The 67,189-nt window shown below is 60.2% G+C and overlaps 3 protein-coding genes across 13 annotated transcripts in view; all 3 read left to right on the plus strand.

Annotated features, from left to right (window-relative positions):
- The first annotated feature begins 16,275 nt into the window (after positions 1–16,275).
- Positions 16,276–45,952, plus strand: SEMA3F (semaphorin 3F). Of its 11 annotated transcripts, XM_025885219.2 has the most exons (19): positions 16,276–16,800; positions 20,759–20,918; positions 34,886–35,046; positions 35,151–35,213; positions 35,314–35,433; positions 36,131–36,223; positions 37,791–37,884; positions 39,190–39,309; positions 39,505–39,644; positions 39,774–39,888; positions 40,051–40,120; positions 40,290–40,434; positions 41,591–41,813; positions 42,424–42,512; positions 42,641–42,682; positions 42,860–43,017; positions 43,208–43,275; positions 43,595–43,728; positions 44,601–45,952. In XM_025885219.2, the coding sequence occupies exons 2-19, from the start codon at positions 20,807–20,809 to the stop codon at positions 45,009–45,011; spliced, it is 2,358 nt and encodes a 785-aa protein (XP_025741004.1). In that variant the 5' UTR covers positions 16,276–16,800; positions 20,759–20,806; the 3' UTR covers positions 45,012–45,952. The 11 variants fall into 11 exon arrangements, with proteins under 11 accessions (XP_025741004.1, XP_025741005.1, XP_073757341.1 ...); XM_025885220.2 differs by lacking the exon at positions 36,131–36,223; XM_073901240.1 differs by lacking the exons at positions 16,276–16,800; positions 20,759–20,918 and adding an exon at positions 29,862–30,023 and having other exon boundaries at positions 35,337–35,433.
- A 145-nt stretch (positions 45,953–46,097) lies between these two features.
- On the plus strand, positions 46,098–56,203 carry GNAT1 (G protein subunit alpha transducin 1). Its single transcript, XM_073901247.1, has 9 exons — positions 46,098–48,554; positions 49,748–49,790; positions 49,897–50,038; positions 50,140–50,297; positions 50,386–50,514; positions 50,778–50,907; positions 51,186–51,339; positions 51,468–51,776; positions 52,045–56,203. Exons 1-8 carry the CDS (start codon positions 48,449–48,451, stop codon positions 51,656–51,658), a joined length of 1,053 nt encoding a protein of 350 aa, XP_073757348.1. The 5' UTR covers positions 46,098–48,448; the 3' UTR covers positions 51,659–51,776; positions 52,045–56,203.
- Positions 56,204–58,967: 2,764 nt separating this feature from the next.
- The window catches only part of SLC38A3 (solute carrier family 38 member 3), a 14,330-nt gene continuing 6,108 nt past the window's right edge, over positions 58,968–67,189 (plus strand). Inside the window, exons 1-4 of the mRNA XM_073901745.1 lie at positions 58,968–59,031; positions 66,562–66,711; positions 66,810–66,891; positions 67,063–67,178. Coding sequence (XP_073757846.1) covers positions 66,611–66,711; positions 66,810–66,891; positions 67,063–67,178 — 299 coding nt within the window. The 5' untranslated portion in view covers positions 58,968–59,031; positions 66,562–66,610. The remainder of the gene's footprint in view (positions 59,032–66,561; positions 66,712–66,809; positions 66,892–67,062; positions 67,179–67,189) is intronic.

The raw sequence follows: 67,189 nt of genomic DNA on the forward strand, positions 1-67,189 counted from the left end.
CAGACTGGAAGCCTAAGAAGCCCTCTGCACTCAACTAGCTGATGACAGTGCCCTCCCTGAAGTCCCTACGGGAAGCACCCTTGACTCCTGTGGCCAGCAGCCCACCCTCTCCTGATGCAGCTCGTTCTTGGCTTCTCTGGGGTCCGAGGGCATGGCGCTTACTTCCTTCGTCCCAGGCCTGTCCTCCAGGAAGAATCTGAGCCCTGGGCAGGCAGAAAACATGTCTGGCTAATGTCCATACCTCTCCCCACCCACCACCCACCACCCACCACCCACCCCAGGGGCTGAGAAAGAGAGGGGCACGCAGGCTGTTCCGTATTCAAGGCAATGAATGATTTTTGCCTTAAAGTCTTAGAAATACACTTAGAAATATACCATGGTCAGTCCGTCAGCTGACTGAGCTGTTACCCAGCACTGCCAGGAGCCGGGGACCATGCGTGACTAAGACAGATGTGGTCTTCATCCTCCCAGAGCTCCAAGTCCCGCCGGCAAGGTGGACAAAGCAGATACAGAGTGGTTTGGCCTGTGACGAGGACCACGGGAGCCATGGGATGCCAAGGCCGGGGGACTAGGGTATCTTCTTTGAGGAGAGGTACCTGAGCTGAGCTGGCTGGGCCGAAGGTCTCCAGTCTGCAGCCCAGAGGGGGAGGCGTGTCAGATCTCGGGCGTAAACCTTCAGGGCTGGAGCTGCCTTGATAGGCCTTCCCTGAGATAGATCTCAGGGGAGGGGGATGGGATGGGAGGGCAGAGGGGAGGGCAGGGGGCACCGCGTGTCCACAACGGATAGCCTGGGGACAGGGAGCCAGGACAAGGCAGTGGCAGGGCCTTGGGTCACTGCCTGTCAGTTACCTGAAGGACAGGACCCCTCAGATCTCACTGGCGCCCGGCTTCACTGACCTGACTGGAGACTGGAAGTGGCCAGGGAACATTCAGGCGGGGGGACACTGGGGAGAAGACTGTGGGAGGTTCTTGCCACCCTGGCTTTCTCTGGACTCAGCCATGTCCCTTCCCAGCAGGCCCAGCATGGGGCCTGCCAGGGTGACCCCTGATGCACTCGCCAGGCATACACCTGCCCCCCTCCCGTGGACACAGGGGTGGGTTGTACCACATCTGGACAGGTGAAGCCTATTTTCACCAGCCGCCAGAACAGAGCCAGCCTCCTTCCTGGGAAGCCATCTGTCCAGCTCAGGTTGCCTGAAATGGGCACCAACATCTGAACAAACAGCCCTGGGAGCGGAGCGGGGGGAGTGGGGATGGTGGGGGTGGTAGGAGGGATGCTGCCCGCCCAGCCCAGCTCCGGAGCGCAGATGAGTTCCTACAGCTGTCCATGGCCCCAGGCTTGCCCGATGCCCGCATGGACCTCCAACCCCTCAGTCCCATGGCTGACCCGCTGCGTGCCCGTGTTCAGCCAAGCCGAGCTCTCTCAGGCCCTCCCCAGATGACCTGTCTTTTCCTGGCATAGGAGCCGCCTCTGCCTCCCTTCTGGAAGACTCTTCCCAGAGCCCTCCATGCCGGGCCACCCTGCCAGTAGAGCTCCCCAGTGCCTGCCACGGCCCCAGGGCAAAGGACCATTGGCACACAGCGGATGCTTGGTAAGCACGGCTGCCTGTAGTCCTGCCTCTGGGCTGGGTGCTCCCAGGGACGATACCTGGCCTGTTTGGACCCCCTGTTCTTCCTGCTCCTTCAGCCCATGTGGGTTTGCCGGGCTTTGAAGGGTTGACCCAGACTCAGAGCTGGGCTGGGCCCCTGGGCAGGAACTGCCTATCTGAGGTCCACACTTAGCCCAGCTGTCCCTGTCCCTGCCCACCTGGGAAAAGGAGGGACTGGCATGACCCCCTCCCCCATCCCCCTTACATCTGGCCCTGGCCTGCGCGCAGCCCTCTGACCTGGGGAGGGGGAGCAGTCTCTATGGGCCTCAGAGCTTGGCAGAGGATAACTCCCCAACTACGGGCTGGGTTGCTGCAGGGGCCTGCTGTGGATCTAGGATCTGGGCACACCTCAGAAGCCTTCAGCTTCCGCTTTGCCTGCTGCCTGGGGCTGGGGGTGGGGGTGTATCGGCCTTTAAAGCATCTTTGCCCAGGAGGGACTGTCCTGCTCTCTGTCTCCTGATGGGGTCTTCGGGATAGTGCAGGGGTGGGGGCTGTGGGTCCAGGGCCGGGCAAGGACCTAGGGGCACACGGGGATTCCGACCCCCTGACCGTACCCTTGCCAGGAGGCTTTGGGACAGTGGGGAGTGTGAGGTGTGCCGGCCCCTTCCTCTGGGGACTCCAAAAAAGCAGTACGTGCATCCCCCAAAGTTCATTTCCCATTTCCTGTAGGTCGGCTCTCAACCTGACAGGCGTCCCCTCTCACCTCCCAATCACCGTTCCTCCCGCCCCTTCCCCTCCCCTCTCCCCACTTTCCATTCCCCACCCCTCCCCCCTACCTAATCAGAATGCCCCACCCCCACAGGGTGGCTTCCTCTCACTGTGTCTCATTCCCTCCGTGGGAGAGGGGGAGGCCGTCCCTCCTGCCCCCTGCCTCCCCACAGTCACCGTCCTTTCCCCTCTGCCCTTCAGGAAGCCCCCACCCCATCCTGAAATACCCCACCCTTCTGGATCCCCCCTCCCCAACCTGGGATTCGGTGTCCCAGGCCCCCACCCTCAGCGAACTTGGCTCCTTTCAGCTCCCCTCCCTCGCGGGCAGAGGCAGGGCGTTCAAGTCCATTTAATCTTGGCAGAATGCAATTTCCTGCTTCAGGGAGCTGGCGGGTTTAGGAGGCTTAATGAGGGGGGAGGGGGGGAAAGACGGGGAAGAAGGAGGCTGAACCGGGCTAGGAGATGGAGACCGAGTCCCAGAGAGGGGTGGTCCAGGAAGCTCGGGGAGGTGTGTGTCTGGGGGTTGCCTGGGGGTGGGGGGCGGGCGGTGTTTGGGATCACACAGGGGTCAGCTCTTCAGCTTTGGGCTCCCACTGATAGGGCCTGGGCTGCTGCACAAACCTCCCCACCCCCAGCTAGGTGGGGTGGAAACGCGGGGAGGGGAGGGGCCTCAAAGTGGCCCACTGTCAACAAAATGGGGAGGGTCAGTGTGTGTGTGTGTGTGTGTGTGTGTGTGTGTGTGTGTGTGGTGTGTGTGTGTGCACGCGCGCGCGCGCGCGCTCTGTTCGTGAGACACGTGTCTGCTTGGCCAACAGGGTGGTGGGTGTGCAGGTCCAAGTGTGCAGATGAGAGAGGGAACCCGGGGGAAAATGTGCAGCTGGGGGGCATTCTAAGTGGGCTGGACACTCTGGGTGGGTCCCTGGGAAGGTGCAGCTGGGAGGTCCCAGACCCCCAGGTTGGGGGCTGGGCAGCCAGGCTGGAATTTCAGTCCCGAATAGGATGCTTATCAGGATCCAGCCACCAAGGCAGAGAAGATAAGGGACAAAGGGGCCTCTCAGCTGCCGGAAGCCCCACACCTGGTGGGGGCAGGGCAGCCAAGAGCCCCGCCTGGCACCCAGAACCCAGACCACCCCTGGGGAGACTGAAGCGGAGCACCTTCTGAGGGCCCCTGCCCTGCAACCCCATTTGGTCCCCTCTTCCCTCCCCTCCCCCTCTCGCCCTGACCTGGTTCAGCAGATCTTTCTGGAGAAGCCCTTGCAGGAGCCACAACCTGGGAGACAGGGAGTCCCCAGACAGGGCAGGTGGAAAGGAGTGGTCAGGGACTGGTATCGGGCCCTTCCTCAGCCCATGGGAAGCAGGCAAGGGGACGGGGGGGGGGAGGGTCTTCACAGGGAAAAGCAGGCAGCCTGGCATCCTCCAGGAGCAGTGCCCCGCATGAAGAAGCTCCGCTAAGCCAAAGCCCCAGGCCCTTGGGGAGGGTCCGAGCAATGAAGCCGGAGCGGGTTTCAGGACTCTGGAAGGCAGGGCCAAGACTGCCAGAGGCACCTCCAAGCCACCGTGCGGTCTGAGCCCACTCTTTGTACTGGGATTTCTCATTTCTGGGGGCTCCAGGAGGAAGGCCAAGGGAGACGACGCTGGGCTGAAGCTGGGCCAGGCCCTCTTCTTCTGGGCCTCGGTTTTACCATTTGTGAACGACGGGGCTGGGATAGGGTCTCTGAGGAGTAACCCAGAGTGCCTTGGAAGCAGGAGGGCCCCACCCCAGCCCAAGGGTCATCGTGGGTGTGCTTGAATGGCAGCCCGGTGCGTAGAGCAGGACACTCGGAAGCTGGGGAGGGGATAGGTACGTGAGGGACACATGGCCTCCTGCCCTCCTAGATGCCTCAAGGCCCTCCCAACCCCCCACCCCCATGAAAGCAGCATGTCCTCCAGAGGTGACCTATCCCTTTGGGCAAGATGACACAGTCTGCCAGGAGAATGTGCTCAGAGGCAAAGCAAAGGCCCCATAAGCTGGGGGTCTCCAGGAGCCCCCTACCCCAGCCCCTTGCGTTAGGATGGCTTTGGCTCCTTGCCCCTCTGCTTCCCCTTCTGACTAGTTTGCCAGTTCCCTGGGGCCAGCTGTCCCCTCACTTGGCCTCTTCATCTGGCTGGGGCCTCCCCAAGGACTGTTCCAGGGCCCACACCTCCCCTCGCTCTGCATACTCAGCCCCAGCCCCTCCTGGCTCTTGTAAGGGTTGGTCAAAAGGGAGCTCATGGGCCACTGCTGCACCCCCTGGCGCCCACCCCTGCCCCACGCCCATCTCTAGTTGATTCTGACCTGTGGGTCCCCTTCAACGTGCTACCTGACCTCTCGGACACGCCTTGGTGGGTCACACCTCCAGGGTCTTGCCCTTGTTGTTCCTTCGTCCTTCAAGCTGTGAGATTTCTTTTTTTTTTTTTTTTAAGATTTTATTTATTTATTTGACAGAGAGAGACAGAGCGAGGGAGGGAACACAAGCAGGGGGAGTGGGAGAGGGGGAAGCAGGCTTCCTGCTGAGCGGGGAGCCCGACGCGGGGCTCGATCCCAGGACCCCGGGATCATGACCTGAGCCGAAGGCAGCCGCTTAACCGACTGAGCCACCCAGGCGCCCAAGCTGTGAGATTTTTAATTTTTTTTTAAAGATTTTATTTACTTATTTGAGAGAGAGAGCATGAGCACGGGGAGGGGCAGAGCGAGAGGGAGAAGCAGACTCCCCGCTGAGCCTGGAACCCAACGCAGGGCTCCATCCCAGGACACCTCCCCCCCCCCCCATCACGACCGGAGCTGAAGGCAGACACTTAACCGGCTGAGCCACCCAGGCGCCCTTGTAAGTGGTTCTTTGAAGGCCAGTGGCTGTCACCTCCTCCACACAGCCTTCCCTGAGTCACCCTCCTAGCCCTCTGGATACCTTCCACACACCCACCAGGAGACCCCTGCTGACCTTGCCAACTCCCACAGCTCCTGGTTCGTAAATCTGTGGAGGAGTTGCGGGCTGGACGCTGGGGTGGTGGTAAAGCCGGTGTAGGCCTGTTTGAGGAGGGAGGCAGGGTTGTGGCCCAGGAGATCCAGGTGGCTGCTGGGCCAGCACCGCATTCCCATGACAACCTGCATGCAGGTCCTCTCCCAGGGGAGACAGTGAGGTCACCTCTGTGGTGAAGGCTCCAGTATGGGTGAGTGTGGGGAGCCACCAGGTGGGGGCCCAGATGCCTGACAAGCAGGGGCAGGGGCAGGATATGGGGTCAAGGCGCCCCCTCCCCAGCAGACCCTTATGCTGGATGAAAAAGCAAACACCTACCCACTCTCCCAGACAGAGTGATTCGGTGCCCCCAGTGATGGCGCCTGGCTCTCTCTGTCATCCACTGGGGAGAGACAATGAGTCATAACAAAGTGTGTCCTACATATTAGATGCTGCTCCCAGCAATCTGCTCTTGGGTGCTGCTTTCACCCTCCCAGCACCTGGGTGGCGTGGACGGGGTGGCAGGGGGAGGGACTTGCTCTCCTGTCCCAGAGAATGGGGAAGTGCACGGGGGCCAGTGGGAGCCACAAGCATGCAGCCGGGCTCGGAGTTGAGGGTTCCTTGTGGGGGGTGGCACACGTATCGCATCCCAGACTTGTTGGCCCTGATATTTGGATGAGGAGGATGAGGTACAGTGAAACCAGACCTCAGTGGCCCCACATCCACAGAAGCTCTAGGGGCCGCACACACAGCAAGGCCAGAGCCCCGGCAGGACAGTGGTCTCCACACTTCCAGGGACCCAGGCTTCCCTCGATGTCCGGCCCTGTCCCTCCCGGAGTCCATCTCCCCGCCCTCGTGGGGCCTTTCCAAGTTGTCGGGTCTGGGTGGGCCCGGGCCTTGCAGGAACTTGAATCCCCAACACAGTGCTGTCAAGGTCTCCTGGGGTAGCCCCCACCCCTCAGCCCCAGGCCTAGAAGCCTAGCCTACCAGCCCTTGGAGACAATTTTGTTGAAAATTCAGGCCAAATTAGAGTAGAGAATCAGCAGCAGGGGATGGGGACTTGGTGGGGCTTCCTCACCCGATGAGCAGGAGGTCAGTGGCAGTCTGGCCCATTTTCCCCAGGACCAGCTCTGCACCCTTTGCCCCGGGAAGGCTCCACTGGACCCTCCGGAGCTCATGGCCCAGAACACAGGTGAGATGTGTGGAGCTGTCAGCCCCTGTGGCCTAGTACTTGGCACAGGCTTGGACACACATGATGTCTGCAGAATGAATGAATATGTCACGTTGGACCAAGACACAGGCAGAGCAAGAGACTCTCCCCTAGAAGCTCAGAAGACAGACCAGCTGGGCAAACAGGGGAGGCTTTTTTGGGGAAATAGCATTTGAACCAGGCGGGAAGGATCAGGACATCTCCGGCAAGACGGAAAAGACATCCCTAGTGGAAGAGTAGGCTGGGCAAGGGCTTGAGAGTAACATGGTATGAGGTGTGATGAGGGGACAGCCCGCCAGGAGCCCTGCAGTGACCCAAGGAACCGCCCGGCCAGGCCGTGGGGACCTGCCTTCCGGGTACCAAGAGACCCCTCTGGTCCCCTGGCAGACAAACCAGGCTTTGTTGGTTCTGCCTCAGACTTTCCATGCGACACTTTCAGGGCCCTGTTCTCCCCATTTGCCAAGTGGTGCCTTTGCCTCAGGTCTGGCCTGGTCAAGAGTGAGGGGTCCCTGGCATGGGAAGATAGGAAAGCATCACCCTGGAGTCCTGTAGGGAGAACATAGGGGTACAGGTGAGTTCTCTAGAACCCAGGACCCACAGGGTATGCAGTCCCATCTGGCAGGGTGGAGAGGGGTGCCCTTGATCAACAAGAGATAGAGGGACTAGGCAGCTGGGAGCCCCCCCCCGCCCCGGTATTCCCCACAACAAGCCCTACTGTGAGAAAGCACTAGGCGCAGGGGAGGAGATGAGGAAGGGGGTGGTGCTCAGGAGCATTCAGCAATCAGAATTTCTTATTTATGAAAAAAAAAAAAAAGAATGTCTTATTTATTTATTTTTAAGTAAACTGTACCCCCAACGTGGGGCTTGAACTCATGAACCCGAGTTGTGCATGCTACTGACTGAGCCAGCCAGGCACCCCAGCAATCAGAATTTCTTCCAACTCTGGCTGGGGGGGCTCTCATGCCTTGTGCCCCCACCAGCTCAGCCCTTATCTCCTCCTCCAGGGCCCCTTCCCCAACTGAAGGCCCCAGGAGGAGAATGGGGTGCCCAGCCTGGACCATCTTGTGTCCACAAGGCTGCAGAGCCTAAGACCTGAGCCAAGCCAACAAACAGTCCAGGACCGGGTCCCCTCTCTGTGTGCCTAAAATTGCAGCAAGAAACACCAGTGTTAGCCAGAGAATGGGCCCCAGCCGGACCTGCTTAACCCTGCCCAGGGTATAGGGCCCCTCCCGCCCCCGTCATAGCCTAGCCTGGGCCCAACCAGACCCCTGGACGGGAAATGGGGGCTTTCTGAGGCTCTGTGTTGACCCAGGGCATTGTCTTGTTGCCCAAGATCCCATCTTTAAGCCACCCCAAGTGGCGAGACCCCTCTCAGGCGAGGGTATAGATGTCTTTGGCTGGGAGGCACTGATTTTGGGGAGTACTCAGAGAGGCAGCTGCAGAGGGGCTGGGGGGATACTTGAAATAGTCCAGTCTCAGGGAGGGAAGTGGAGATGGATGGTCTGTGGGACATGGCCCCCAGGGAAATCAGATGCAGACTGGGTCTGGGAGCTATAGCCCAGCCCTTCCTACAAACCGGCCTCTGCACCCAGAATGGGTGCCCGAGGCAGGGGGAGCTAGCAAGGAGGACTTGGAGTTTCCTCCTGGTTCCAACCACCCAGCTCTCCTGTGCACCCCTCTCCTCTAGGCAGGAGTGGGGTGCACAGAGGGAAGAGTGGAGAAAGGCCTCCTGTGGTTAAGGGTGGTGCGGGAAGAACGCAGTGAAGAGCGGTGGAAGAAGTTGGGGGACAAGGGCATGGGCATGCTGTGGGCCTCGGTTTCCCCTCAGGGATTGTGAGGAGCCTAGCAATCTGTGGGTAGGGGGAGGGCACTTGCCCTCTGGGCCCCTGACCAACATCCTCAGGAATCAGGAATTGGAACCTGTCCGGGACTGGGCCGACTGGGGGTGTGACTTCAGTCCCAGAGACGCTTCCCTGTGAGCCCTGCGGCCATGAGGCCATGACCGAGACAGAGGCGGTACGCAGCGGGGGCTCCAGCAGGCTGTGGACACACGAACGCATCCTTCCGGGTGGCAAGAACGAGGTCCCTGAAGTCAGTCTGGAGGTGCCAGTGACAGGCAGGGCAGAGGGTAGAGTGTGGAGCTCTGATCTCACTCTACACAGGCCCCGCCCCCTTCCTTCTTCCCTATACCGTTCTCTTCATCCCTCCATCTCGGCTGGTGCCTGCTCCTTCCGGCAGCAAACAGGAGCTTTGCAGTAACTTGTCCTCGGATTAAAGCTTCAACCACGGTCTCAGGAGAGGGGGGCAGGGAGGCTGGCCAGCCAGGCCCCATGTGGAGAGTGCATGGGTCAGGGAAGGAGGCCTCTCTTCCCACCCCAAAATCCCAGGTCATGCCCTATGGATGAGCTCCAAGGGAAAGATGAGGGGAGCCTGGCTGAGTTCGAGGATAGCCAGCCCCACCCCAGTGATCCAGCCAGGCCCCTGTCCTCCCTCTCCTGGGGTCCCGCAGCTTGATTTTTAGCCCCCCAGGAGCCAAAGGAATCCTTTAAAGATTTAAATCAGACTATGCCATGCCCCATAACCGTCAGGCCAGTCCTACCCTTTTCTCAGTCTGTGGCTGCACCTCAAAATTCAAGGGGGCTGTAGCCTGGAATCCACAGACAAGTTTGCCCAGGCCCCTGCTCCTCAAAGTCTCAGTACTCCCTTCTATTAAATGGGTCCACAGTGCTGTTCTGGCCACCGTGAGTCAGGGGCCTATTCCTTCCTAGGACTCCACAGGTGGAGCCCCCAGTTCCTTTCTTTTCCTTTGTCTTTTTTTGTCTAACTAAGTGGCTTTCTTGGGGAGAGCCAGGATTACAACGGACTCAAGAGTTGGCATTGGGGCCCCCGTTCTTGCCAAAGGTGGGTACAGCATTGACAAAGCATCGGTTGTCCTGCCTCTGCCGCCTGGCTAGGCCTGTCTTCTTTTTCTCCTGTTTGGCCATCTTGGGAGTCCGCCCTCTTGCTTTCCCAGCACGGGCCAGGGGACCATGGACTTTACCTCCAAGCGTGTGGCCGGCTACTTCCAGGGGTCAGAGCCTCCACTCCACACTGACCCAGGGTAGCCTCAGCCCCGAGGGGCAGGCCTGCCGGGAGCACCACCTGATCTCCTGGAGCGATGGTCATGAGCCTTGATCTGGGCAACCATCTCCTGCTGGTCACCTGGAGGGTGTGTAGCTCCTGGGCATAGACAAAGAGCTGCCTGTTGGTGACTAAACCATGGCCTACCACCAAGAGGGAGTGAAAAAAGAGTGCAGCCCCAAGTTTCTAGGTGCAGGTCCAGAGGCCAGGTCTGGCCTAGGTGTCCACTCTGTCCAGTTATGTTTAGAAATCGAACCCTCCCAAGACAGGAAGGTGCCCTATCCTGGGGTAGGGAGCAGGGGTTCAGCTTTGCCGCCCCGCCAAGCACACCCGGGAGCCAAGAAGCTCATCATTGCGGATGGAGTGCTTAGCCAGCAGCCGGTGGACCGGGGAAGACCCAGCTCCCCACCACATACATTTGCCCTGCTGCCCAGCGCTCATCCAACGCACCAAGGCCATGTGCTGGGAAGGGAGATTGTCTGCAAGGAGTATTTCTTCTTGGCCAGTCCTAATGCTGCTGTACCACAGAGGCCTTGCCACGCAGAATAGGGGACCGTGCTGGTCAAGGTCCTCCATTTCCTGGCTCACGGGGGATGGAGCCCAAGATGGGGTGTTCTGGCCTGAGATCTCTGGTCTGAAGGTTACGGACAGTGACCTCATGTTGCAGCACTTCCTCAGGGAAAACCTGGAGCCAGGCTTAGGGAAGAGGGCCAGGATGGCAGGGTGCCTGGTGCCTGACCACCAGTCCCTTCCCCCTTCCAGGAGGGCTGCCTTCATCTGGGCCCCACTTCCCTGCAGGGAGTGAGGGGCCAGGGGAGGCCACACGGCGACTGTCACGGAAGGGACATTCCCCAGTCATTTGGAACTAAGTAAGTCCAGATCTCAGCTTGCAGGCCTGGCTGCAGGACCCTCCTTGGGCCCCCCTCCCCCAGGACTGTGGCCACACAGACACATGGATGGGGTGTGTGCAGCAGATGTGAGCCTGAGAGACAGCCAGAAACCCCACGGATCAGAGCTCGTCACCATCAGCTTTGTTGGGGGCTGCCCAGGTCTCCCCCAACCCCGAGGCACAGCTCTGCCTAAGGGACTACACCTGCTCCCCGGGGGGCTCACAGCTGCAGTGTCACTGTTTAAGTCAAGACAGAGTCTACCCTGAGTCCCTGCTGCTGCAGCCTGGGCCACTCTCTCCTCAGCTCAGCTCTTAAGTAGAGGAGGAAACAGCAAATGGGCACCTCTGCCCCATCCTCAGCTCCAGGTGAGTGTGAGCAGAGGGCCCAAGATGAAGGTAGAAGACAGCTTCCAGTCTCTGATCAGAGGGCCCTGGGCTCAGCCCCCTCCCATTCTGGGAGGGCGGTGGTCAGATATTATCTGAGCAGAGACCTAAAAGAGGCCATGGAAGTGTCTACTGGAAGGGCACCCAGGCAGAGGGAACAGTCATTGCTGGGGCCCTGAGGCTGGAGAGGTGTGGGAGGAGGAGTGAAGAGGCTGTGACCCAGAGCAGGAAAATGTGAGTCAGAGGTGGAGAAGGGGGCTGCAGGTTGGCCACTGCAAGGACATGGCTTTGACTCTTGACAAAGTAGCAGCCTTTGAGAGCTTTGGGCAAGAGAGAGACCTGACCTGGCTCCCATTTTAACAGGGTCTCTGTGGATCCTGGCTGACTAGATTGTGGGAGACAAGAGCAGACACTGGGAGCCCAGTAAGGAGGCATGTGTGCTTGTCAGGAAAGAGATGAGGTTGGCCATGGGGCTGGTGGCTGCCTCGGCCGGGGCTGCAGAGCTGGTGACTAGAGAGAAGGTGGGAAGGGGTCACCTGATATTTTGCACATGTTAAGGTGAAGATGCAAGTCTTTGCTGATGGTTTGATGTGGATGTGAGGGAAAGAGAGTCCAAGCTGGTTTTATGTCTTCTTGGCCTGAGCATCTGGAAAGATAGAGCTGCCCCAACTGAGTCAGGCAAAGCCAAGGAGTGGCTGGTGGCTACTCCCAGGTGGGCTCCAGATCCAAGATCTTTTCCACACAGACCCTGTCTCTTAAGGCAGGCTCCACAGCCCATCCCCACCCAGTGGCTGGGGCAGCCAAACCATTACTGCCACAAGGTTCAGCACCCGGAGTAAAGGCCTCTGCTCTGAGGGCAGAGGAAACACAGAATTCCCAGCCCAATTCTTAGTGAGGAGGCCTCTCTGAAGCCTGATAAGGATTGAGCTCTAGGCCTAAGACTTGGGCTCTCCAGCAGGGGCTGGGCAGGCCCAAGTGGGTGAGGGATGGCTGTCTGGCCTCTGTCTAAACAGGATATGCTCAGGCTGGCCGACGGTCATGGGTCACTTGGCAGCCAGCCGAGCCTGGGCCCACCCAACCCCCACCTCCCTCACCACCACACACACACACACACACACACACACACACACACACACACACACACTGGATGAGGGATGTGGGGTAACGTGCCGATCTCAGAGCCCTGTGTCCCCCCTCTCTTGTTCACTCTGAACTCAGAGAGACCTGGGTCGCAGGCAGCATCTCTTAGGGGCTGGCTAGGAGTGCAGGATCTGCAGCGGCCCAAGGAAACTCCTGACTCAGCCATTAGGATTGGCTTCCTGGGAGGTAATGTCTTCCCAGAGGCCTGAAGGATCTAGAAGGAAATAGGAAAGGAATTCCAGGTACAGGGGAGCAGCATGTGCAAAGACCAGGAGATGAGACTGTGTGGAGCTCCTGCCTAAGGGGAAAGCGGGGAGGAGGTAGCCTCCAGAAGGGAGGCTTGTCCCTTGTGCAGAAGGGGACAGTGTTTGAGGGTAAAGGAGGAGACGAAGGGCTTGGGGCCAGAGGAAACTCGGTTGACACTGGTGCTGAAGTCTGGGAAGAACATTCCTGGTTGAAGGGACAGCAGCAGAAAACGCCTAGAGGAGGCTTTGGGAAGCAGCCAGGGAGGTGGCTTGTTCCAGCTTTTGATGGGCTCTGAGCCAGGCCCTGGGGCTGGCTGGGCAGGAGGAGGCTGAGCCGAACCCCATCCTGAGCCTGGGCTGTGGGGACTCCTCACTGCCCCACTCCTGGGGCTGCCCGAGCTACGCCCTGCACCCCCTCCCAGGGCCCCCTTTGCAACACTCCCCCCCTCTCTGGGATCCAGTTCCAGGAGGCGGGTGAGGGCTGCGCCTGAGGCAGGGGAGATGAGAAAACCAGAAAGTGGGGAAACCTGAGCCAGCAACGCTGGGGCGGGCGGGCCAGGGCTTGCTCAGCCTGCTAGGCCCGGGAAACAGGTTCCCCAGAGAGTGGGCCAGAGAAGGGGGGGCTGGTTTAGTTGCCACCTTCATCCTGGGGGCATGGCGGGTCTCTGAGGCCCAGGCCTCCAAGTCTCGCCTTCTAGTTGCTGAGGCTGGAAGGGCAGAGCCTCTCTCGAGGTTACCCAGCATAGCAAGCTTCTCTCACTCCACTCCAGGGAGGCCGGACAGAGGCGGATAGGATAGACAGACAGAGGATGGACAGCCCAACAGCCCGCGGGAGGCCCAGGGCTGCACTTCAGTCCCCCACAGCACAGCCGGGAAAAGCCAGAAGGAAAAGAAACAGGCATGTGTACGGGCAGAGACAAAGGCTGGGCCAGGTTGAAAGCCCGGAGTGTTTTGGGGAAGAACCCCAAGGTGCTCCCGCCCGCTGACAGCACCATCATCTGGGGGTGGGGACCGAGACAAAGGGGGCCAGTTCCTTCCAGGTTGTAACCCCTGTTGTTGGGCTTTGTAGCATCTCAGAAGCTCTGGGAAGCTGAGCCATGAGCCCAAGACTACACAGTCAGGATGTCACCCAGACGGTCTATCTTATAGCTACTCAGAGCCCATCTTGAAAGGGAGAGGGGGCTACTCCAGGAGGGGGACCCTAGAGGCTGGGTCAGAGGAGAAACCAGACCTGGCCTAACCATCATTGTGTCCCCCTCACCTTGCGTATCCAGACTGAAACCAGGATGGGTCATGGGAGAGCTGGAGAAGAAGCAGGCCCGGGATTTGAGTGTCCTGCAGGGTGGGAGGGAAGCCCAGCAGGGGCAGGGGATCAGCCTGGCCTGGCTGTCTCACTTCAGGTGACCCCACAGGGCATCCGAGGTGGCTCTCAGGTGGAGCTAGCAGCTGAGTGGCTTTTGGAGAGGAAGACAGAAGGACTCTGGGTGGCAGGGGAAGAGGTCGGTGGGGGCAGCCGGCCCAGAGGAGCCAGGGGGTGGGCCCAGGAGTTGGCTCCTGGCCTCTGCGTTCTTGGCTCATGTTCCCTCTTGGATCTGGTGCTGCAGGGATTTGCTCTCTTATTCATTCAATAAAGATTTATTGAACTCTGTAAGTGCCGTGCCGGGCTCCAGCACTCATGGCCAGCCCTGAGCGCCTGTCTGGGTTGTAGGCCCTCGGCTCCATGCGGGCCCTGTGGCCTGGCCCTTCCCTCCTGGAGCCTTCCCATAACTCCCGAAGAGGCCACCTTTTCCTAACACCTCAGCTCAGTGGCTACAGGCCTCCCCACTTCTCTCCGTCGCTTCTTCCTCATCTGTACAGTGGGGACAGCAGGACCTGCTTCTCGGAGGAGCTGCGAAAGCCTGGAAGTAAAGAACCATAAACTCTGCTGGCACACAGGGCCTCCCAAGCTGGCTGGGACTCCCACCCAGGGATGGTTTCAAGGGCCTTTAGGCCCCTACATTGAAGGCAAATTGTGGGAGGGTCTACTATATTCCTCCCAATAATGCATATCTCTTACATGCATAATAACATTAAGTAGTGATACGAAATGGCCAACCCGGCACGGACACCAGGCAGGGGTGAGTGTGGCTTCACTGCTGCGATGAGTGCTTTTATTTCTATATCTCAACCGTCTCATGTTGTCCAGGAAGGCACTGGCATTCCATCGTGTGAGGTGGTCTCTTCCCCTCCCGGTGCCCTGTCCCCCGCCCCCCTGCCCCTTCAGAAGGCCTCCACACACTAGCTCCATTCCATGTGTCTGAGTGGAGCTCCATGGACACATTAATTGAGTCTCTTTTCTTCCCAACCCAGCACCCTGGAGTCTTTGGTAAGTCCTGACAGTTCTGCTTCAGTGACCACGATGATGATCGTGCTAGGGGTGGTGACAGGGGTGGCCAGGCTAGAAGACCGGGGGGACCTGGGATGGGGGGGAGTGGGGGAGATGTGGAAGAGATGGTGTTGGAAACCATGGTGATGGCGGCGCAGTGGTGCCGACCTCAGCGGTGACCCCGGTACAGAGGAGGTGGGATGAGGAGGGACAACTGTCACAGTGTTTTAAAGGAGACCTGACAGAGAAGAGGGGTGCAGGCACTGTCTCTAGAGCCACCATAACTCCAGGCTGGTGTTTCCTTGCCTCAGATGGTATCTGCTCAGAGCCTGTGGGCCAGCACTGCAAATCCCGGGCAGGAGACCCTCACCCGGGCTCTTAACATCAACATCGCACAACCAGTCAGTGGGTCGGAGGGAGGGATGTCTTCTCCAGGGGGTCTTGTTAGCCAGGGGGAGGACGGGGTGGGGGAGGAGGGAGAAGGGGAGGGAGAGAAAGAGGAAAAAGAGAAGGGAAAAGAGGGGGAGGGAAAGCCGGTGAAGAGGAGGGGAAGGCGGAGAAGGGAGAGAAGGGGAAGGAGGGCGGAGAAGGGAGAGGACAGCAGAGGGGAGAAAGGGAGAAGAGAAGCTAGGAGAGAGGAGGAAGGGGAGGGAATAGAAGAGGGAGGAGGGAGAGGAAGGAGAGGACAAAGAAGGCCCATGCCCCTTGGGACCGCAGCAAAGTACAAGGGGCAGGGCTGAGCTTGCGGTCCTGGTTGGTAAGACCGTGGCCTTGGGGGTTGGGTTGGGTGTCAGGTCCCTTCCTGGGATCAGGAGAGGCGTTTGGCTCAGTTGCTGGGCCCTTGAGTCATCATGAGGCCATTTGAAAGCAAATGTCCCTTTTAGGAGAGGAGGCCCAGCCTATCTCGCTCCTCTGGGGGTATGGAACTCTAAGGAGTGGATCCGTGGGGCTGCTGGTTTGAAATAGGGCTGGAGGCTGGGGAATCACGGGTAGCCCTGGAGTGCTTGGGCAGAGCAGTGAGACTGGGCTGCTGCGACCTGGCGTGGACTGGAGGCCGCGAGCAGGTCCAGCGGTGCCAGCCGTCCCAGGGGCTGCACCGCCACCTGCTGAGCGGCTGGGGCAGTCCTGGGTCCTACGATGCGGGACTCACGCGCGGGGCCCGGCGCGGCCCGCAGCAACTGGGAAGGAGTGACACCGCAGAGGGTGCGCAGGTGAGCGCAGGCTCGCTGCTCCCCGGCGCGCCTGCCCTTCCCGCCAGGGAGTTGAGTGCCGGGGTAAACACCAGGCGCGGTGTGCGCGGTGTATCCACGGAGAGACAAAGCCAGGGCGGGGCGGGGGCGCCGCCCGCAAAGCCGGGGCGGGGGCGAGGGGTGCAGATTAGTCTCCCCTGGCGCGGGTTGCCCCACCGCCCGGGAGCCCCGAGCCCAGCCCGCGGACAGGTGGAGCGGGGGCGGGGCGGCGGCCGGGCGGGTCCCGCCCCGGGGGTGGGGCCGGGCGGGGCGGGCGGGGCGGGGCCGCGCTATGCAAATGTCGCCCACGGGCGGCCAATTGCCGGCGCTCCCCGCGCGGCTCCGAGCGCCCCGTCCCGCCGGCGGCCGCGAGACCAGAGCGAGCGAGCGAGCGAACGGCCGCGGTCCGGCGAGCCCCGAGCGCAGCGCAGGGCCAGGGCGCGCCGCGAGGAGCGGCGCAGCCCAGCGCGGCCGCCCGGCCCCAGTCCAGCAAGCAGACGAGCACCACCGGGCCGAGCCAAGCGCAGCGCCCCGAAGCCGAGCGCGCGCCGTCGCCCGCGCCCCGCGCCGGGGAATGCGCCCTCGGCGCGCCGGCCAGGGGGCGCCCGCAGCCCACCCGGGGGGAGGCGGCCCCGAGCGCCCCTGAGCCTTCCCATGGCCCGGGCTAGGGCCCGGGGCCTCGGCTGCTGACGCGCCCGAAGCCCGCGGAACCCGTGAAACCCGGGCCGCGGCGTCGACCCCGGCTCAGGCACAGCGGCGAGAGGGCGCGGGCAGGGCCATGGCCCCGGGGGGCCGCTAGCGCCGGCCGGCCCAACCGGGAGCCGCTGTGCCGCTGCCGTCGCCGCCGCCCCCGCCGCCCGGGAGCCCAGGCCCCGCCGCCGCGGAGGAGGTGAGTGCGGCGGGAACCGGGAGGGAGCGGGCAGGCGGCCGGGCCACCCCGCGATCCCTCTGGGACCCGCGGCACTGCAACTCTGCGGAAGTGTCCGGGGCGCGGGGCTCGGAGAGGCAGGGGGCTTCCCCGGGACGCAGGGGCGGTAGGACTTGAGTGGGCGCTGTACCTGTCCAGGCTGCCCGGACCCTTATCATCGGTGCGACATGGGGATGTGTGGATGATGTGTCCTGCGGGGTCACCAGTGTGCAAAGCAACTTTTTCTCATAAGATTCTGGGTGGGTGGGTGCTCGCATACACTCCCCCCCACCCCCACGTTCCTGGAGCGGGAGTACGGACGCCCCTTCTGGCTCAGCTCTCTCTCACTAAAGCCTCAGGCAGAGCACTTCCCCTTAGGTGCGTCTGCCCTGCCTCAGTGTCCCGATCCAGATCGTCTGCTCTGAGGGAAGCGCTATACCGGCAGCCCCCACGTGGAGGGTCCCCCAGATCAGCAAGCCTGGAGGACCTCCAGCCCTGAAGCTTTTCTCCCAACACTGTGCTAGCCCCTTGACCCCCAGCTACTAGCTTGGGTTTGCTTTTCTAGCAGGGAGTCTTGCTTGGCTTAGGGGCCTGGCTGTATGTGGGGTGTAGGTGAGCTGGGAGAGCCTGCAGTTAAGTCCCCCATTTGGGCAGGCTGGGGCCTCAGTGGTGAAATGGGCAGGGGACTCTAGGAGCTTGGTGGGCTCACTTAGAACAGGTGGGACCAGAGAATGTCAAGGTGGCCTGGGAATGAGGCAGGCCTGGCAGGATGGGTCAGCTGGAGCTAAGGCTGAGGTCTTGGCTGCTTAAATAACTTATAATTCTTGAGATAACTGTGTTGAGAACACCATCCCATGAACACCGGGGGAGGGGGGCGATCTGAAGGCACTGGTGTGTCCATCCTGGACCTGGGCCAGGTTAGGGGTTCCTGACCTCCTGACTTCACGCAGATTGTCTCCCAGAAGCCTCTGTCCTAGTTGCAGAGATAGAGAAATTGTATCCAGGGGTTGGGGGCTCATCCCAGTCCAGGGGGTTGGATGGAGCTGGGGCCTTTTCCGAGGCTGCAATGGGAAGTGTGCCTGGACCCCTGGGGTAAGGTGTGCTGGAAGACTAGGGCCCTGGGCAAGCCTACCCCTGCTGCTGACCCCCAGTTCTGAAGGAGCCAGGCCCAGAAGTGCGGGGGTGTAGGGAGAGAAGGCCAGCAGCCTAGCCTCAGTGCCCCCCATGCTCTGGTAGACATACCTTGAGGGGGGAGGATGAAGCTGAGCCCAGGTGACCTTGACTGGGAGATCCCTGATCATGAAAGGGGGGTTTCAATCCCAGCTATGGTGGGATGGCTCTGCTTCCTGGTCCATGGGGTGTTGGGGGAGGGGGAAGCAAGGAGCCAGAAAGGAGCTCTGGCCTGCAGGGGTGGGGGTGGGTACCGGCGGGCTGGGGTGCTGTTAATAATTTCATCTCCATGTTCCCCCGCAGCCCCTGCTCCTGCCTCCCTTCCATCCAGGCAGTTCTTAGCTCAGAGGAGCTAACCTCCCTTCTCTGAGGCAGGCTGTTCACCCCCACCCCCCAAGCCTGGGAGGCCTGGATCAGGCTGGACGATTCGACCACCTAGCCCCCTGCCCTACCCCCAGGTGCCTCCGGACCCCCGTGTCTGGCCGCCCCTTCTCTGCACCCCTTGCCAGCCCCAGCTCCTCGGTTCTTTGTTCGAACGTCTCTCCTCCGTCCCTCCCTCTCTCCTCCCTCTCTCCTCCTCCCTCCCGCCTGCCTCCCTCCCTTGCTCCCTCCCGCCAGGCTTCTTTCCTTCTTTCTCTGCTCTCTTCCTGGTGGGCTCCCAGGTGGCGGTGGCGGTTCCTTCTCTGTCCACCCACCTGGCTCGCCTGACTGGGGGCTTCTCTGGGCCCGGGGCTAAGTGGAGTGCATCTGGGGGCTGGCCAGAGGGGAAGCGACCGTGGAAGTGTCCTCCCCTTCCCTCTCTCTGTCCCTCCCTTCCTCTTCCCTCTCTCCTCTCTCCTCTTTTCCATCCCCCTTGCTTTCCAAACAGGGGTCCTGGACTTGGGTCTGAGGCCCCAGCAGACTTGAACGTCTCCCATTCACTCCTTTAAAGGGCCAGAGCATTATGGGAGGTCCCTGTAGGGACCCAGTGGGGCAAAGCCTTCCACCTTCCTGGCTACCTTGGGGGGACTCTAAAGCTGTCCTTGGTGACCCTGACCTTGTTACCCTGAAAATGGATGCAGGGGAAATGAGGTCATGGGGTGGGTGTAAGTCATCCTGAGTCCCCTGATACATAGGATCAAAGGTCTCTGAGGGACCCAGACTGCAGGTGCCCCCCCCCAAGCCGGGACAGTGTTCCCCAGCTTCCTTGAGCCCCACCCCACTAGCAGGTCAAGTTCTTGAGCAAACACATGCTTGTGAGGACGTGTGTGGGCACGCAAGTGTGGACGTGTGTATATCCACAACTGTGAGTGGGGGCCTCCCAGGTACACCCCGGGGGTGATGGTGGTTGCACAGCCCTTTCTCCTACCTGCCCCCTCTCACCAGAGCCTGCGAGATTCAGTCAGCACCAGCTTGGTGCCTCAACAGCGTGGGGGAGGGGCTGGTTCTGGTTCTCCCCTCCCTCCACCAGCCTCCCCAGGAGGGAGCATCTGGGATGGGGGATCTTGAAGTTAATGTGAGAGGGGGTTCCCACAGAGGGCACCACCTGGGGAATGGGCCAGGAGGCCTGAAGCCGCCCTTCCTGTCCGAAGAGCCACCAGTGGTTTGTCCAGGGCAGGAAAGGCTAGGGCTCGGGGGTGGGGGGTGGGGGGTGGGGTGGGGACAGGACAGACGTGGGTCGAGGGAGGGCCTCAGGGTCTGTTGAGTGGGGCCTGACAGATGTGGAGCCAGGGCCTTGCCTCAGCATATGTCAGCCAGTGCCGGGGATTAGCAGGCCGACATGCCTCTCACCCCCACTCCAGGGTCCTAGAAACGGGCCTAGGGTCCTGCTTCCCATGGGAAAGGGGAGTAGGGCAGATCTGGAGGACGGGGCTCACACTGTCATTCTCCGTGCCCCCACCCCTAGTGTATGGGGGTGCTGGGAGCTGGCGCTGGTGTTTGCCGGGAGGGAGCAATATGTTCCGACAACTGGTGCTGGGCTGCGTTTACCCAACACCAGCCTGCCTGGGGAGACAATATTTGAAAAACATAGTCTCGAAACTTGGACCTGCTGGGGGTTCTGCTGGGGACACTGAGGTTGGCTCACACCCTGCCCCAGGCCTGCTGGCTATCCTAGCTCCCCTTTCTGTGCCCTCTAGAGGCGGAGCTGGAACTTTACCTGGCAGGAAGTCCTTCCATACATCTGACCTGGATCCCTCCTGCTGTGATTTCAGTAAAAGTAGACCCTGCTATTCTTTGCCTCTCCTTTTCTGGCTGCTGTCTCTTCCATTTTAGGCTGTCTATGTGTGTCTCACTTAGCCTCCTCTCTCTCCCATGCCCCCTACCCCAAGAATCTGGTCGAGATTCCCTTGTATCAGGAGGAGAGGTTTGGCTGGGGCAGGCAGGACTGGCTCCATCTCTTCCCCCATTTCTGGAGGTGGGCGAGGGAAGGAGCAGCCCATTTGGTTGGGGGTGGGCACAAGGGAGAGACCCTGCTGGGGGCGGGAGGGAGCTGTAGGATGACCTGTTTGAGCAGGACCCTGTGAATGGAATTCAGGATGCTAGAGGGTGGGGCATTGTTTGGATCTCCAGTGGCCCCTATTAGCTCTGGTGACCCCACGCTGCACCTGGCTGCTCAGTCTTCAGGCCCATTGGCTATGCCTTCCCAGACAAAGGCAGGGACCAGAGAGTATATAAGGTTTGCACACTGGGGCATTCATGGCCCCAGACTGAGGGTGTGGGCAAGGAGAGTTGGTAGGGCAGGACTCCTTCATCTGCCTCACATATTCTGATATTGATTCCTCCTTCCCAGGTGTCCAGACAGCCCCGCCAGCTTCCTGGGCCCTAGGCCCCTCCCACAATGCCTGTCGCTGGTCTCCTCCTCTGGGCTTCCCTACTGACTGGGGCCTGGCCAGCCACCCCCACCCAGGACCACCTCCCGGCCACGCCCCGGGTCCGGCTCTCATTCAAAGGTAAGAGACTGCCTTGCTGGTCTCCAGCATCATTTTCTGTCCACAACACTCGGCCCGCTGCAGAGGCGACAGGAAGAGGCAGGGCCGAAAGAGACACTTTGTGCAGCCACATGGGTCGCCCTGGGTATGTGGGTGGGGAGGAGCGGGCTGGCGGTAACTTGCCGGGAAAGGCTAGAGAATGGGCCACGTGGAATTTCCGGGAAGTCTCCTGAGTCTGGGCCCCTTCTCGAGGCAGAAAGTGGGGTCTCAGGGCTGCGAAGCACCTCCCTCTGTGTGAGAGATAACTGGGGAGAGAGGGATGCCACTTCTTCCAAACTTGTGTTTGTGGAAGCCCTTCCCCGCCACTGTTCTGCGTCTGGTCCTGCCTTGGGTGGTCCCTGAGGGGGAGGGTCAGGCGGTCAGGCAGAAACTGAGGCCACAGGAAGCCGGAGGAGCAGGGAGCTGCTCTGCTGAGGGGTGGGTCTCCAGGTGGGAGGGGATCCCAGGAAGCAGGGAGGGTGCTGTGGGCTGTGAGGGGCGCGTGGGCCACCTGGCGAGTTCAGGGATAGCGCGTGCTATGTGACACGTCTGAGCTCCTGAGCTCCCCGATGAGCACTTTGCTTTGGGAGTCACTGGAAGGTTTTAATGACGGGTCGGGGTCTGGAGAGTGAGAGACAGGTCCCCCAGCTCCATCACCTTTGTACCTCGCCCACTGGCAGATGAATACACATGGCACACACTCAGGTGTCCAGATGGCTCACTCACTAGCCATTTCCTCAAAGGTGTGTATGATCGGAAGATTCTACCCCCAGCCGGCCCCCTTGCCTGCAGAAAGGGGGTGCTGGAACCTGGGGGACCTGGGGTCCCTGCTGAGTTCCCTGGCCCAAGGTCACTTTGTCTAGCCGCCTGCCCTGGGTGGGGCCGACTCAGCCCTGGCTGGCCAGATTTCCGGGCACACATATTGGGGTGAAAGGCTGGGCTGACTTTTCCTTCCTCAGGTTTGGCTGAGGTCCAGCCTCCACCTCACCATGTTCCCATACCCCCTTGCCCCCATGTCCCCAGCAGAGCTCCTCCCTCTGTCCTCATCACACCCTGTGAGTTGATGGGGGGAGTGGGGAGTGAATTTCGGACGATGTGCCTGGAAGGAGTCCAGTGTGGGGCCTGAGGAATGGGCAGAAGTGTGATGGGTTTGGTTGTAGGAGCACCCCTTACCCCCAGGCCTCAGAAGGGGAGAGGTTTATTCTGCTGATAACTCCACCCTTCCCCAGTGGATTTCCTCAGAGCAGATTAATAAATCTTGAAGGGGCCTGCCCCCCACCCCCTTCCCAGCCCAGGGTGTTGGCAGGGGGAGCAGAGCTTCCCCTCCCCCAACAGGGGAAGGGAATGGGGACTTGTCTCCACGTCCCTGGGACCCTAGAACCCAGACATCCACTCTGGGTGTTATTTTTGCCATCACCCTGGAGACCCATGAGGGGAAGCAGGCAGGATAAGACATAGGGAGGTCCTCGATATGCGCCTTTTAAACCTTCTCAGACCTCCAGAGACAAAGGGCCAACGACTTTCATTCCTGTTTTCCAGAGAGGGAAACCGAGGCTCAGGCAAGGGTAGGGCCAAGGTCAGGCAGGAGGCAGAGGCGAGGCCAGAAATAGAACCCCGGTGTCCTGGCCTTGCTGACGCCCACATCAGTCAGGTCGATTCCTTCTCAATTAGCTCTGAAGCCGACACCCGCAGTGACTAAAAGCCTGGCTTGCTGGCAGCCATCCTATGGTACTGACCACCGTGGCAGCCTGGGGTGGGATGGGACCGTGGGATGCCCGGGGCCACCCCGTCCCAGGCCTCCGTGCCCTCGTACACATACGCTTCCCTGCTCCGCATGACCTTTCCCATTACCCACTGATCCTGTGGCCTAGTTGTATGCTTAGATGTCACTTAATTTAGCAGATGCTTGAGTCCCTACTCTGCACCAGGCCCTATGCTGAGTATCAGGGAGTCTGCAGCAACCAAGATGGGATGCTCACAGTCATACTGGCTGAAAAGATAATGGACACCCAGTTGCTCACCTGGGAGCCCAGCACTGACGGTGCACCAGGCCCTGTGCATCCCCCCATGCTGGAGGGTCTCAGACTCGTCATGTACACAGAGTAAGGCTCAGTGAGGAGTAGGTCCTCACCAAGCATTTGTGGAGTGGAGAATGGATACCAACATCCATAGAAACTGGGATTTCACAGCCAGGCCAGGGACTGGGAAAGGGGTGGGGGCTTCTTCTCCCGGATACACGGGAGGGGCACAGAGACGGTTGTCCTTAGAAGCACTGGTGGTCACTCTTGCTCTTTGCCTCAGTTTCTCTGTCTGTGCCTTGCCTGGATATAGCAGCTTGCATACCAGGCCCCGGGACTCAGCCTAGGGCAGCTAAAGGAACAAAGGCAGGAACTGGTCCAGGCTTGGGCTTGTTGCCTGTGCGTCCGCCTGGGCACCCCAGCTAGGCCTAGAGCCGAAAAGGTGTAAGGGAGCAGGGGCCCAGGGTTCAGTTAGAGTCCAGGTCGGAGCAGGGGGAGGCAGGGTGGAGGGTGCTCCTAGGGCCCATCTCCTCAGCTTCCATGAGCAGCACAGCCAAAGTCAGGCAGAAGTGAGGAGTCATGTGGGGAGGATTTCCAGGAAAGGTGAGGTGTTCCCTGAGAGCACATGCTTGGGACCAGAGAGCCTGGGCAGTAGGACCCTTTCCTCCACCCATCCTGGCCTGGAATTCCCTTAACCCCAGAGTCCCTGGCCAAGCCTGGGAGAAAAAGCTCTCCCTTCCCCCATCCTGAGATGACCCAAGCCAGGGGGCACCACCTCCCTCTGCAGCGAGGTGGTGTGAGCTCCCTGCCAGGTCCTTTGTTCAGCTTGGGGAATGTTTACTTTATCCCAGGAAGCCACCTCCACAATAAGCCGCTGCCTGCCGCCTGGGCTGGCTTCGACCAGGACGAGGGGCCAAGAGGTGTTTAGTGGGGGAAAGGGGTCCCGTGATGACACGAGGTGGTTGGGCTACTGGGGAAACTGAGGCAGGCTGTAGGGAGATGGGGCGGAAGAGCCGGGAAGGATGAAAGTAATAGAAATAACAGGAGGTACCCATGATGCTAACCACGTGGTGTTCTCTCCAAGGCCTGAGGGGTTCTCCCTGGGTTTCCTGTGAGGCTTCCCGTCACTCAGGAGCAGGATGAAGCTGGAGCCTGGCTCTGCCTGATGTCTGAGCCTGTCCCAGGACTGAGAGAGCAAAGGGTGGGGTGAGGAAAGCAGGTACAGCTCTCGACAGGGTTCCAGGATCCTACAGTGCTGGACTTAGCCTTCCCAGCCTCATTTCCTAAGGAGAGGGCTGAGGTTGCCCTGGGTAGGCTTCTCCTGCCCGCTGCTTATGGAAGCAGCAGCACCTGGGTTTGCTTGTTCCTGTAAATCCAACCCTCCATCACCCCAGTCCTCCACTGATCAGAGTCCCCCAGGAAGCTCTCTCCTTTTGGAGAAGGAAAGCCAAGGTCCTGGAGAGGAAAGGGCTTCTATGTCCAGAGTGGCCCCGGGATTTGGATCTTCTCTAACTTTAGGCGTAACTGGCTTGGTCTATGTGGAAGAACACTCTGCAGGTGGAGGGCGAATGGGTGGGTAGGTGCTGGTCACTGCTTGCCCCCCCGCCTCAGCCCAGCTGCCGCACCTCTGGGGCTAATGGCCCAGGATAGTGCCACTGCTTACATCATCCACATGTGACATCAGAGAGCCAGGGTGGCCAGGCCTCCTTGTTAGGAAGTGACGACATTGGAGGTTAGGAGAGGTCATGGCCCGTTTACTTCACCCAAGGGGGATGAAGAGTGGGTGAATATGGGTTGAGGTGGAGGTGCCTTTAGCCTTGATGGAGCATTGCCCCACCCCCAGGCCTGACTGCATGGTGGGGGTGGGGTGAGGACCCGCCCTTGTCCCCCCAGGGGCTCCCTGGCCAGCCAATGGTGGGGGGCAGACACCGGGGCTAGGAGATTCAGAATGAGAAGAAGGAGGAGGTAGGTGTGGGGGAGCCCAGAAGCCTGGAGGCCAGAGGGGGCACCAGGGAGCTCGGTTAGGTGTTTCTGATAGCTACAGTGGGATTTGGAGCTAGCAAACTGGGGAGGGCCAGTATTCCAGATGAGCCAGGAGGAGGAAGGTAGGAAGACCCAAAGCATGAACTTGAGCCCAGATTCCTGCATTTGGGATCTCAGTTTTCCAGGAAATGGGGACTGCCTTACTCCTGAGAAGGGACTTGGAAGTGGCCACTTCGGGAGTTGGGAGGTCCTGGAGGCTGGCTGGCTGTCCCTCAGCCGGCCAGCAGCTGGCACTGGGAGAGAGTGGAGCAGGTCCTGTACTTGCCGAGAACCTGCCTGAGGCCCAGCCCCAGTCAGCCAGGTCAGGGCTGGGGGCCTTCAGCTGTGGTCCTTCCAGGTCCAGCCGAGCCTCAGATGCGCCTGCCACTAGCTGGGCCTCAGCAGCATGGGCCTTGTCTCTGGTTCCCTGGCATGACGCCCGCCCCTCCCTCCCTGGCTCCAGCTTCCCTTGGCACTGAGCGAGGAGCTGGTGCATGCTCAAGGAGTAAATCATGTTCCTTGGCAGCCCCCGCTGCTTCGTAATCGTAAAGAATTTAAAGAGAAACCGCCAAGATAAAAATCTCATCCCAGCCCGTAAAGGTATCTTTCACCCCGTGGCTTGGGAGGCAGCGGCCTCGGAGTGGGCTCCTGGCTGTCTGCACCTGTGTGTGTGTACCTCCAACCCTGTGACCCCTCTGGGGGCAGGCGGTGTCTTCAGAGCTGTGGGTACTTGGCCCCTGGATCCCTGGGAGACCTCCTGCTCCTCCCCCAGGACTTAAATTCAGGAGAATGCACAGGTGGTGGTGATGCTCTTTGAAAGGACTGTCCCTGAAGGCAGACAAACCTCCATTCTGCCCTTGTGAGCTGTGTGACCTCAGGCAGGCAACATAGCCTCTCTAGGACCTGGTCCCCCCACCCCACCCCCGTGCCGTGTAAGTTGGGGACAGCAGTGGCCCAGTGGGAGCGACATCCTGAGGGCTCAGGCTGGCATCGCGGCCACAGTGTAGATCTTGAGCAGTGAACCTCTCTGTGTCCCTTCTGTAAAATGGGCATGAGAATGGGGCTGAGCTCACTGTGCTATGAGAGGATTAACTCTTCGAGTGCAGTTCCAGCCCCGGGAAGGAAGTCTCAGGAACTAGGAGCCACCCTGAGGGTGGCAGAGGGGCAAGGGTGGGTCCTGGGGGAGGCCCAAGGAGTCCTGCACTGCCTCACACCCCCCCGCCCCCACATTTCTAACCTTTGGTGAAGGTGACCGTGTTTGGAAAGGACTGCAGGAGGTACCCTGAGCCCTGTGCCAGGAGTGGGGTCACGTGGAGACCGTGGGCATCCAGTCTGGCTTCCTGGAGGAGGCTGCATCTCAAACAGGGGAAGGGAGACCGTGGGAGGGAAGAGCAGGAACAGCAAGGCGCGTCCGGCATAACACCTGGGGAGAGGGCAGGATCCTGGATGGAGCCTTTGCACTTGCTCCTTGGAGTTTTTTTTTAAGATTTTTTTTTTTTTTTTTTTTTTTAAGAGAGAATGGTAGAGAGAGAGCATGAGAATGAGGAAGGTCAGAGGGAGAAGCAGACTCCCCGCTGAGCAGGGAGCCCGATGCGGGACTCGATCCTGGGACTCCAGGATCATGACCTGAGCCGAAGGCAGTCGCTTAACCAACTGAGCCACCCAGGCGCCCTCCTTGGGGTTTTTAAGCTCTTTGTTCATCTTGACAGAGGCACCAAGTACATACTGTGGGGAAACTCCAGTGAGACAGACACATTGGGGAGGGGATGCCTTGGAGGGAGCTCCCCCCGCCGAGATGAGCTGCCCACTCTGATGGGGGCCCATGAGCAGCCTCAGTGACCCCTCCTTGAGTGCTGGCCTGGCCCCTACGGCTTGTGCTAGGGGCGACCAGACATGGGTTGCTCGCTTGGGCATCTGCGTCACTGGGCTGAGAACAAGGTTTCCCAGCCTGGCCTGGTGCTGTCCTGGGAGTCTGAGCCCTGTCTCAAGGGAGCCCTTGGAGTTTTGGAGAAGCAGAGAAGATTCCTACTGCATTTTTCTTAGAAATAGCAAGAGGGCTTTTGCCAGAGGCCTGGATGCCAGAAGGCTCCAGTCTGAATCCAAAGCTCAGCTCACGTGGGTGCCTGAGCTTGGCAGGCCTGCAGCCACCAACCCCTGCCCGCCCCCCCAACATACCCCAGGCTGCTGAGCAGTCTCAGGGAGAGGGTGGAGGCCTCCTAGGCTCCAGACACTGACCACTGGTCCTGGCCCAGCGAAGAATGGGCCTGGGTGGTGGCGGCTGTCTGTGAGGGAGGGGGCCTCAGCTAGGCCGACTCGTAGCCTTCTCGCTGGGGCTGCTAGGAAGTAGGGCTGTCTGCTACTGCTGGGCTACCCCTCTGCCGGGCAGGGACAGCCCCAAAGCAACTGCTCCTCCAGGGGTCAGGGATCAGCTCCAGACCCCCCCGCCCCCACTCTTCTTCCTTCCTCCCCCCCATCCCCCCCTTGCCTCCACCACCTCCCATCCCCACCCTGACCCCTCCTTGGCTTCCTACCCGGACACACTCTTTCCTCTGAGGTCCCCGCACCCAGCCAAGAGCCATGTTTCTTTCCACTTAGGGCTCGGTGCTGATGCTCTCATTTCCCTCCCCAAGCAGAGTCCCCTGCCTGTATGCCTGCTGCTCAGCCAGCAGGGGGGGCCCCTGGGGGTGAGACACTACAGCTGGAACTTGGGGGGGCTCCTTGTGGGCTCCTGTGGCACCCCAGGTGACCTCTGTCCAGGGCTGCTGCCTGCACCGAGACACCCTCCTGTCCCAGCACCAGGCCTGTGTGGAGAACTCGCTGCCTTCCTAGACGGGTGACTGGCTGAGTCCTGCTTGGCCTCCCGACTCTGTCTTACTGCATCAGCCAAGGCTGACCCTGAACACACATCTGTCTGTTCGATGCCTCAGTTTCCCCATCTGAATGTTGGGGAGGGGACTGAGACTGTCTGGGACATCCTAGGAATCTCTGGGTGGGTGATATGAAGGGCTGCTGGGACCCCAGGAGTCCAGGGAGGGCAGCAGAGATGGGGGCCGGGTGCAGGGCAGGGGCAGGGTCTCGACACCCACCAGCCTGTCAGTCCCGTCCTGGCTTGTCCGTCTGGTTGATTTATCAGAGTAAATGAGCCATGCAGAGTTTGTTGTCTTTTGCAGTCACGGGGAGGAGGAGGTGGTGGGGGAAGGAGTGAGGGGTTTCCGGGCTGGGTCTGGAATGTGGGAGGCGGGGTGGGTCCCCGAGGCCAATGGAACTGGAAGCTGGATCCACGCTCCCCACCTGAGAAATGGATCAGTGCGACCCTGCCCTCAGGGCCAGCTGTCTTCCCACCCCCTTTACCCTTCTTGGGGTACATTCCTTGCTTGGAATGTACCCCAAGCTGCTTGCCTGGCCCAGGCCACCGCCTCCCGCCCCATGCCCAGGGGCTGCCCTGCCCCTCCAGGCCAGCTTTCCCCCTGCACCGTGTCCTTGGGCAAGAGCTCTGAGCTTTGCCTGGCTGGTGAAGGCCCAAAAGTGTCCTCATAGGCTTCTGTGTGAAGGATCCATGTAGGACCTCCCAGCCTCCTGAGTCACCGGCCCAGACCTAGAATGATCAGGTGCCACGGAGCCCTGGGGAGTGAGCAGGGAACACTGGAGGCACCTATAGGCTGGAGAGCCCCCTACCTGCTGGGACAGAGTGGCTGAAAATCATCGGACATCCTTGTGCGAGAGAGGTGTAGAACCTTGGGTTTCTGGCTGGTATGTGTGCCAGGGAGACTCTGTTGCCCCTTCCCTCCTGGCTTCTCCTGGGTCAGGATGAGCTGTGCCCCCAGCCTTTCCTCTCCTGGGCGGAGCAGGCGGGCACTGGGGCGGAACGGGCGTGGGAACAGAATGGCTGAGCCTGTCGGTGGGGCCTCAGGCCTTAGGCCTCAGCTCCCGGCCCCCAGTCCCCAGCCTGCAGCCCGCAGCCCGCAGCCCCCAGCCCCCAGGGCCTCAACCCCCAACCCCCAGCCTGCAGCCCGCAGCCCCCAGGCCTCAGTCCCCAGCTCCTAGGCCTCAGCCCCCTAGCCCCCAGGACTCAGCCCCCAGCCCGCAAAATGGGAGGGAAACCTGCAGCGGAGCTTTAGCCCAGCTGGGTGGCTCCAGCTCTGCTCTGGCTTGGTGTTTACTGAACAGCTGGGATGTTTACAGTAGCCCTTAAGAAGGGGCCTCTAGTTCCAGAGGATTTCCCAACTTGAGGGTCCCACTGGGGCTCTTCAGACTTCACCACTTTCCCACTCCACTGGGCTAGCATGTCAGGGATGGAGGGACTGCACCCATTCCTGCCCTCCTCACCCCAAGCTGGGCCGTGTCACAGCACCTGCCCCTGCACCCTACCCCTGGCCTTGTGTCCCTCTCCCCTAGAGGAGCTGACATTCCCAGGAAGTGGCTGCTCTAGATGGCGGAATACGGTAACTGGGTCCCCAGTTCAGACTTTTAAATTAAATTCAATCAGAGCGGTTATTGAATATAAACACGCCGAGTCATTTACATGTTAATTATGTTGAATGGACTACGAGGCCATAATTAGTTGCTAATTGGGTGAGAGCGGCTGTAATTGGTTTTGTTGGCACCGACCTGGCTCACCTGCCTGAGGGAGAGGAGGGCGAATGTGGATGGCTCCTGGGGATATTCTGGGTCTCCAATCTGGAAAGCCTGGCCCAGGAATGGGATTGGAGGGGACAGATACTGAGGGGCTTGGGGCCAGAGGAACTGGAACCTACCCCCCTAGGGAGGAGGCAGTTTAAGCCTCAGGCAAAACTCTGGGTCTGGTTTCTAGGGATTCCCATCCAGAACATTTCTGGGATAGAAAAGGGACTGAGAAAGCAAAGCCTCTGATCAGCAGTGACAGCCTCCCCTGCCCGGCTCCATGTGGGACCTGGCCCTGAACAAATGGGAAATGCCCAAGGGAGTCATGGGAGCACAAGACAGATGTCACCCTGGTATATCCCTGCAGATGCTGGGGCCGTGGGTTGGCCTGGCCAGTGCTGGGTCTCGGCATTGGGGTGTGAATGAGGTAGGTGTGCTGAGCGGAACTGGGGGGAAAGGTGCCCGCAGAGGCTTCAGGGGCTGCCCTGCCCCCAGCTCGGCCTGGCTGGGGCTCCCAGGGTTGTAAGGCTGTGGCCAGGGGCTGAGGCCTTCCGGCTGGCCGCTCATTAAAAGAGGATTAGGCCAGGAGCCAGGGGGACAGCCCAGCCCCCAGGCCTTCCTCTGGGGCCCCTCACAGCTTTCGGGGAGTGATAAGGGCCTGGAGCCCCCCCCACCCCGGAGTCCCTGGGGGCATCCAGTGGGGACTGTCTAGGCCCTGCCACTCCTGTTGCAGCCACTGCTGCCCCCTCCTTGTCCACCTCAGTTCCCCCCACCCCCGGAAGGGCAGGAGGAGAGAGCACTGACAGAGACCCTGGCCAGCACCCCCACTCTCACCCCCAACCTCATTTCTCTTCAGCTCAGGGATTAGGGCTGTACTAGCCTATATGAGGTCAGAGGTCAGGCTGGGCTATAGGGACGCGTCTATCACCCCCCAGTACCCAAGCACAGCCAGGGGAGGTGACACTGTCAGTCAGGACCTGCTGCTTTGTGGGGCTGTAACCAAGGGGGCGGGGTGCCCACCTCGGCTCCGAGACCCCCTTTTGACAGCAGCCCCTGCTTCACTGGCCACAGAGCCGGTGTCCTAGAGACGGGCAGCAGGGGTCGGCAGCAGGGGTCAGGGCTGCCCACTTGGGGTCTGGGGTGAGGGCTGCGGACCCACCTCCTCGGTGCTGCCCACACCCACTGCCTCCTTTAAGGCACTGGCTGCTTCCCCGAAGGGAGGAAACAGAGACCCCCAAGACTAAACCCCTGGGCACTGAGAATGTTCCTGCCTCTGGACCTTTGCCAGGCCATTCTGGGCCAGGACCCTGAGTGTCTAATGGCCATGGGGAAGTTCTAGAGGCTGGGAACGGCTGCGGAAATGAGGTGTCTGATGCCAGAAAAGGCTCTTCCTTCCCGATGACGGGAAAAGCCTTCCCGGATGTCGCCCCACCCAACGTGTGCCCAGCCTGGGTGAGGGTATGGGGGTGGGGAGCCCTTCCCAGGAGGCATTACCACGCACACCATCCTCTCTCCCCAAGGTCAAAGCTTATCCAGACTTGAGTTCTGAATTCCACAGAACCTTTGATTGTGCCCCAGCCCCCACCCCCTCAGTACTGCCCCGGGGGGGGGGGGTGACACTGCCAATGTCAGAGCTGGGCCTGGGACATGTGGAGCGGAGGAGAGGATGGGTCTGAGGACATGGCCAGGCCAGGCCCATGTCAAATCCCCGCACGCATGGATGCCCCCTTGGCTCAAGTCTCTGCTCCTTAGGGGGGCTGAGGGCTAGGAGCATCTAGACCTGCGGACACTGCAGGTATCAGAGTAGGAAACCCAGGACTACCCGACCACTTCCTGCCCTGACCCAGGCTTCTTGGAGGAACGAAGGCCTCTGGCTCCTTTGCCCTATGGCAGAGTGGGGGCGGGGGGCGGGCAGGATACCAGTTTCACTCCTCACCCTGTGACTTGAGGTGAGCGCCACTCTGCCCTGGACCTCAGTCTTCCTGTCTGGAGTTGGGGTACAGGGCTGTCATGGGGCCCCTGGTTTTAATTCTTTCCTACAATCTGGCATGAGTGAGAGGAGCCCTCCAGCCATGGGTTGCTAAGTCCAGAGCCCTACACAGCCGGTTCCCTCTGGGACCCTGGAAGAGCCATCCTTTACCTGTTTCCCTTTCTGTAAACTGGGTTTGGACAGATGATTCAGGATTTAGCTCTGCTCCTGTGAGTTGGGGATGGGTAAAGACAAGTTGGAGTTAGGGGAGGGTTGGGCTGAGTCAATAGGAAGCCCCTTCCTGCCCCATTACCCTCTCTGCTCTGTACCCCAGCACTAGGAAGTGGTATCAGGAGAGTGGGACTGAGGGGGCATGGTGACGTCTGAGAGCCAGCTCGCATGGGGAAAGAACTTGGAACCCCATCCATTCTCCTCTCCCCACCGAGGCGGAGGCAGCCCGTGAAGGAGGATAGGGGGAGATCCCAAGGAGTACTCCGCTGAGTTCAGAGCAGGACCTTCACCTTCGAGGATCACATTGAATGTCAGTACTAGGAGGGCTCAAGAGATGGTCTAGATAGGAAAATAGACTGGCTAGGCCTAGAGTGCCCTGACTGGGGTCATGAAGCCCGCGCCAGAGCCAGACTCCTGGTCCTTGGTCCCACCTCTTTCCTACCCTACGTGGCCTCATGGGGACTCCCCCTCAAAGTTTCCACAGTGACCAAAGCATCATGTCCTGTGACAACAGAGCCATTGACGCCATATCCCATAGCCACTGGGAGGGGTCCCGAGCGTCCTGAGTCATGTGCCCTGTCAATGGAGGGGGCGTCACCTTCAGGCCCTCGCCCTCCCAGTGGGCAGTCTCCACCACCAGGACTGGCTTTGCCTGGGCCTGCCTCTCCTTCAGCCCCAAAGGCCACGAGCCTGGGTGGGAATCCTGCCCCCATGCTCTTGGGCCCATTCCTTCCCTTCTCTGTGCCTTGAGGTCCTCATCTGTAAATTGGATGTTGTGAGCTTAAGCTTTTCCACATAATAGGTGCTTGATGAGTAAGTGGGAGGCTCCCTCCATGCCCACTTCCACCCAGGGGGTAGGGAGCAGGGAATGCAGGTTTAGGAGGTAGGATGTCTGATCAAGGCTAGTCTCCTCGCTCCCCATGTGGTTCTGCTGAATGAGTCTCTCCCCTCCCTTTCCCACAAAGGGGGATGGAGCGTGGAGTGCTGGGGCTCTGAGCTCCAGGGGGACTTGGACTTGGCACTTGGGCACTGATTCCTGCAGAGGGGGAGGGGCCAGATTACAGAGGCCCAAGACTGGGCAGGGATGGATGGTAGGGATTATGGCTGCTTGTGTCCCCGGGGCTAGATGTTTGGAGCTTTCCCCGACCCCAGGTGCCTGTGTCCGAAGGTACCCACTTGAGCCTCTGCCGTCCTCCCCTCCATTGCCCCCCAAATGCCTCCTAACCCAGTAGGACGGGTAGGGGTACAACCCAAGGCCATGCCCCCAGCCAGGGTATAAATAACCCCTGGCGGGCTGTCCCAGCCTGGGGGGGCTCCGCTGGCAGCCCCACTTCCTCTCTGGCTGCTTCCTGGCCCTGGGGGTGGGGGACTGTTTACTTTCCTGTTGTCACTATGGCTGGGTGGCCGGGCGGGGGACTCCAAGTGGCCTAACAACAGGTGCAGGACAGGTGCCCAGGCTGCCCTGCCCAGGACTTCAGAGGCACCGCCGGACAGGCGGGCGAAGCGGTAGCCAGGCAGGGATCGGCCCTTTGATCCCTTGGCGTCCCTGCGTCCCAGTGGTTGGCCAAGGTCATCACCTGTATTCTCTCGTTGCCACATAGGGCTGGGCAGGGCAAGGCCTTTGCTTGCCCCGCAGCCCCTCAGATGTAGGCTCTGGGTCTGCCGTGAGAGTCTTCTGGCTCCCAGCCCACCTCCCACACCCATCTTAGCACATCCCAGAGCTCCCATCCAAAGCTGCTCTCGGGGACAGGCCCTCCAGCTCTGCTCCAGGGTCCCTAGCACACAGCCGGGGTCAGGGTCACCCAGGCCCGTCAGAGACAGCTGCCTGAGTCAAGGTCGACCTTGACTTGACTGATGGGATGGGGCCACCTGCTGGTCCTGCCTTCAGGCTGCATCTAGGGCATGCGATCCCAGCTGTTCTCCCTCTCCAGGCCTCCCTCCTGACTGCCCCACCTGGGAAATGGGTTCTCAGCTATGGGCCGGGGAGATGGGTTACATATGATGGCCTTCATGAGTGCCTCATCCGATGCCAGCCATGTGCACACAAGTGCAGACCTGGGCCGTGTGCACACCTGTGTGTGCTATTCCGTGTGCCGCCATCCCCAGCCTCCCGTGCTGGTGAATATCGGTCACCTTCATTACAATCTTCCCTCTCCTGCTGAGCTAAATGTAGCTGGGGGTGGGCAGAGGAGGGGCTTGCCAAGTAGACCCCTTGGCTGTCTCCCCTCCCAGAGGAAAGTTCCCAAGTTTTCTGGAGTCCTGTATTTGTCATTGGCCTGTCACGGGCCAAGTTCCTTCCTGTCCTTCATCCCCAGGAAGGCGGACTTTCCCCCAGCTATCTGGGGGTGGGAGGGCCAGGGCCACCAGACTCATGCAGAAGGGAAGCTAAGGACTCCACCGGACCCTGCCCCCCAGCCGTGGGACACTGTAGCACGAGGGGGAGGGCTTCTTTCCTGGGAAAGACTGTTCCTGACCGGTTCAAAGTGGCCTGAGAACTACCTTTAGCACCCCAGTGGGACCTGGGGGAAGCCCAAGGTCTGTTGGACCACATCACTCCAGCAGGGCTGTCCAGTGTCCTGGCTAACCAGCTTCAGACGAGGCGGGGACCATGCTGTGAGCCAACTTTGCCCTGTCCGATGGGCAGCCGGGGTGAGGACAGGGCATCCTGGCTCCGTGCAGGCTGTCCTGGATGCACCTGCCCCCCCACCCTCCTGCTCATTAACCCTTTTAGGCCCCTGTGGGAAGCAGGCCCCACCCTGAGCGTGGGAGCATTAACCCCCACCAGAGCAAAGACTCTTTGATGCCATCATGCTCCCTGACCCGCACCCACTGCCCTTTCATTGGGACCCAGAGACTGGCTGGGGCTGCTGATGAATCAGGGCTTTAGCTTTGGGTGTGGTCCCTTCCCTGGCCTGCCCACCCGTCCCACTTTCTCCTCCCAGCATCTCAGGGACTAGAGAGGGAGTTAAGTAGGCCCTGGGCCAGGGGTGGGGTGGGGGGGAAGCTGGGGGTTTAAGATGATGTGTGAAAGGGAGCATGTCTGGACGGTCTCCAAGGATCCTAACTGCTGCCCTGCCCTCCGCCCACAGAGCTTAAGGCCACAGGCACTGCCCACTTCTTCAACTTCCTGCTCAACACAACTGACTACCGGATCCTGCTCAAAGACGAGGACCACGACCGCATGTACGTGGGCAGCAAGGACTATGTGCTGTCCCTGGACCTGCATGACATCAACCGTGAGCCCCTCATTGTAAGGGCCAGCCGGGTGTGGGGTCGGAGGGATGAGGGGCATGGGGCCCCAGGGCTGGAAGCCCTGTCTAGCAGGCCGCCCCCTCTGACCCCCATCTCCGGCAGATCCACTGGGCAGCCTCCCCACAGCGCATTGAGGAGTGCGTACTCTCAGGCAAGGATGGCAATGTGAGTGCAGGGGGACCTCCAGGTGGGATGCGGGCGGTGTGGGGGCAGGGCGCCTCAGGCAGGCAGCGGGGCACCTCCTTGGCTTTCCCTCCGGCCCCAGGGTGAGTGCGGGAACTTCGTCAGGCTCATCCAGCCCTGGAACCGAACACACCTGTACGTGTGTGGGACCGGCGCCTACAACCCCATGTGTACCTACGTAAACCGTGGCCGCCGTGCCCAGGTAAGCCGTGCCCGCCCTGGCCCCGTGCTGCCCCATTAGTAGCCACATGCCAGGGCTCTGATGGGACGATGAGCTTGAGCCCCAGCCCTGCCACTTCCCAGCCCCGTGACCTTGGGTGAGTGACTCCTTTCACTCCCTCAGCTGAAGATGGGGCTAATAGATGACTCTCTCACAGGTCGATGTGCCGCTCCCAAAGCTCTTAGCACTGTGCCTGGCACGTAGTAAGCGCTCCCGGCCGTGCCCATGGACCGTGCCCCTGCCACCAAGCCAGAGGGCCTGGCAGGGGCCTCAGCGTCAGGAGGCTGGACGCCCGGGTCCGCTTCTGCCACATGGCCCCGGGGGTGGGGGGGTGGGGGGGAGACCTGCCCCTTCCCCAGCTCTGTCCCGCCCCACCCGCTTCCGCCCTTTCTCATTTCCATGTGGGCATGTGCGTGAGCTGGTGTGACCTTGTAGGACACGCGTGAGAGTGAGTGGACTCAGGGACACGTGTGTGTGGGCACGCACCGAGCTGTGTGTGTGTGTGTGTGTGTGTGTGTGTGTGTGTGTGTGTGTGCGCTCCCACAGGCGCGTGTGTGCTCTGGGGGCCCGGGGGCTCACGTGTGCTCCTGGCATGTGTGGTGTGAGGGGCCGGCAGCCCGAGCCCGCTCCCCCAGCCCCTGCCACCCCCGGCTCTAATCCCTGTTCCTCGTCTTCTCAGGCCACGCCCTGGACCCAGATGCAGGTGGTCAGAGGCCGAGGCAGCAGAGCCACGGATGGTGCCCTCCGCCCGACGCCCACAGCCCCACGCCAGGTGGGACGCAGCCCTCCAGGCCCTTGCCAGGCAGCACCACCTCTGAACTGAACTCCCCGCGGGCCTGACCTGCCAGCCAGGAACCCGCAGCCCGTGCGAGCCTCCCGAGGGTCTTCCCTCGACTCTGGGCCCCTATCCCGCCCCTTCCCCCGCAGTGCCCTCAGGCTCCGAAGGCATTCCCAGCTGGCTTCGTGTCAGCCTCAGTGAGTCCCTGTAGGCAAGAGATCATGAAGCCACCAGGTGCAAAGGCAGCCTGGGGACAGCAGAGCCTCAGCCCTCAGAACACGTGTGTCAACATGCATGAGCCTATACCAACATACACGTGGGCACGTGTGCTCTCCAACGCGCACCTTAGTCAGCATCCAGAGTCCGAACATGGCACGTGTATGCAGCCTGACATATTACTGTCACCTGTCCGTGCCCTAGGCCTCCATGGGTCATGGGCAGACACAGGTGTCCTGCACAGTCACATGCTGGGGACTCTGCTCCCCTGGGGCCGAAGGGGCAGAGCTGTCTGCCCCCTAGTCATGCTCTGGGACTGGGGCAGGGGGGCTGGGTGGGGGTGCTGGGGCTGGGCAGGGGCGGGCAGGGGAGCAGGGGCTGCCGGTGAGTGCTAGAGCAAGTGGTCACGTGAGCACGTGTGTCTGTGACAGGGAGTGCTGAAACGTGGGACAGCTCCGACTGCATGTGTGCCCAGGGTGTGAACGGCGGGTTCCATGTGCTGACAGTGCTGTGTGCCAAGCAGTGTGTGCAGCCCCGTGTGTGCAGAAAGTCCCGTGTGCAGAGTGTAACTGGACGTGGGCCTGTGTAAACCTTCCCATCACCATCCCTGCCACCTGCCGCCACCTCCTTCCCGCCTCGTGCCTCTCTCTTTTCCTTTCCTTCTCCCCATGAGCTCATCCTGGCCCCAGTGCCTTCATCAGCCTTTCTGCTAACATCTTTAGGGCTGGGTTGGGAGGCACGGAGGGCTTTGTGAATCCCTGTGGTCTGGGCTGGACCTCTCAACTCCTGACTCACTGGGGAGACATGGGGAACTGGGGGCTCTGCTGAGGGGCAGGGGAAAGGCCATGGCCTATTTAGTCTGTCCTGAGGACCACAGGTAGGACATAAAGTCTGGGCACACAGTACCCTCAGGGCCCTCTGGCCTGGTGGGACTTGGCAACACCCTTGGCCAGTACCTCCTGCCCTGGTCAGGTAGGCAGCCCCGTCTTGGCCCAGGATAGGAGGCCACAGCTCAAAGAGTTGTGCCTCTGTGGCCCAAGGGGCCCTGACCAGAGTCTCCCTGAACCAGTTGGCGTGGAGGGCCTTCAGCCCCTGGTTCTCAGGTCTGATCTGATACCTGGGGCCAGGAATCATCTCCCTTGGAATGTGCATCGTGGCCCTGGGAGACCTGGGTTGGGAGACCTGGCTGGACAGAGTTAAAGCCCAAGGGTATCTGGGGAATGAAGGGATGTGGCTTCAGGGTGTCTCCAGGGGGCTTGCTGTTACCCTGGGGGCCTGATGACCCTTACCCTTCCTGGCTGTGGGACCAGCTTGGACGATGCTGAGCTCCCCCTCTGCCCTGCAGGATTACATCTTCTACCTGGAGCCGGAGAGACTTGAGTCAGGGAAGGGCAAGTGTCCGTACGACCCCAAGCTGGACACAGCCTCAGCCCTCATCAGTGAGTGCCTCTACCCCATCCTGGTTCTACAGCCTGTGTGTGGCCTCTGCCTCTGGAATAGGGGGAATGGCACCAACACTTTCCCCAGGGCAGAGACCGTGACCATGCCATCCCTGAATTCTCCCTTGGGGCCCCACCCAGTGGGGGGAGGGCTAAGGACCAGACCCCAGTGTGAGCCGAGGGGCAGAGACGAGTGGTGTGAGGGTCTCTCCAGCCCCTTGGATGGAGTGCTAAGGGGGCCAGATCCTACCCTGAAATAGGGTCCGTGCAAAGGCCAGCCCCAGACTACGTGAGAGAGAAGATGAGCTTGGTCTATACTGGAAGCGACAGAAGGGGGTTGGTTCCATACATGTTCTTGGTGTGTCTGGGAGGCTGGGAGAGGCCCACAAGGAAGCACGGATGGAGTGTTCTGGCCTTCTCACCAACTAGGGGGGCAGGGTTTGTTTCTGGTCCGGCCTGGTGTCTAGGAGAGTTGGGGGAATGTTCTGTGAGGAGGAGTCCTATCTGGGGCCTCAGGAGCAGCTGCTGCCCCTACCCCCAGGTTGGGCGAGCCTACCGCGACCCTGGGCCCTGTTCTCTGCCTATTTGCTGGCTGCCCAACCCAGTCTGCCCCTCAGAGCAACTGCTGGGCACTGTGCCACCTCCAGGCCTGGGAAAGGCCTTGGGGCAGGAGGTGGACGTTATCCTCCACCTCTTGCTGACTGAAAAGGTCCTAGCCTGATGGTGGCTCCCCGACCAGAGAGTCTGATGGGGGAAGGCAGGGCCTGCCCTGGGCGCGTCTAGAAGGAAGACATAGAGTGGTATGCTAGAGCCAGCGTGGTCACTAAATTTTCTGCAAATTTTCAGGTATGTTGTGAGCCAGCTATTATTAAACGCTAAGTTATATAATTTACCAATAAATTACTTTCAAAACAAAGATAAAAATACTCACAACTCATTACTTCCTAACTATTTTACCACATTTTATTATTATCTTTGTTCTTGAGGTTATTTACATGTGTTGTATTTGTGGGGTAGGAAGACTATAGGAGGGTGTCGGCAGCTCTCCCCAGCTCCACCTGCGGTGGCCCCCGGTTAGTAGCTTGAAGTCAGCCCTGGTGGGAGTATTTATACCACAGAAATTGGCTCTCGCTACTAATCAGAGCTAATTGCTGCTAATCCCAATCCTCCCAGAGCCAATTCTTCAGCATTTCCCAGCAGCCCACTGGTGAGACAGTCATGCCCTGGGGAGTCGGAGGGGGAGACAGGACCCTGGGTTGGAGGTCACTGGGCTGTTCCCTGACTGACCCACCTGCCCGCCCGCAGACGAGGAGCTCTATGCGGGTGTGTACATCGACTTCATGGGCACCGATGCAGCCATCTTCCGCACGCTGGGAAAGCAGACGGCCATGCGCACGGACCAGTATAACTCCCGGTGGCTGAACGGTGAGGGCGGCCGAGAGGCCCCAGTGGGCAGCATGTCTGGGATGCAGCCAGATCCTCCAGAGGCACCCGCTGGGCGTCTGGCCCTGTGACTGGCGGGGGCCGCGGGGGGGGGGGGGGGGGGGGGCGGCGTTCCTGTACCTGGCCTGGGGCTATGTTGGGGAGGCGCTTGTGCCGCTGACCCCTGCCCGCCTGCAGACCCTTCCTTCATCCACGCTGAGCTCATCCCCGACAGCGCGGAGCGCAACGACGACAAGCTGTACTTCTTCTTCCGCGAGCGGTCGGCAGAGGCGCCGCAGAGCCCCGCTGTGTACGCCCGCATCGGGCGCATTTGCCTGGTACGCGCCGGTGGGGCCCCATGCTTCCCCTCTCCAGACCCCGCGCTGGCTCGGGCAGCCCTGCTCTGGCAAGGTCTTGGGTATGAGAGCTGATCTGACCCTGCCCCCCCCCCCCCGCCCCGTCCCCAGAATGATGACGGCGGCCACTGCTGCCTGGTCAACAAGTGGAGCACGTTCCTGAAGGCACGGCTGGTGTGCTCCGTGCCCAGTGAGGATGGCATCGAGACCCACTTCGACGAGCTTCGTGAGTACCCGGCGTGCAGGCTGGGTCCTGTGGCTGCTCTGGGAGCGGTGGGGGCTGGATGGGGGGGCTCAGGGCACCTCTGGGGGGCCCCCTGGCCAGGAGTGGGGCTCCCAGGGCTCTTGGCTAATGCACCCTCCCTGCGTCTTCTCCCTCTGCCCCCAGAGGACGTGTTTGTTCAGCAGACACAGGATGTGAGGAACCCAGTCATTTATGCTGTCTTCACCTCCTCAGGGTGAGGCTCAGGCCGGGGCTGGCGGTGGCAGGGCTTGGCTGCATGGGGGGGCTGTGACTTGCGGAGGACCGCAGCCCGGTGGGGCATGCTGTGGGGTGGGGGCAGGCTGGGGAGGGGCCCTGGGCCGAGGGTCTGCCCTGCCTGCAGCAGCAGCCTGCCCTGCCCGCAGCTCCGTGTTCCGAGGCTCTGCTGTGTGCGTCTACTCCATGGCTGACATCCGCATGGTCTTCAACGGGCCCTTTGCCCACAAAGAGGGCCCCAACTACCAGTGGATGCCCTTCTCAGGGAAGATGCCCTACCCACGGCCCGGCACGGTGAGGACCCCAATCTTTCCACCTTTCCCTTTCCCCTCTGTTTATGAGGCCTGCTCTGGGTTAGCCCCTTTGCAGATGAGGGCCCCACCACCACAGAGCTCACAGCCAGGTAGGGGCGGCGGACCATACACACAAAAAAACCTACCATTTGTCCGTTTAATAAAGCTGACATTAAAAAACAAAACAGGGGCGCCAGGCTGGCTCAATCGGTAGAGCATGCAACTCTTGATCTTGGGGTCATGAGTTCAAGCCCTATGTTGGGCATAGAGCATACTTTAAAAAATAAATAAATAAATAAAACAAAATGGAATGAAATGAAACACCGTTTACACAGCACCAGGCTGTGAAGAGTCCAGCCAGGATCCCGGAACAAAGATAGTGGCCGGGTGTGGCAAGCTGTGGGTGTGGAGGAGGGTGCCGCTTGGGGTGGAGGGGTTGCCACCTGGGAGCCAAGACAAAGCTGGAGGGCAAGTTGGCGTCAGTGTAGCTAGCTAATGGTGGCCGGGGAGATGAGGGCTGGCAGGGTGGTAGGAGGTGGTGGTAGGAGGCAACTCACTTGATCTTGGTGTGATATGGGTCTCTGCAGGAGTCTAAGCAGGAGAACATGTGATCTGTTTTGGCTCCGTGTGGTCAGGGCTGGAATGGGGGAGCTGGTCTCAGCCTTGGCCAGGGAAGTCTTCCCCCAAAGGTGAACGTGGAGGCTGGAGGGATGGGCTAGAGTGGGGCTGGCGGGGGTGCAGGACAGGCAGAGGGAAAAGCACCAGGGAAGGGCAGAGCACCCTCAGAGTGTTAAGGGAACTTGGGGCCATAGACCCTCGAGCAGGGGTGGGTGGGTGTGGGGGGCAGCCTGGAGGAAGGAGACAACAGGGTGGGGTATGAGGACAGGGGAAGGGGGTGGTCAGCTCTGCCTAATGCTGCCACAAGGTCATGGCACACAAGGCCAGGGAGGTGGCTGAGGAATTTGGCCGTGTAGGACCTTGGGACCTCGGCTGGAACAGGGCCTGCAGAGAGGTTGGGTGAGGGGGAAAAGCCTCGATGGGGCTTCTGAGGAACGGAGCAGGTGCATGTGATAGGGACGGACAAAGGAGAGGCCTCTCCTGAAGCTGAGGGGTTCAGCAAGCCCCAGCTGGGCCTGACGCTCATCACGTGCCTGCAGTGCCCTGGAGGAACCTTCACGCCATCCATGAAGTCCACCAAGGACTACCCTGACGAAGTGATTAACTTCATGCGCAGCCACCCGCTCATGTACCAGGCCGTGTACCCTCTGCAGAGGCGGCCCCTGGTCGTCCGCACGGGCGCTCCCTACAGGCTCACCACCGTCGCCGTGGACCAGGTGGATGCAGCCGACGGGCGCTATGAGGTGCTTTTCCTGGGCACAGGTACCCACTGCTGCTCCCAGACCCTCCCATGCTGGGCCCGTTGGGTGGAGGGTGCTGATCCGTGGGGTGGGACCTACGCTGCTACGGGGTTGCTACAGGCTTGCCAAGGTCAACTCTGCTACCTTCATCCTTTGGAGCCAGAATAGCTGAGACAAGGGGTGGGGAAACCCCATCACCATCCCCAGCCCCCCGGGGGGCTGGGAGAGCAGGGACACTGGGCACCCAGGGACCCATGTAGGGTCAGGAAAGAGGGAACAGGTGGTAGACACCTGCAGGACACGCGGGTCCGGATACTGGCATACACGCTCTCGTGTGCATGTGTGCAGGTGTGCTCCCCACAGCTCCAGTCCCTCCACACAGGAATACCTCCAGCATCCTATCCTCAGCAGTGCCTAAAATGAGGGTCTGGGGTGAGAGGGGCAGACCCCAGCCTGACCACCCCCACCCCTTATCCTGGGCCCCTTCATCCAGGGGAAATTCTTCAACCTTGGTACAAAGCTCCTGATCCACTGCCCTTGGGGGTTTGGGGCCTGGTGGGGGAAGGGGCTGAGGCTGGTACCCCTTCCCCAGCGTCCTCAGCCCCACTGAGGCCCTGCCCGGCCCGTTCCAGACCGCGGGACAGTGCAGAAGGTCATCGTGCTGCCCAAGGATGACCAGGAGATGGAGGAGCTCATGCTGGAGGAGGTGGAGGTCTTCAAGGTGGGTATGACACCCAGTGCAGTTCTTCTCACCCTGGCCCTCCTTAGTACTGGCTGCTTACCTCAGACCTCCAGATCAGGGCAGGGAGGGTGTCCCCAGTCCCCAAGCTAATCCCTGCCTTCTTCCAGGACCCAGCACCTGTTAAGACCATGACCATCTCTTCCAAGAGGGTAAGTTTTGGTGAGATGGGCTGGGGGTAGGGATGGAGGCTGTTCCCCCTTGGGGTCTTGCCCTTGGCATAGGGATGGGGAAACTGAAGCATGGAACAGGAAGGGAAGGAGCCCAGTTGGCTCCTAATGGGGCTGCCTGTGGGGAGGGAACTGACGAGCCCCTTCCCCTGCCCTCAGCAACAACTGTACGTGGCGTCCGCCGTGGGCGTCACCCACCTGAGCCTACACCGCTGCCAGGCATATGGGGCTGCCTGTGCTGACTGTTGCCTCGCCCGGGACCCCTACTGTGCCTGGGACGGCCAGGCCTGCTCCCGCTACACAGCATCTTCCAAGAGGTGTGGACCCCCTCAGACCCCTGGAATGTTAGCCACCAGACCCATGGGCCTGTCCTGGGGGTTTGGTGGCCGATGTAATATCACCCTGGGGGTAATGGACGAGACTCCTCCCTGGAGTTTTGGGGGGGTACAGGGACCTGGAGCGGCAAGCTTCCTTGAAAATACTTGATCAGGAGCTCTCCTCATCTAGGCGGAGCCGGCGGCAGGATGTCCGGCATGGGAACCCCATCAGGCAGTGTCGCGGGTTCAACTCCAACGGTGAGTGTGCCGTGCCTCACCCCTGGGCACTCCTCGTGGTGCAGAGCCCTGTGCAGCCCATGGAGCTGCTCCCAGGGTCCCCCCGCCGGAAGGACTCTCACATGACCCAGGGGCGGGGGGGCGGGTAAGGGGGCTTGGGATTTGGGAGATGGGATGTCCCTAGCCACCCACTCAAGGAAGGAGCGGATGCCCAATGGTATAGCCCTGCCTTTTTCCCGCGTGGGTGTCCCTGTGTGTGCCCCTCGGCACCGGCCCCCTGGTGGCCTACAGTCTGCCCAGAGGCAACGCTGCTTTCACGCCGCGCCCTCTTGTTCTACAGCCAACAAGAACACCGTGGAGTCCGTGCAGTACGGCGTGGCGGGTAGCGCGGCCTTCCTCGAGTGCCAGCCTCGCTCGCCCCAGGCCACTGTTAAGTGGCTGTTTCAGCGAGATCCCAGTGACCGGCGCCGTGAGGTGATTTCCTGTACCCCACAGTCCTCGCTGTGGATGCGGGGGTCCCCCGTGCAGTAGGAGTGCCATGTGGGTGGAATGTGGTATAGGAGCCCTTCTGCGGCGGCCCCATTCTAAGAAAGCCCTTCCAAGTTCCCCTTTCCTATGGGGAAGTCATTTGGGTGAATCCAGTTATATGGAAACTCTAGAATCTCCGTATTATATGGAAACCACTTATAAGCATGCCTCTTTTTTTTTTTTTTAAAGATTTTATTTATTTATTTGAGAGGGAGAGAATGAGAGATAGCACGAGAGGGAAGAGGGTCAGAGGGAGAAGCAGACTCCCTGCTGAGCAGGGAGCCCGATGCGGGACTCGATCCCGGGACTCCAGGATCATGACCTGAGCCGAAGGCAGTCGCTTAACCAACTGAGCCACCCAGGCGCCCTAAGCATGCCTCTTTACATGAAAATTCCATACATGTGCTCCATTGGAGGTATACCTCATTACATGGAAATATCATGTGGACGAGTCCAGTGTGTGGAAATTCTGTGGAGGAGTCCTTGTTTTATGGAAATGTGTTCCAGGCATCCGTCCTTACATGGAGATTCTATAAAGATACCTCGGTTGGGTATTCCCATTAAAAAGAAATTCTTTGCTCCAAAATTCTCTCATTGTACAGCATCCCCCTCACGATCCTTCCTCCTGAAATGGAAAAGTGCATGGGTGCCTTATTCAGATGTTACGTGGAAACTTACTGTGGGTTTTTCTTGCTATGTGGAAATTGCACATGGGAGCCCCTTCCACGGAACGGCCACAGAACTGGTCTGCTCCGGGGGGCTGGCTGGGCGGCAGGGCGGTCACACAAGCCCTGAGCCCCAGCTCCCTGCCCCCACAGATTCGTGCAGAGGACCGCTTCCTGCGCACCGAGCAGGGCTTGCTGCTCCGCGCCCTGCAGCCCGGTGACCGTGGCCTCTACTCCTGCACCGCCACCGAGAACAACTTCAAGCACATCGTCACGCGGGTGCAGCTGCACGTACTGGGTCGGGATGCCGTCCACGCGGCCCTCTTCCCACCTCCAGCTGTGAGCGCCCCGCCGGCCCCCGGCGTCGGCCTCCCCACGCCCGCTTACCAGGAGCTGGCCCAGCTGCTGGCCCAGCCCGAAGTGGGCCTCATCCACCAGTACTGCCAGGGCTACTGGCGCCACGTGCCCCCAAGCCCCTGGGAGGCCCCGGGGGCACCCAGGCCTCCTGAACCCCAGGACCAGAAAAAGCCCCGGAACCGCCGCCACCACCCGCCGGACACATGAGGCCCACTGCCTGAGCCCTGCGGTGGGCCAGCCTCGGCCTTGTCCCTTTTAATATAAAAGATATATATATATATATAAATATATATATATAAAATATCTATATTCTATACACGCCCTGCCCCTGCAAAGACAGTATTTATTGGTGGGCTGTATACGGCCTGCCTCAGCGGCGGCACTGTCCAAAACTCAGACCCACGCTGGTCCGAGATGGCCGAAAACAGCCCACCTGACCAGGCCCAGCCAGTCGGCGGCACCAAGCCGGGACCACGCAGCCCCCGGACTCAGCTGGGAGTCCACCTGCTCGACCGCCACCGCCGGAATCCGCAGGACCCAGGGAGGGAGCAAGCTCCCCCTGGACAGGGCACGGACTGCTCCCCTTTGCCTTTGCGTGTTGTCAAGCTGTGCCACCGGCACACGCCGACACGGGTGCAAGGACTGCTTTGGAGACGGGCAGCGGGGGTGGGGGGGCTCAGATGCACCCGGAGGAGGGAAGAAGGGGCCCGCCACAGGAGGCCGGCCCCTGCCTGGGAGGGGACACTCAGTCAAGGCCAGCCCCCTCCTGGGTATTTATTCTCTATTTATTGGGGACAGGAGCAAAGGAGCCCTGCCTGGGTGGGGCACACTTCCAGCCCCTCCCTCCCTCCCTGCCTGGCCACTCTACCTCCTCTTCGCTTTTTCTGGGCCACTGTGACTTGGGGGCTGGGAGAATAGCAGAGGGGCAGGTACAGGCAGGGCTGAGGGGAGAGGGGGCTATGGTGGAGGCCTGGGGCCTTCAGGGGCTCCCCAGGGCTCCCTTCTGCCCACCACTTCAGAGGATGGGTGTAAATAGCTCTGGGGGCTTTTGGGGTAGGTGGGTAGGGGCTCCCGGTGGCCCTCGGCTGCCCAGGCCACAGCTGCCCTTGGGTTCCATCTTGCTAATAAACACTGGCTCTGGGACTGGACTTTGGCTTTTCTCCTTGGCAGTGGAGGGAGGATGGGGGTTCAGCCTATGCCCACATTCTGTCCTTCCTGCCCCCCTTTATGTGGCCTGACCTTCATTCCCACGCCTCTCTTGCAAGCTCAGCTTCCATTCACTCACAGATTTGATCGTTGGTTTCTCACCTGGCTTTGCAGTGGGCTCTGTGCCAGGCGCTAAGGACTCATTATCGGCAAGACAGGGCTACAGCCCTCACAGTCTGGCTGCCCCCACCCTGAAAACTGACAAAATTCCCCACCTTCCTGCTTCCTTCCAGCCGGATCTCAGCAGAGGAACTGGCATGAGCAAATGTCCACGGGTGGGGAAGGCCAGGGCAGGTGGGGTGCTGCTGGACAGGAGAAAGTGGGGCTGGGGGCTCTGATCCAAATTTAATGAGTCAAGCCCTGGCAGAGGAAGCTAAGAGCTGGGGAGGCCTATGGGTCCAGCAGGGCTTATGGCCATATCTGGTGGGCAAGGGGAGCCAGAGGGGGACTGGGAGACAGTGGATGGCCCCACTCTAAGTAAACCCAATAAGCAGAAACCAGATTTGCCTTGGTCTAACAAACCTGGGCTCCTGCAATGCCCCAAATCCCTAGGGGCTGCAGAGCCACCCCCACCCCCAGGGCCGACTCACAACGTGGGGGGTGGAGGATGGATGGAACCTGGAAGCTGAAAGTGGCACAGATAATCTGTTGTTTCTGGACAGACCCCACCTGCCCACCCAGCAGGGTAGATGTGAAGCCACCAGCCTCTGGTAGGAGCCAGTATCCATTTCCCACAGGCTTGGGGACAGTCTCCACTACTCAGGATCTGAGGCCCTGGCACCCCCTCGTGGTCTCTTGGGTCTGCAACAGAGTTGAGTACTACAAGGCAGCCAGATTTCCAGGAGGAGTCCAGCCAGAAGGCTCAGGGTCTCTGGAGGGAGCCTTGGGAGCCCAGGGTTTGGGTCTTCCTATAGGTGGTGAAAAATCTCCAGAGCCTGGGAACTTTAGGCCTAATTGAACGACTTCCACCCAGCAGTACTCCTTGTTCCGTCTGAACCTATACGCAGACCCTAGACCCCCTCAGCTGAGGCAGGCATGCCCTACATGCCCTTAAGCAGGTCTCCGACACCCACAGGGAACAGATCAGGAGAGGGACAGGAAGTGAGTCTCTCCTCCGTGCCCCTGGGAGCACCTGCCTTGGGACTCATTTTCCCCATCTGACGACAGGCCTGCAAAATATGCTCTGGAAGAGCCTGGCCATCTCTGCATGTCAGAGACCTTGTTGCGCTCAGGCACACGTGTACACATAGGCACAGGCACGCGCAAGTGTGCACACATACATGCATGCGCAAGCGTGCACACATACAGGCATGCACGCACAAGTGAGCACACATACAGGCGTGCACGCGCAAGTGAGCACACATACAGGCGTGCACATGCATAAGGGTACACACGCACAGGCGAAAACCACAGGCTCGTGCACGCTATCACACACACCGGCTCATGTGTGCGTGTTTTTACATCCATACACAAATACCCAAGTGCACGTGTGCACATGAGGAAGAGAAGGAACAAAACCGTGTCGACACGTGCACACATGTGCTCCCAAGGCACGGGTGTACATGCAAGTGTACACATGAACAAACGTGTCATGTCATTGTTTGGTTTGTTGCCAGCAAAGGATAGACACACACACACCCAGGCACACACAGCAGACATGCAGTGCCCCCCCCAAGTCTGCTGGAGTCGTGGAGGTATGTAGAGGCCCTGCCCAGGTCAGATCCCAGCCCTCGGTACAGGGCAAATGCAATGTCCTCCCTTCCTTCTTGACTCTGCAGAGCATAGAACCCTGGTCCAGAGTCACCCAGCCCTTCTCAACCACTTCCTTCTGTGTGACCCTCTGAGCCTCTCCTTCCTTATCAGTAGAATGGGGCTGATGACGTGGGTGCCCATCCACCAGGGCCCATGTGAGCTTACAAAATAAGGAGCCGTGCTGGGTCCAGTGCTGGACATGGGCAGGTGTTCCACGCTTGGCTCTCCCTCTATGCCCTGCTATCAGCCCCACCTCCCTGCCCCCACCCTAGGGGCTCAGGGTCCTATTCTCCCCCTTCTAAGCCTGGACGCTACGGAACATGTCTCCCTGCTCCGGCGCAGGGGCTGGACTGTCTCCACGGTCTCTCCTAGCGGGTTGGGGCTCGTAGAGAGGGGTGCAAAGTCAGCAGCTGAGGGATTGGGGCCATGCCAACCTGATTAGAAGGGCTGGGGGCTGAGCTGGATTCACCTGTCCTTGTCTCTCATTGGCTCTTGGGAACCCCTGGCCCCCAAATCCCACTAAGCAGCATCACCCGGGCCTGCACAGGTCTGGGGAAAGCCAGTTGATTGCCAGTCCCGGAGTCAGAAGGGTGTTGGGAGACCTGAGGCCGGCCCGAGCCCGGCTCTGGGGATCCCCTCCATCTAGAAGAGCCAACTAACCACCCTGTTCACCTGCTGCTGGGACCATGGGGGCTGGGGCCAGCGCTGAGGAGAAGCACTCAAGAGAGCTGGAAAAGAAGCTAAAAGAAGATGCTGAGAAGGATGCTCGAACTGTGAAACTGCTGCTTCTGGGTATGGGTGTGGGTCCAGGTGGGGCCACCGCCACCAGGTCAGAGGCCAGGGGTGGGGGCAGGCAGGTAGCCCTTCTGTGAAACAGGGGTGACTTGGGAAGCAGAATGACCTTAAGACAGTGCAGGGAACTGACTGGGAGCCCTGGCCCTGATAGGCGATACCCTGACTCCCCAAGGCTGGGTATCCCATGGAACCCCTCTCCAGAGGGCCCTGACTCAGGCACCTTCCCCTCTGGAGAAGCCCTGCTGGGCAGGGGTCAGAAACCAAGGGCTTCCTTGGGAGCCCTACAATAGGGCTGCTTCCTTGGAAGAAGAAGGTAACAGTCCTCCTGGGAGTGGGCATCCTCAAGGACTGTCCAGACCCACAGACAACGGCCCTTAGACTCCAGAGCTTTGTTGTTGGCAGACCTAAAGAGGGTGTCCCTCTTTAGAGCTACTAAGGCCCAGTGGAGAATGGATAAAGCCAAGTCCATGGTCCCATGGGTGGTGAGGAGAGGTGGGGCTGACACAGTGCTTCTGGGCCACTACCTCCCCACAAGTGGAAGAAGGAACTGTTTTGAGCGGGCAGGCGAGTTCCACCCCAGGCTCTCCAGGATCCAATCAGGCATCTGGATGTGGGCAGAGGGACCAAGCCAGAGCACCCCAGGGAGACAGAGGCTAAGCCAGAAATCCCATTAACTGTGCCCAAAGCCCTGGAGAGAGCAGGCTCATAGGGGCTGTGAGCTCTGTCTTCTCCCCCATTCAAAGGCGCTAATTCCCTCTGAGCCTCTTGGAGACACTCCCCTCCCTACAACCCCTGAAAAGCAAGGGTTGACCCGGTCAAATAATCCTCTGCGTGCAGTACCAGAACCCTCCACAATGTGGCGCTCCAGGTTCCTTTATTTTGGTTTCAGAATAATCAAGAATGCAAATACAAGGGGTCTTGGAGGCTCCCCCACACAGTTGAGGTCGTTGATTGCCCTCGTCAGCCCCCTTCTGTCACTCCTGGCATTTACAGACGTGTTTCCTCCAGGGTGTCAGGACCTTGCTTTGGGGTGGGGGGTGGGGGAAACAGGTGGAACTGGGGGTTGGACTTGTACCTGCCTTGAGTCTGCGGGTCCCCATCTTCCGCGCCCGGTTGCGGGGTGGAGGGTGGGTGGGGAGATTGTGGGGAGGTGCGGCCAGAGCAGCTCTGAGGCGGGGCTTCCCTTCCAGGTGCGGGTGAGTCCGGGAAGAGCACCATTGTCAAGCAGATGAAGTGAGTGCCCTTGCCTTTTCTGAGGTCCCTGAGGGTGGGCGCGAGCACGGGGCCTGTCCTTCCCCACCAGTCCACTTGGCTCTGACCCGGCTCACCCCGGCCGCAGGATTATCCACCAGGATGGGTACTCGTTGGAAGAGTGCCTCGAGTTCATTGCCATCATCTACGGCAACACACTGCAGTCCATCCTCGCCATCGTGCGCGCCATGACCACGCTCAACATCCAGTATGGAGACTCTGCCCGCCAGGTGTGCAGGGAGACTGGCTGAGCAGGGCCTCCGGGGACTCGAGGCGCGAGACTGGTCTCAAGTCCACGGTCACCATCAACAATTCCCACCCTTGCCCTCAGGACGACGCCCGGAAGCTGATGCACATGGCGGACACCATCGAAGAGGGCACGATGCCCAAGGAGATGTCGGACATCATCCAGAGGCTGTGGAAGGACTCGGGTATCCAGGCCTGTTTCGAACGCGCCTCTGAGTACCAGCTCAACGACTCCGCGGGCTAGTGAGAGCGCAGGCGGGGCGCGGGGGTGCGGGCGGGGTCCTACCACACCCCTCCACCGCACCCACCCACACCCCGCGGTCTCCCGCAGCTACCTCTCGGACCTGGAGCGCCTGGTCACCCCGGGCTACGTGCCCACTGAGCAGGATGTGCTGCGCTCGCGTGTCAAGACCACAGGCATCATTGAGACGCAGTTCTCCTTCAAGGACCTCCACTTCCGGTACGGCCCCGCGCCCGCACCCTCGCCCTTGCCCTCGCTCTGGGGGTCCGGCTGCGAGTGCAGCGCCCCGAGGCCCCATCGCGTCCCGGAGGCCCCATCCCAAGGAGACACTGCCCCTCCTCTGATACCCCGCCCGCAGAAAGTTCCGGCCCCTCCACATGCCAGTCCCATCTGAGTGCCCCTCAGCATTAAGAGGCAAGGGGATGCCTGTGGGCGCGTCCTGGGGGCTCCAAGCGCGGGTTCAGGCCCCAACTGCTCCACAGGATGTTCGATGTGGGCGGGCAGCGCTCAGAGCGCAAGAAGTGGATCCATTGCTTCGAGGGTGTGACCTGCATCATCTTCATCGCGGCGCTGAGCGCCTACGACATGGTGCTGGTGGAGGACGACGAAGTGGTGGGTGCCAAGCAGGGCCTGGAGTGTTTCAGGGGAAAGCTGGAGACAGTACTGCGGGAGCGGGGAGCGTCTGAGAGCGGACATTCGTTCCAGAACAGTCCGAATGAGGACACAAGACAGCCAGCGGCCACGCTGAGGGGAGGGGCAGTGGGGGAAGCTGACTTGGAGCTGTCCGAGTGGGATGGCCCCGGGTGCCCTGGAGCCTGTGGGCCGCGACCGCGCAGGGACGGCTCCCCGTGCCCCCCCACCCGGTGCCCGACAGCTTCTGACCTCCTCAGAACCGCATGCACGAGAGCCTGCACCTGTTCAACAGCATCTGCAACCACCGCTACTTCGCCACCACGTCCATTGTGCTCTTCCTCAACAAGAAGGACGTTTTCTCCGAGAAGATCAAAAAGGCGCATCTCAGCATCTGCTTCCCGGATTACGACGGTGAGAACCGCCCCCCCCCCGCAGCCTGGCCGCCAGGCGGCGCCCCAACCCCGTAATCTGGGCCTGCGCTTCTCCCGCCGCTTGAAGGAGTGGGGATGCCTAGTGAGAGCACCCCCTCTCCCTGCCAGGGCCCAACACATACGATGACGCGGGCAACTACATCAAGGTGCAGTTCCTCGAGCTCAACATGCGACGCGACGTGAAGGAGATCTATTCCCATATGACTTGTGCTACCGACACGCAGAACGTCAAATTTGTCTTCGACGCCGTCACAGACATCATCATCAAGGAGAACCTCAAAGACTGCGGACTCTTTTGAGGTAGGCTCCTCGCGGGCTGGGATGCTCTCCTGTTTTGCCCCTTGGTCTCATACCTCACTCTCCATCCCCAGCTCTCCACCCCACCTCACTGCAGCAGACCCCACCGCAGGATATCAGGTGCTGCCCCAGCTCTCCAGACCCATTCCATGACCTGGTGCTGGCCCCCAATTCCCAGGCCCCACCCTGGCCCCTCAGGCTCCATCCCACTGCCCACCACCACCCTGCAATCTGGGTGCACAAGTCCCACCCACCTAGTCTCTTCTGACCCCGCCCTAATCCCTCTGGTGTCACTGTTTACAAGCCCACCTCCACAGTGCTTCTCAGCCTAAAGCCAATTATTTTGGAGCTCAGGGATGTTGACTCACTTCCTTTTTTCTGTTCACAGGTGCCTGAACTCATGCGTGTCCCTGACACCCTGTAGCCCTAGCTGCCCTCTAGCCCTAGCCCACAGGAGCCTATCAGCCCCCCAGAACTCCTGAGCCCCAGCCTGTGGCCCCACCAGCCACACACCCAAAACTCTGAGCCCCACTAGCCTTGAGGCCCCGACACTCCCCCGTGTCTCCCAGAGCCCAGTGTCCCCAACCCCACTGCTGCCCTTCACGGCCTGGCTGCGCTGGCCTCCAGGACCCACCCCAGCCAGCCCCAGCTAGGAACAGGCAGGACTTGGGATAGCTAGAGCTCACAGTGACTCAGCAGTGCCCCACTGACCAATCTCCTGCAGGTCTCTCTCCCCAGGGGGCCCATGACTCACCTGGTGGGTCTGGGCTCAGCAAACAGCCCTCCCTCCCAGTTTCATGAAGAGCGGGGGAGCAGGCAGAGATCCCTCCTCCAAGGCTTACCATCAGCCCATTCCAGCCTTACCACCTCCATGTGACAAGCCTGACACCTGTCTACCCAGTGGCCAGTGACTGTCCCTCTCAGTAGCTTCAGGGGTCCAAAGTCCAAGCCACTCTGGCCCGTGTGGCTCCTGCATGGATGAATTAGTGAGTGGGGGGCACACCTGGGAGCTCCTGGGTGTCAGGAAGAGATTCAAGCTGGACCCTTCCCCACATAGCAGGCTCAGAGTAACCCCCGGTCCCCTTCCCCCACAGGCTCTGCTCCCTCTGTCCTTGGACACCAGATCCATGTCCTACCTCACCCCCACCCACCCACAGTGCTCCAGGCCAGCCGGCCAAGGGGATGGTCTGTTGAGGGAGGGTACTGTTGACACCAGCTGTGACCAATGGTCAAACTGTCCTGAGGGGTGGCTGGGGGCAGAGTCCAGCTCCATCGATCAGCCCCAGGCAGAGCATTTGGGAAATGACTGAGGCCCAGGTTGGGCCCAGAGTGGTCTACCTCAGGTGGGGTCACAAGCAAACCCACGTAACCCTCTTGTCCCTGCCAGCAACTTCTCGAACCCTTTCCATTCAGGCCCATTCCCTGGCAGGAAAAACTGAGGGCCATGTCCGAATTTTGTCAGGGACAGAGGTTCATCTCCCTGTATCCCTGCTCCCAGCTCCTCATCAGGCCCTGAGTCCTTGCTGATGCCTGTGAGCCAAGACCTGTGCTAAGTCGAGGACAGGGGCTTCCATCTCTCAAGGCCAGATGACAGGCTGCACTCCCCTCGGGTAGATGCACAGACTCAGCAATAAACCTTTGCATCAGGCCCCAGCTGTCCTTTCTTGTGGGAAGGGAAAGGCGTTCATTATCACGAGTCATGGGCATTTATTAAATGCCCAGTGCTGGGCTGGACATAAATGGGAAAATGGGCCCTTCCAGAGAGAAGCACCTGGCCTGGCATGGTAGGAGCACTCCTGGGGACATGGGACCAACCTGTGCCTCTCAAGAGGGCTTTAAGGGGAAAGGAGCCGTGGGAAACGTTCACAGGGATAATCTTGGATCAAGAGGGAGTTCTGAGGTAGAAGCTTATTCTATCAGGGAGAGGAGGGTGTATAAGGCCCAGAAACATGGGCTTGTGGGCCATAATAGTTCAATAGGGCAAGAACAGGCAAAAGGGACATGGGGTGGGGGGACAATGGGCAGGTGCCAAGTGCCAGCCTGAGGGCCAGGGCTTCCTCCAGAAGATGATGGGTCTTGGAAGCCCTTCAAGCTAGGACCTAATAGCAGGGCTGGGATTAGGGTGAAGCAAAAGAGGCACTCACCTGGGGTGTAAAATTTAAGGTGGTGCCAAAAAATTCAGTAATTCAGAATTTTTAAATTCAAAATTACTGCAGGGGCATCTGGCTGGTTCAGTCGGTAGAACATGTGACTCTTGATCTCAGGGTTGTGAGTTTAAGCCCCATATTAGGTGTGGAACCTACTCAGAAAAGAGAAAGAAAGAAAAAAAGAAAAAAGAAAGAAAAAAAGAAAGAAAGAAAGAAAGAAAGAAAGAAAGAAAGAAAGAAAGAAAGAAAGAAAGAAAGAAAATCACTGCAAAAAACCCATGATGAGCAAAATATCAAAATTTTAAATGAAGACAAGATCCAAGAGAACTCTGCTGAGCTATATATTGGAGCTTGAAGCAAAAGGAAACTGTCCACTCCTATATATGTTTTTATGTATTTTAATGGTAAATTTTTTATAGAATATGAAATTAGTTGACAAAAATTTAGAAGTAGTAATGTTGAGTAAAACTCAACATTATTTTAAGCTTAGCTATTTTATCTATATGTGAAACAATTTATAATCTTATTTTCCTGGCTTTAATGGAAATAAAATCATCAATAATATTTTACAACTCTGTTTCTGGAAAAAAGTAATCATTAAAATTTTTCATGAAAACAGGTATGTAGGGGCACACATTTTTTCCTGGAGGCCAGTGTGAGAGGGTATGGGGGAAGAGAAAAGCAGGGCTGGGGAATCCATGAGAAGAGACTTATGTCCCCATTACCCCATGGGGCCAGGATCTGCTGATGGGGCTCAGCCACAAGGGTCTGGATCTGTACTATTGACCAAGTGCATATGATGCCCCCACCAAGCTGGGACTGCAGGAGTGTTGAGTAGACTAAGCTTTCCAGACCTGTGGCCACCTGGGGGAGATGCCCAGGAGGCAGACAGATACCCGGGATTGGGCAGAAGGCAACACGTGGGCAGCATTTTCAGTGTCCAAGTAGAGGGCAGAGCTGTGAGCCTGAAGTGAGCTGAAGAGGGGGGAGTGAGGGTGCCCAGGCCTGAGCACAGGGTGGTGGTAGAGGGACCCTGGATGGGTTAGGGAACTCAGCCACACTGGTGCTGCTCAGAGTTCCTGAGGGGAAGATGGGGCTTGGGTCAGTGGTTCAGGATCCTCACTGGGTGGTCTTGGGCCTGGCTGAGCTGGGCTGCTCATCTCCACTAAGGACCCTCTGATTGAGCAGTTTATTGGAGTGAGGGGAGTAACCTCAGGATTCAGTAGGGAGAGGCAAGGCGGAAGACAAGAGGCTTTGAGGAGCTGGAAGTGGTAGGCTTGGAAGGGAGGAAGCTGTAAGGAGAGGTGTGCTAATGGGGTCTTCCACATAGTCACCTTGTCTTGGGAGAAAAGTAATGAGCTCTCCAGCCTTCCTGGGCCAGGGGCAGAGAGAAGCCCAAACACCAGGCAGGGGCTGGACCCCACCCTCCAGGGAGTCCCCTCCACACACAGTTCTGACCCCAGGGTCAGGGATTCCGGACTGGTATTCCTGGATCCCATGGGCTGGGGCCAGGGCCTGGCCCCAAGTTGCCCTGCCTATGGCCACAAGTATGATGGGGTTGGGGCGGGGGTGGGAGGTGGTGCTGAGTCTCCCAGCTCAGAGCCTCCTTGGCCCTACTCACTGCACCAGTGTAATTATACCCTAAGGAGCAGGATCAATGGGTACTCAATGCCTGATTCACAGTTGAGGGCAGAGGATCAGAACCGGCCCAGAGTCAGCACAGTGGCCACACCCTAGCTTGTAGGTAGGGGTCATTTACTGTGGGCACCTCCAATCACCACCATCCCTGCCCGACCTGCAACCTCAAGGTGCCCCCGAGGGCCCTCACAGCCTTCAACTCTGGCTCTGGCGGGACTAACCTGGCCCAGCCACTGACCAGAGATTAGACAAGCCTGGTGGACGGTTAATGCCGCTGACGTCAGGGCCCGGTCGGGTAGCCACTAGGGGCTTGGGCCCTCCCCACAGGCAGGAGCACAGCCCATGTGACCTGGGCTCATTAAGCCGCTTCAGTGGCCAGAGAAGCCGGGGGCCAGATCTCAGGGGAGAAAGGGAGGGCATGCCAGAACTGTGGGAGCAGGCCTCAGCCAAGAGGTCATCAGCTCTGAGGACCCAGGCAGGGGGAGGGCTAGACAGGAATGTCTGCCTATGGGTCCCTCACAGGGTTTCACACCCTGTATTATACCAACTAAAGCCCTGCTTGTCCCTGAAGAGGAGCCTCCCAGACACCAAACTGGGCAGAGCACAATCAGGAGCTATGGGTGTGGGTCCTCAACGCTGGGGCGTGGAGGTGAGAACCCTCCTCTCCTATGAGGCCTTAAAACCCCCCACATGACTCCAGGCCAAGTGTCCTGCCCACCCCGTACACAGCCTTCCCCCTACAGGTGCTAATCCCACACTCATACTCACGCTTTCCTGTAGCCGGGCTGTCTCCTCTATCCAAATGCCCTTTCTCTTCCCCAACCTGGCACGTGCCTTTCTTCCCCGCGGCAGAGCCAAGCCAGCAGGTTGCTTCTCCATCAGGCTTTTCCGGATTCTCGGCCTCCAAACTGGCAGGAGCTTTCCCACCTGGACGACCCAGAGGGAGCACCTGGAGACACTGAGGCTGTGTGGCGGGATGGCAAGAGTGGCCCACACGAAGTACCGGAAGAGCCGGCCAGGGTATTCAGAGGTCATCTTCTATGCGGGTGTTGAGGGACAAGTAGGAGCCTGCTGAGGAGGTGGGACAGGGTGGGCAGCCAGGGGGAAAGAAGGCCAGGGAGGGGAAGGGGCTGGTGTGTTCTGAGAACAACGGCGACATGTGTGGCCAGCCAGGTAGGGTGGGGGGCGCCAACTGGGAGAAGAAGCAGGTTGAGAGGATGCCAGGGAGGCTGGCTGAGGGTGAGGCAGGGCCCCACAGAGTATCTGAGGCGTCAGCGTGTGCAGATGCTGGGCTCTGGGGACGGCCTGGACTGGAGGTGAAGATGGGGTCTCACTGTCGGAGAAGGGTGTTGGGGCACCGTGTGGATGACATGCCAGGGGAGGTGGTGACGTGGTGGGAGGGGGCCCCTAGCTGGAGACATGATTGAAGAGGGAGGAGGAGAGCAAAGGGCTGCCAGGGCCCTGGAAGGAGAGTCTGAGCGATGCTGGGACCCTAAGTTCTGTCTCACGTGTCTGGCAGCCCCTTGGGCCTGTGTCTCAGTTTCTGCAGATGGGGGAGTAGTGGTGGGGTCTGTGCTGAGAGCTGAGATAAAGCCCCCTCCCCTCCACACCAGGTGGCTGCCCCCACCACTGTGTTACATGGATGGACATTCCCTCCGGTCCCCCGGGAGAAGGCGCCCGGCAGCTCTGAGTCCCATCCCGACTGCCCCCTGTCCTGCCACCACAGGCTGGGCTGGGAGATTCGGCAGGTGGCGGGGAAAGGCCTCCGGGCTGTGTTCGCCCTGGCTGGGGCCCAGACCTAGCATCAACAAACAAGCAGCCCCTCCCTCTCCTGGCCACAACTGGTCTGGCCCAGGGACCCCACATCATGCTGCCTCAGGCCACCCACAGCAGCCCAGCCCAGCTCCCTCCAGTCAGGATTGAGGACCCCAATACCCACATGCTGGGTTGATGCCGGGCCTGGCCCCTCGGGGACTGCCAGTGGGAGCCCTCAGCCCTTTGCAAATGGCTTCAGGGAGCATCCAGGATATATGTAGCTGGGAGGTGGGGGGGGGTGGGCCCTGGTCAGTACCTCTCCTACTGACTACCCAGTGGGCAGTCTTCAAGCCCCTTTGGAGGGTGAGAGACTTAGGGTCCCTCATGACCAAGGTAAGCTCTGATCTGGGGATTACGCTAGCCCCAGATCAGGAGGGAAAGCCAGTCCCTTTCTATTTTTCAGCCATTAGCAGGGCAGGAGGTTGGGTGGTTTGAGGGATTGCCCCCATCCCAGTGCCTTTGTCTTCAGCCCTCCCAGCTCCCTGGCACTCCCAGCCAAAGCTGAGTCTCCTCCCTCGGCTCACATCTTCCCCTTCATCCACTCCCCTCAGGCCAGGGGAGAGGACAGGGCCTTTTCCCTGTGACACAAGGGGAAACTGAGATAGGCTACGGCTTGGCTCTGGTGAGTCAGTAGGAAGAGAATCCAGGAGTCCTGACTCCCAGCCCAGGGCAGGGGAGAGGCTAGACCTGTCCTCTGAGGGCATTCCCCTGGTACCAGGAGGGGGGGCAGACATGACACAGAGACATCCAGCTTGGCTAGGAACAGCAGAGGCCATGGAATTAATCGGATCAGAGCCAGTGGCTGAGAAGCAAGGGACACAGCTGTTCTGGGAACCCCCCCAGCTCACCCCCAAGGTCAAGGCCTTTCCCAGCTCCCTGCTGGCTAGGCCTGGGGGGACGGAACACCGACCGCCCACCTCTGAGCACCAAGGCCTTGGGTGGGAGGCAGGTAGGGGTGGGATAGGAGCCCCCCAGCCAAGAACAGGACAGCCTAAAACCCCTCCCCCCCCACTAAGTCCCGGTCCCCACTTCCCATGGTCAGACACAGCTGTCTCTTACTCCTTAGAAATAAGGAAATGGGGGGCATGGCCAGGGAGAGCCCAGCGAGGCTCAGCACAAGCCCAGCCATGCTCCCCTCCTGTCTCACTGGCCCTGCCCCTGTGTGTCCCAGCCTCAATCTCTTCTGAATACCTGGGGTGAAGACAGAAGAATTGATGCAGTTAGCCTCCCCGCTTCCCACCCCCCCCCGCCCCGCCCCGCCCCGCCCGGCCCCGTCCTCACCGCTATCCCACCTCTGCTTGGGAAGGGTGAGGCAGGCAGAAAAGACATTTTGTGTCTGACTGATATCTGAAAGTTCCCCACTGAGAGCACCCTTCACCGAAGTTAAGCATTCCTCCGTTCTCTTCTGGCTTCCAGGGAAGTGAGCGCAGAGCATTTCAGAGGCTAAGGGGGCACTCGGAGACAATCTGCTCTGGACTGAAGCGTTCCTCCCCCAGGACTCAACTGAGCCCCTCCTGGAGCAACTGCTCCCCCACCTAGGGGCTCTTTGGCGCTCGGGCTGCCACTTTGCTGCAGGCGGGCAGGGGGAGGGGGGGGCCCTCCGCCTCTCCCCAGACCAGCCCCTCCTCCCGCCCGCCGCCTGGGATTGGCGGGCCGGGGGCGGGCCAGGGGCGGGGCCGGGCGCCCTTCATCCCCCGCCGCTGCGCTCAGCCGGGAGCAGAGCGGACAGCGCCAGCCAGAGCGGAGCTCCGTGCGTCCCCCACCCGCCGGGCCAGGTACCGCTGGGGGCGCCGACCCCAGCCCAGGGCACCGGGCGGGCAGAGCCCTACTGTGCACCCTCCCGTCCGTAGCCGGGCTCCAGGCAGCTCCCCTCGCCCGCCCTGCCCCGGGCAGGGCCCCCCCACCCCCAGCCTCCAGCGAGCCAGAACCCCGCGCGATCTGGGCTCGGGTCCGGGGACCCGCCAGGCAGGACTCAGCTCCGAGATGGAGCTGGTAACCCGGGAGAGGCACCTCGTCGCCTCGGGGCCTGTCGGCAGGGCCCGGCGGGACAGCAGGTCAGCCGCACTCGGGGCTGGGGCCGCAGGACGCCTTGTCCGGGCTCGGGGCGGTGCGCGAGGGGCTTCCCGAGGCAGGACGCGCGGGGACTAGCTGGAGAGGGTCCCGGAGGGGGGCCCAAGAGGGGCCGGGAGCGGGCCCTGGAGCGCTGCCCCGACGGGCGCCTGACAGGCAAATCTGCCCGGCTGGCACGCCAGGAGTCCGGGTATATTTATCCCGGCCGCGTTGGGCAGGGGCTTGAGGGCAGATCGGGCCAGGCTGCCTGAGGGGCCGCGGGGCACATGTTGGTCCCGCAGCTCGTGCCATTTGCAGCCGGGCCAGCGGGCACGGCGGGCACAGGGCGCGTGTGGCTCTCTGGCCCGAGGGCGGGGCTCTGTGCGCACTCCTTGCCGCCTCATTGCCCGGCGGGGGTGTGAGAGCGGGCGCCGCGCGTAGGGCAGAGGGAAAGGACCAGGACTGGGTTTGCAGGAGCCCGCCCCCGCTCCACTGGCCCCTTCGATTGGCCACAGCGAATGCGTGCGTTTGTTTACACCCGGGGAGGGGGAGGCCAGGGGCGGGGCCTGTGGGAATCCGCCCTCTCCCCCGCAGTGACCTGAGCCCTGAGCTCAGGTACAGGCTCTAGGACAAGTCTGAGAGGGACTAAGTCAAAGGTCCTTGCACCTTGCACCCTGGGGGACACCTCGACCCAGGCCCATCTTTCCTTCAGCCCCCGGTCCTGTCTTTCCTTCCATGAGGGCCTTGGGCCACTGTTCTGTTCCCTGGGAGAAGCCTTTGGACCTTCCACCCCTTCCTCTTCAGTCCGCAGTCTGGCATGGGAGGTCGGTTCCTTCTAGAAAGGAAGAAAATGCCTCAGAGCTTCTCAGTCTGGAGCATAGAAAGCTGGAGAGATCTGGGGACAGTTCCATTTTGAGAGGGGTTGGTTCTGCACAACCTTGGAAGTCTTCCTGCAGGAAGCACCAGAGGTGGGAGGAATCAGGGGTGGGTGAGGCCAGGCCTGGCACATATCCAAGAGGGCTGGAGTGACTGGAATCACAAACGAGAATCTCTGACCCCTTGGGGACTGGAGACAGGGGGCCAGTTCTCTGGGGAGGGTGTGGGTGTATGTCTCAAAACCACTCTGCCTGGGCTCATTGAGCCCATGTCTTCACTGGCTTCTCAAACCATCCTTTCTTCGGTACTGGTTCTTTTGGCCCACATCACTATGCCCCCCTCCACACACACACACACCCCCAGTCCAGGGCTCCAGGTGACCAGACCACGACAGATTGCTCCTGTCCTGCTGCCTGCTGACCTAGCAAGTGGCCTTGGAGCCTTGGGTAAATCGAGAAACGGAGGCACAACAAGACCCCCGGGGTGGTTCGAGGTCTCTGGGTAGGGCCAGGGAAGGTTTTTGAGCTGAACTGAGTGCACCCTGAAAGTCCAGGCTGGGTGTGGAGACAAACACTCATTCAGAGGGGAAAGCATGTTTTAGGGGAGTAGTTGACTGCAAGGGAGGTACGGTTTTGGTATCTGTGTGTGCAGAAATCTGCGGTGGGGTGTGCAGCCTATGCTGTAGTAAGATAGGAGCCCTGCAGGCACACGGTCTAGTGCAGACATGGCCAGGGGTCAGGGGCCACTTAGAGCTGGGCTGAGATGGGCTGGGGGCTTGCCAAGGGCCTTGAACCCATTCTATTCACTTAACAACACGTACTGAGCACCTACTGTGTGCCCTGCGCACCTTCAGTCTGGTGGGTGGACGACTGGCCTTTGACTCTGAATAGGAAGACAGATGTGGGGGGGGGCATTCTAGAGGACCAGGCGGGGCTTCTGGGGGCCAAAGGGAAGGACCAGCTGCTGGGGCAGGAGGGGCTTTCCGGTCAGCGGCCTGGGGTGGCTTGGTTTTGAATTTCCGCTCTGCGGGCCACGTCCTGTACACAGCCTCTCGGCCGGCACGTCTGCACACGTGCGTGGCTGCTGAGAATGGGGGTCACTTCAATTGACCGTCACTTCTGTGTATCTTTTCCATTGTGCGGGTAGACAAGCGCTGGACTGGGGAGCGGTCTTTCCAGCTGGGACTGGCCATGCACCTGCTCAGTCCCACCGCCTGGATGTCCCTGCCCCCAGCTAATAGGGGCCTAACCTGCCCTTGTAGGAACCCGCAAATGCTGTGGCAGCCTTCTTGCAGGGTCTTGCAGGGTTCCACCTGGCCATCCCTGCGGTGCTCACTGGGCCTGCTGCCTACTCACCTGGGCCTCTGGCTCCCTCTCCCCTTCTCATTCCTTCCGGGGTTCTCTCTGTCTTTCACTGACTGTCTCCCTGTTTCTCTGTCTCTCTCCACTTGGCTATCTCTGGCTGGTTGGCCATCTCACCTCCCTGGTTGTCTCTCCCTCTCGGTCTCCCTGTCTGAATGTCTGTCCACCTCTCTCTGTGTGTGCATTTTTCTGTTTGTGTACCTCTATACCCATCTGCATTTCTCTTTCTCCCTGTGCCTGTCTGTCTGTCTGTCTGGATCAGTATGCGCGGACACACGTACTGCATGTATGTGCTTTCTGTCCTTCTTTCCCTGTCTCTCTCTTCCCTCCCTCTGCCTCTCTGCTTCTGCCTGACATTGGATGGTGCCTCTCCTCCAGGCCGACCTTGCCTCTAGCCACCCACACCAGGGTCTCCAGTGAGTCCTGAGCTGCCCCAGGCCCCTGCTCCAGCTTTCCTTGGGGCCAGAAGTCCGGCTGTCCAAATATTTGGCCGCCTCCAGGGGATTCTCGGTCAGGAGGGAGGAGGATGGGCTGGCTGGCTCGGGGTCTCCCCTGCCCCTGGGGGGCCACAGGCACGTGATGTCCTGTCCTTTGCCTCAGCTGGGCCTCGGGCTGCACGTCCCTCTCAGCAGGCTGGCAGTGGGGGGAGGGGGCTGTTGCTGGCTCTGGCCCAGTCTTGAGCCAAGAGGTTCCAGCTACAGCTTCCCCTGGGGGAGCAAGGAGGGTCCTGGCCTGGGTGGGAGGGGAGGCCTAGGTGTCTCAGGTTAGGCCCAACTCTACGCATCTGTTGGGTGTCTAGAAAATGTACCCTGTCACAGGAAAGTCCAACTTCCGGCCCCAGCTGGGCCCCTCAGATCCTCCTAGACACTTCCGGATGCCCAGAACACAGAAGCACTGTCCCCAGACACCAGGGCCAGGGAGCTAGACTAGGAGGGATTGGCGTTGCCGACACATCAATGCTCTGGGCCATCTTCCTTTCTCTGGATGTGCCCCCTCTTGCACACCACCCGCCTCAGTACCAGCCCGGTGTTGACCAGGCACTGGCTACTTACCCACTATTGTGGACAATGAAGGAGTAGTGGACAGGGGCCTGGGTCTACTGAGGTCAAAATCTGGAGTCGTGGGCCTGGAAGAGGGGCTAGGGGTGTATAAGGCTATAGCACTCTCCCATGTTCAGAACACCCTCCCGCATGCCCTATGTCTAGCCCCCGGACTTCAGCAATCATCTCCCCACCAATCCCTGGGGCCGTGCCTTGAGAACATATAATTCAGACAGGTCCATTCAATCCAGTTTCCTTGTTGACTGATAGCTTGTCCTAGGATGGTGTTCTCCATCTGAAGCCTGGAGAAGCAGATGGGCAAAGGGGTGCCGGGATAGGAGGGGCCCCTTGTCTCTGCCGAGGAGGGGAATAAGGATGGCTGAGCTGGAACTGGGGGCAACCCTCATCCCTGAGCCTCCGGGAATGACCACAGTGGACCTGCAGGCCAGGCCAGCTGCCTCTGCCCTGAGATCTGGGCTGAGGTTAGGATTGCTCATGCACCAGAAAACCTGGGGGCTGCAGCAGCAAGTTCTATGGGGTCTGTGCCTCCATTAAGCTTATGTGGCTGCAGGACTGAGGGAAGGACAGCCTCCCTGTAGCTAGCTAGCCCACTACTGCAGACCCACTGATGTCCCTGAGCATTGGGGGAAGAAAGCAGGGCTCAAGTCCCTGGTGGCTCCAAGGACCTCCACTGTGGGACAGAGAGGTATGTGTCCCACAGCAGCTGATGCAAGCAGTGGCCTGGATTCCTGGGCCTCAAAATCTTTAATTAGCCAAACTCAACACCTGTCGAGGTGTGCCTGACAAATTCTCACTCTGTGATGCCTGCGTGGGCGAGCGTTACCTGCCGCACTATGCCTGTGGTTCCTGGCCTCTCCTGGCCCTTATCTCCCAGCAGAGCCAGCAGGCCCCAGGGCAGTGGCCTAGGCCATCGATCTCCTGCCCAAGTCCATGCTGCACCCATGACAGGTGCCATTCTGATGATCTGCCTAAGGCTGCAGTGATCTTTCCACCTTGGAGCCTGACCCCTCTCTGGGAGCCCATGGCATGGTCTGGGACAAAGGCCTCGAGGAGGCTTCTCACTCTGTCCCCAGCTTTGCCAAACCTCATGGGACCCCTGGAGGGCAGGAGGACACTGAGGTCCTGAGTCAGGAATGCTCTGCCCATGGTTACACAGTGAGGCAGGGCCGGGCCAGGACTCAGACTCAGAATGTCCACTCTGGGCTTTCCCAACAGTGGGTCCGAATCGGCTGGCAGCTTGTGTTAGGCAGAAGCTATCCCTGAGTCTACCCTGACTCCTTGATACAAAGGAGCCTGCTAGGCGATAGGCCTGAGGGATGGCAGATGTCAGAAATGGGCTGCCAGCCTCAGGGAATGGCTGGGGGCCACTCATCTCCACCCTGGCTTCTCAGCCCTTAGTCCTGCCCTACACTAAAGTACAGACCCGTTGACCTGGACTTCAAGGCTTTGTTGGGTTTGCCTGTGGCCGTGGAACCTTCTTCAGTCTGCCTCATACCACACCTTAAAGCCTTTGCCCACGCTGTGCCCTCTGCTTCAGGGACTCTTTCCCATTCCACACTTTTGGGACTCCTCCTGAGATTTCAGAACTGGCTCCATCACCTCCTCCTCTAGGAAGCCTTCCTTGATGCCTCTGTCTCCCCTTTATTGAGTCCCAGCACTATGTGGCTCACATTCAGCTGCTGTGCATGGGGGATATGTTTGGGGATTTTGTCCCTTCCAGACTGGAAGCCACTTAAGGAAGGAGATTCCATGTCCTCTCTGTGATCTCAAGTCAGGCCAAGACCCAGCAGTGCCTGGCTGTGGGTAATAGACAGGACATGAAGGTCTAGGCCTAAGTCCTGCTGCGGGGTTGGGGAACCTGGAGACAGGAACTCTGGCACTTTGGCCATGACCATGCCATGGGCTGTGGTCTCCCTGGAGGTAGTGCCTGGCTGCTAGGGAAGGATATTAAGGCAGAGAAGGGTGCTTTGTCCAAGCTGCCAACTCAGCACACTCTGAGGGCCTGTCCCAGCCTGCCCAGGGTGGGAGGCCCGAAAAGGGCAACCCTAGCTGAGAGCCAGGGGGCACCAGGGAGTGACTCTGGAGATAAGATGCTGGCATCTCCACACCCAACTGGGACCCTTGGAGAGGTGCTGATGGTGAGGCTTAGGGAAGGGGCATGAAGAGAGGCTGAGTTCGGGGGCTCTCATCCAGGGAAGGAGAGCACAAGAGGAGATGGTCATATTGTCATAGTCCTGAGGGGCAGGGCTGGAGGCGAGACGGGTTCAGATGCCAGCATCAGAAAAAGGAGAGGCAGATTGAAGGAGTCCAAGGGTGCCAAGTGTGGGTCCCCGGGATCTGAACTCTGGCCTAGGGCTGCCTGGGGCAATGGTGGGCTGCCTCCAGGACACTGGGGCCTGAGGCCCGAACCCAGCTTCCTGTCTCCATGCATAGCCCCGAGTGCTAAGACCCCTGGTGCTCTGGGTTCTAAGCAGACCTGAGACCGTCAGGATCCAGAGGGGGATGGGGCATTCAGGGCAGGATTCAGAGTTCTCAAGCAGAGGGGGTACTATGGCATCAAGACGAGACTCTGGTAGGAGCGCCTTGCTGGCTCAGTGAGTAGAGCAGGCAACTCTTGATCTTGGGGTTGTGAGTTTGAGGCCCATATCAGGTGTAGCGATTGCTTAAAAATAAAGCCTTAAAAAAAAAAAAAAAAGACTAGGCTCTGGGGGACCTTCATGACAGTGCTGCCCCCTCCTTGGTCTCCACTCGGGTCTTAGCTCTCCTGCTGGCCTATGTAGCCTTCAGGACGTCCTTATAGATCCTGGGGCACTGTGCCCAGGTACCTTCTGGGCATGGGGTAGGTGGCTCCCAGCCCGTGATGGGAGAGGGGCGAGTGGGGTGTGTAGCAGAGGCCAGGGGTGGTGGGGAGCAAGGAGGGGAACTGGCTCCTTAGAGGCCCACCAGGGCCATGCCCCGAGGGCAGGGAAGGGAGCATGGATCCAGTGGCCCAGGCCCCTACACAGCTGCCTCAGGCCCTGAGTTCCTGGCCTGGGGTTCTGGGAAATGGGGAATCTGCTCAAAGGGTCCACTCCTGGAGAGTGGCCACCTAAGGGGTGGGGGTATTCCCTAGGAGGAGAGTCTTGAAGGAGAACATGGCCCTGAGGCCAGGGCTGTGTGGAGGGTGACGCCTGTGTGGCCCAGAGAGCTCGGCCCTGGGACACTCATTTCCTGGAAGGCCCCCTGAAGGCCCTTTGCAGCCAGGCAGGCAGGGCCCAGGTGTCCAGCCACCCAGCACAGCCTCAGGCCTCCTGGCTCCGGGGGGGGGTGGTGGTGGTGGGTAGCCTTTGCGCCTGCCGTTCCCAGCGCCAGCTCTCAGACCACAGAAGGCCCTTTGTTCTGGCTGCCAGCAGTGCCCGCCGGGCGGCTGGGAACGGGGCCCACAGCCCTCACCCTCTCCCGAGGCCTCCAGCCGTCGGGCAGTGCCATTCTAGGTTGGCTAGGAGGCCCCTGGCACACAGGGCCGGCACAGGAAACCGTCTCCTGGTATTAATGTCAGGGAGGGGGTGTCGGTCCAGGGCCTACCCGCAGAGTGGAGTCTGGATGCCTGGGACTCAGCATCCTCGGCTCCAGGCACCACGGGGCTCTGAACTCAGGTCATCCAGCTGATCCTCACTGCACAGATGAAGAAACTGAGGCCCCCACGGGCTTGCCTGGGCTAATATGTGTGTGTGTTGGGGGGGAGGCAGGGAGTGCTATGTACTGGCCAAGGTGTCCCCTCAGGATGTCCCGGAGAACTCAGGTATCTGAGCTCTACTCCCCCAAAAGCAGGGCCCAGGGAGGCAGCAGGCACAGCCGCATAAGCACGTAAGTCCTGAGTGACCTTCTGGGAGGTGTGATACAGCTATAGACTTCCGGTGGGAGGCTGGGCCATGGGTCCCGGGAGCGGGGATAACCAGAGGGACCCATTGCTCTGCAGACTTCTGTGTTGGTGTGAGAGCTAGTGATCCGGGTGGTGGCCCCTGACCATGGAAGCACCTCTGCAGACGGAAATGGTGGAGCTGGTGCCCAACGGCAAACACTCGGAGGGGCTACTCCCAGTCACCACCCCCGTGGCAGGCAACCCGAGGTGAGCAGAGGAGAGGCCCAGCCACGCACGGCTCAGGGCAGGGCAGGGTGCCGAGCAAGGGCGGGAGGTGAGCTGCCTGCTCTGGCCTTTGCCTGCAGGGTCGAGGGCCCCAGACGGAGCTGTGTTGAGGGCGAGGGCTTCCTACAGAAAAGCCCCAGCAAGGAGCCGCACTTCACTGACGTGAGCCGGGGTGCACTGGGGGTTCGGGACACCGCTGGGAGCTTGCGTGCAGTAATGAAGTGCTGTGGGGCAGCAATGGGAGGCTAAGGGACAGTGAGGGGGAATGCTGGGAGGCCCTCCATGCTTTGCTGAACACCCCCCCCAACTCCAATCTCACTCTGGTGCCTGCAGTTCGAGGGGAAGACCTCATTTGGGATGTCAGTGTTCAACCTCAGCAATGCCATCATGGGCAGCGGTATCCTGGGCCTCGCCTATGCCATGGCCAACACGGGCATCATCCTTTTTCTGTAAGTCCTCT

Source organism: Callorhinus ursinus, unplaced genomic scaffold (genome assembly GCF_003265705.2).
Source record: "Callorhinus ursinus isolate GAN/ISIS: 27379988/994484 unplaced genomic scaffold, GSC_fseal_2.0 scaffold15, whole genome shotgun sequence".
Classification (NCBI taxonomy): domain Eukaryota; kingdom Metazoa; phylum Chordata; class Mammalia; order Carnivora; family Otariidae; genus Callorhinus; species Callorhinus ursinus.

Excerpts from the sequence above, each read along its gene's own strand:
- SEMA3F (XM_073901239.1), top strand. The coding sequence starts at position 29,877 with ATGTGGGACCTGGCCCTGAACAAATGGGAAATGCCCAAGGGAGTCATG. Across the intron at positions 30,024-34,885 it reads GGCATTGGGGTGTGAATGAG|AGCTTAAGGCCACAGGCACT; the intron begins GTAGGTGTGCTG and ends CTCCGCCCACAG. Across the intron at positions 35,033-35,150 it reads GGACCTGCATGACATCAACC|ATCCACTGGGCAGCCTCCCC; the intron begins GTGAGCCCCTCA and ends CATCTCCGGCAG.
- GNAT1 (XM_073901247.1), top strand. The coding sequence starts at position 48,449 with ATGGGGGCTGGGGCCAGCGCTGAGGAGAAGCACTCAAGAGAGCTGGAA. Across the intron at positions 48,555-49,747 it reads TGTGAAACTGCTGCTTCTGG|GTGCGGGTGAGTCCGGGAAG; the intron begins GTATGGGTGTGG and ends CTTCCCTTCCAG. Across the intron at positions 50,908-51,185 it reads TGGTGGAGGACGACGAAGTG|AACCGCATGCACGAGAGCCT; the intron begins GTGGGTGCCAAG and ends TGACCTCCTCAG.